The sequence below is a fragment of the Coffea eugenioides genome, chromosome 6, assembly GCF_003713205.1.
Source record: "Coffea eugenioides isolate CCC68of chromosome 6, Ceug_1.0, whole genome shotgun sequence".
Lineage (NCBI taxonomy): Eukaryota > Viridiplantae > Streptophyta > Magnoliopsida > Gentianales > Rubiaceae > Coffea > Coffea eugenioides.
The window spans coordinates 50,139,389-50,211,477 of NC_040040.1; the positions used below are offsets into that span (position 1 = coordinate 50,139,389).

The 72,089-nt window shown below is 35.2% G+C and overlaps 7 protein-coding genes, 1 non-coding gene and 1 pseudogene across 8 annotated transcripts; 7 read left to right on the plus strand and 2 right to left on the minus strand.

The window, feature by feature from the left end:
• The first annotated feature begins 18,827 nt into the window (after window positions 1–18,827).
• On the plus strand, window positions 18,828–18,934 carry LOC113776627. Its single transcript, XR_003469115.1, has one exon. It is a non-coding gene; the product is annotated as a small nucleolar RNA R71 (small nucleolar RNA).
• Window positions 18,935–23,558: 4,624 nt separating this feature from the next.
• Window positions 23,559–25,170, plus strand: LOC113774356 (F-box protein At5g07610-like). The gene has a single exon (XM_027318902.1). The coding sequence runs from the start codon at window positions 23,559–23,561 to the stop codon at window positions 25,089–25,091; it is 1,533 nt and encodes a 510-aa protein (XP_027174703.1). The 3' UTR covers window positions 25,092–25,170.
• Window positions 25,171–29,856: 4,686 nt separating this feature from the next.
• On the plus strand, window positions 29,857–31,329 carry LOC113774357 (F-box protein At5g07610-like). Its single transcript, XM_027318903.1, has one exon. The coding sequence runs from the start codon at window positions 29,857–29,859 to the stop codon at window positions 31,327–31,329; it is 1,473 nt and encodes a 490-aa protein (XP_027174704.1).
• A 5,357-nt stretch (window positions 31,330–36,686) lies between these two features.
• LOC113774358 (F-box protein At5g07610-like) lies at window positions 36,687–38,159 on the plus strand. Its single transcript, XM_027318904.1, has one exon. The coding sequence runs from the start codon at window positions 36,687–36,689 to the stop codon at window positions 38,157–38,159; it is 1,473 nt and encodes a 490-aa protein (XP_027174705.1).
• A 10,388-nt stretch (window positions 38,160–48,547) lies between these two features.
• Window positions 48,548–49,327, plus strand: LOC113774359 (F-box protein At5g07610-like). Its single transcript, XM_027318905.1, has one exon. The coding sequence runs from the start codon at window positions 48,548–48,550 to the stop codon at window positions 49,325–49,327; it is 780 nt and encodes a 259-aa protein (XP_027174706.1).
• Window positions 49,328–51,202: 1,875 nt separating this feature from the next.
• On the minus strand, window positions 51,203–54,652 carry LOC113774360 (probable leucine-rich repeat receptor-like protein kinase At5g49770). Its single transcript, XM_027318906.1, has 14 exons — window positions 54,568–54,652; window positions 53,975–54,098; window positions 53,777–53,848; window positions 53,444–53,518; window positions 53,246–53,317; window positions 53,000–53,161; window positions 52,843–52,917; window positions 52,686–52,757; window positions 52,511–52,579; window positions 52,352–52,420; window positions 52,188–52,262; window positions 52,019–52,090; window positions 51,788–51,922; window positions 51,203–51,683 (listed from the first exon to the last, which is right to left on the minus strand). Exons 1-14 carry the CDS (start codon window positions 54,650–54,652, stop codon window positions 51,203–51,205), a joined length of 1,638 nt encoding a protein of 545 aa, XP_027174707.1.
• Window positions 54,653–60,359: 5,707 nt separating this feature from the next.
• On the plus strand, window positions 60,360–64,001 carry LOC113774361 (annotated as a pseudogene).
• Window positions 64,002–66,995: 2,994 nt separating this feature from the next.
• LOC113774363 (F-box protein At5g07610-like) lies at window positions 66,996–68,348 on the minus strand. The gene has a single exon (XM_027318907.1). The coding sequence runs from the start codon at window positions 68,346–68,348 to the stop codon at window positions 66,996–66,998; it is 1,353 nt and encodes a 450-aa protein (XP_027174708.1).
• A 1,579-nt stretch (window positions 68,349–69,927) lies between these two features.
• On the plus strand, window positions 69,928–71,219 carry LOC113774364. The gene is made up of 2 exons (XM_027318908.1): window positions 69,928–70,542; window positions 70,632–71,219. Exons 1-2 carry the CDS (start codon window positions 69,928–69,930, stop codon window positions 71,217–71,219), a joined length of 1,203 nt encoding a protein of 400 aa, XP_027174709.1.
• Window positions 71,220–72,089: the final 870 nt, after the last annotated feature.

Consider the following 72,089-nt stretch of genomic DNA (forward strand, 5'->3'; position numbering starts at 1 on the left):
GATTTGTATTTCAGACTCCTAATATGCCACCTAGTACCATTTGGCAGTTAACAGGTAAGCTGAACCCTCAAGTTTGGCACCAATAAAAACTGAAAGGTAGCACCATGATAGATGCTTCATATGTAGTAGCAGGACCAACCTTTGTGTCTAACTTGAAAATTTTCCTCCAATAATTTATATAAGTGGGATCGAATATCTGATTTTTGTAAAATAATTATGCTATTTATAACAAGAAGCAGTATATCAGTCTTTTTCCAGTAGTGTTGGTGTTACTGGGCAAATTTTTAGCTTAAACTAGACCTGTAGCCTTTCTATTTCTTTGATCCTTGGAGTTTTCCTTAAAACCAGTCTTTCCTCAATGTGCCCCAACAACACATTTTATGTTTAATGCATGCTAGCATTGACAGTGGAGGTGAACAATCCATGGCATACCTGATAGACTTTTCAACAAATCATGAAGAAGAAACAGACTAATGTTCGTTGATGGTGCCTTATTCTTTATTGTTCATGTATTTATGTTGTGTTTAATCTAAGGAATTTGACACTTCAGATTATTGAAGTAACCAAGAATTTCTGTTATATCCAATCTTAGATCTAAAGAATATGAATGCCGTATGATTTGCAGTAAATGTAACTTGATCTACTAGCTAGTAGACAATTGTTCTACAGAAGGAAAACTTAGCTATAATGTGGACTTACCAAGATCTCTAACTTTGTTATCCAACAAGACTGCTTACAAGAAAAGAAAAAGCCTGATATGACAACCCATCCAATTCAGGGGGTGAATGACTTAATAGTTGGTCAAATTATGAGAAGTGAATAATCTCATTAACTTTTCATAGTCAGGCACTCTCAGAAAGTTCAATTCCCATCACAAAAACAGAACTAATATGCTATCTCATGTGCAGATTGAAAATATCAAGAATGTAGTAGTTCATTGATGAGGGTATGTGAACCCTACAAACGTATAAGGATCATGGTTCGAAGTCTCGGCCGAGACCGAGACGACTCAGCCGAGTCGTCACCGTCTCGGCCCCTACCGATACGATACCGTGACGAAATGATACCGAGATACTTGACTCGCTGAGAAATCGGTCTAGACGTCACTACGACGGATTGACTCGGCAGGGTCACACCGAGTCACTCCGAGTTATCCCGAGTCAAGACGAGAAATCGGCCGAGTTACACCGTGACGGATTGACTCGGCCAATTCTTTTGCTATTTTTTATTATTTTTGTTTAGCATACTTTTTTTATATTATTAATAATTTTTAGAATATTAAATATTTTAAAATTTGCGTCTCACCGAAACCGCGACCGATATGCCGAGACCGATGTGGAACGTTCCGGGCCGCGACCGTGACCGCGACCACGACTTTGAACCATGATAAGGATGGATTTTATCAAAAAGGGATACATCGCAATAACATCACATCCACTACATTTGACAACTAGAGTGCAAAGGCTTTACACTCGAGAATGTCACCTAAGAAACAAGAATCACCAATATGATGCCAACAAATTTCTTAACTGATACATGGAAAATTACAATTGAGCTCCATATATATTCTCCAAAATTAAGTCTCCATAGAGCATGATTGCATGAACGGTTTCAAGAACTCTATCTTTCTCCATCAACTCAATGAAACAACATCTTCTGCATATTAGAATGCAAATGTTCTAGTTTCTTTTGTTTCTTTAAGCTAATAATCTACCTCCACAAAACACCAAGTACAAAATGTAAGCAATTTATAGAAGAATTTTGATGTAAAGAGTCAACCATGTATAAGAAGAGAGCTTATGAGCTTAAGAGCTCATGGAAATGAATCTGTTGATTCAATTATTATGAACGGATGCATCAGGATACAGGATATGAAGTTTTAACTCCCTTACTCAGCCTTCAACTATGCGCAGAGTGCCTAATTCATTGAAACATTATGACTAAATAAGCAAACGACACAACATTTTCTGAACATTCTTCCCCAAAGAGGAAAAAGAAAAGCAAATCAAAAGCTCCTTAATATGTTCAGGATAAGATGAAATGCAGCTTCCTTTAGATTTAGCAAAGTCACAAGGACCCCCTTTCTGATTTAGTAACTACTGGTACATTCTCTACTGTTAGCAAAAACTTCATTGAATTCCACATCTATCCTCATTAATAGGACAAAGAAGCAATGTCATTGTTAGTAAAACATGGTAGAAGAATAGAGAAGGCAGACAAATTTCAGAAAGCTGAAGGGGAAGTTAGTATAATCTCCAAGTCAGCGGGAAAAAGGTCAAAATAATTTACTTCCAAGCATATAGTCTGTTAGTTCACCTTTCATGTGTTCCACGACATTACAGTTCCATGTTGACAAAACTTCCAATTAGAATTAGAACCTCACAATGAATGAAGGTTTGCTTCTAAGAAAATACTCAAGAAAAGCTTCAGGTTTCTACTTTACTAAACATCCTGAGAAAAGAAGCAATGCTGGCTGAAGCTGATTCCTACAGGAGACAGCACAAGGAGGCATGTTGTGAACATGATTTCTAGTACATGTGTAAATATCCACTATGATATCTAGTACATGTTAAAATTAGCATCCAAACTCAGCCAGTCAACACAATTTATTCTCATCCTACTAGTCTCTGGGGTTTCTACTCTTCTCTTCCAAAAGACTAGGGCAGATGATACCGTCACCGCTCTCCCTCTGCTTTCTTGCTCTTCCTGTTGGTGATCAAATTTCCAATCTCACACCAGTCCTCTCAGCCTCTTTTAAGTCTCTTTTTCTTTGTATTCTGAATTCTTCTCTTTTTTCTCGTTCTCTCGTTCAATTGCTAATATATTTGAACCATTTTTTCCCTTCGGAATCTCTTAAAACTTCAAAACCTAAAGACGATTGAAGAACCGCACAAGTGTAGATTCGTAGTTCATTCTGGAATCTCATTACTTGATTCAAGGCCACCCTGATTTTGTTTCTCTCAACTTTTGCAGTTGATTCTCCTTTTTCCCTTTGATTTTACTTTTCTTGCTAGCTTGCGAAAGCCACCGAATTTCTCATTTTCTCTTAAATGTGCATTGATTGAGGTTTTCAGTGAAAATATAGGTTTTAGCAGAACAGAAATGTTAACGTCATGATTTTCTCGTGGCTACAAAAGATACAGGAATCATCTTGTAAAAGCAGAATTTGCAATTCATAGGATTGACTACGTAGGCCATGGAAAGTCATTGGTTTTGTTAATTACTGCTTGGATCACTTCACCGATCTCTGCGGTAAAAATGAAACAAATCCTCTATTTCTTATTTATCAGAGGAGGATCCTATGGCTGAATCTCCTACTTTATCCGAGAGACAAGAAAGAAAACAGGAAGAAGATGAGAATATTACTGGGAGAAATCAATAGGAGGAGCAGTGGTTCTCCTCTTAAGCAAGAAAAAGCCAGAGTATTGGTGTCACAGCCCGGTTCAAGGGTTAGCCCAAGCAATTTTTGGACCGAAATCCACTGGTCCAAAATGGTTAATCTAAATTAGTATGTAGTCTAAGCACCCAAGTCGTTAAACCATTCTTTTGTGGGATACATATAGGGATGGCAATGGGGCCGGGTGCCCGCGGGGGGCTCTCGGGGCGGGGGTTGGGGCGGGGGCGGGGGGGAATTTTTTCCCCCCGCTTAGAAACGGGGCGGGGGGCGGGGGAGTATACCCCCGCCCCATCCCCCGCCCCGCCACCCGCAAAAAAAAATATATATATATATATATATAAATATATAATATGTAAGTTAATTAGTTATAAACTTATGATAATGATATTATTAGTTAGATGTATTATATAATGTATATTAGTTTATGTAATATAATTGATATTATCAATTATATGAATAATTCTACATGTCTACTAATAGAATTTATTAATTAGTTATACTAAATTTACTAATACATTTATACTAAATTTCTAATTACACTTAATAGAATAACACTTTTTTTCTCAAAAAAAAGCACAAACACAATAATGAATTAGTGATTGCATTTGTACTAAAAGTGAAAACTTGACTATTTTAGTTATATTTATTTCATCATATTGGATTGTATTCAAATAACTTATGTTTGATTGTTTTTATGAGTTTCAATTGTAAAATTACAATGAATAATAATTTGGTGATGTGTTGATATTTTAGTACTTGATTATTTATTAAAATTTAATTATAATAAAATTATATAATAAAATTTTATTAACCCCGCGGGGGAAGCGGGGCGGGGGCGGGGCGGGGGGGCGGGGGGAGCAGGAGGCGGGGGACGGGGCGGGGGACGGGGGGAACTAATAGGCAACGGGGCGGGGGACGGGGGAGGGGTCCCCCGCCCCAACCCCGCCCCGTTGCCATCCCTAGATACATATTCTTCCCACTTGGTCCACTTGGTCATACTCGAATTCTAAAGATGACTCGTATGGGTTCTAGGGCACACTTAGATCTTTACATTCCCTTGCATAGTCAGAACTATAACCCGTTGACCTAGACTCACCCCATGCAGAAACAACTGTCCCAAACAATTTTTAGATCGAAATCCACTAGGCCAAAATGGTTAACTCAAATTACTATGTAGTCCAAGAACCCAAGTTCTTAAAGCATTCTTTTCTCCTTCATTCTACCGATGTAGGATATTAAAATTGGGATGGTGTAATACTGGTAGCTCCAATGTGTTTGTTTATCCAGATTGGCAGCAAAGCAGTTTTCTTGTTGCAGTATCCTTGGAGTTGATATTGATCGTGGTGAGTTTTACCAGTTTAATCTTAGTGCCCCTCTATTGACTGTTGCATGCATTTAATGTGAATGAGGAAGAGTTTACCACAATGCATGAAATTAGATTTCCGTAGGTAGTAGCTTATCATGATGTATTTGGCATTTCTTTATTTGATTAAGCTTTTCTTTTTGTAGAATCTTCCAGCAATTTGGTAAGAAATATAAATTTGATTGTTCTTTTAGTTGTTTTGAGGGAAAGATATAGCTTCTGAAGTATCTTTTGTGTGTAGATCCAAAATGTGTCGTTTAATTTCTTTAACTGATTGGTGGAGTCTAAATGCCGATTGGAATTTTTTTTGGGTTGATTTATGCTATTTATCTCCTCTCTAAGACTTCTGGCCTATGACTAGATTCCTTTCGAATTGAAAAATTAGACTTCCAGATGTATATCATTGAGCATGTACTTTTGTTTAGCTATGGTGAACCTTCTGTTTGTTTGTTATGGCATTGAGATGAAACTTTAGTGATGTCTAGATGAGCCTCCTTTTGTCTCCGCCATGAGTTGGACAAAAAATCAGCCACATTTAGTAGTTCGATGCTAGGCACCATTACCTTTGTATACTTAACGTATTACCCATTAAGTAAGGTTGTAAATAAGTAGCGTATTTTTAAGAGTGGCATAGTTCTTGAAATGACTATGAATATCCAGTGTGCAATGGGAAAAGGATAGATTTGGTTATATGCTGGTCATGATTCACTGAGCCAAATAGCAGTAGTTAAAGGCACTTGAACATGTAGATCTCTTTGCTATGATTACGTTGTTATGTCTTTCTGAGTTGGTAACCTATAGTACAAACAATTTGCTCCTCTGCAATTACAGATTTGCTGACAGTGATAGTGTGGATTGGTAGAGAAACATCAAGAACAGAACGAGTCTTAATCTTATCCTATTAATGGGAACTCCCTCGTCTTTAACATCTCAGGCTTTGCAAACTATACCGGAAAGAAAAGTGTAGTTTACCATGTTGGAATCGTCATATTTGCACATGAATTTGATCACTGCAAGAACAGATGGTAATATTAGCTTGTGTAGAAGATTCAGTTTGTTTTGTTGCATCTTCTGCTCCTGGCTTTTATGTCACCTAATAGGTACCCTAGAGTTCTTATGCTCATGATATTATATCTTTTACTGTAGGCACAAGAAATTTGTCTCTGAAAGAACTGACTGATATCTTTGTTGAAAATGAGAACTATCTGGTGAGTAGACTGATAGAGAAGATTAGTTCTGCATTGGCTGCTTGTATTTTCTAAGACGAGCTTATTGTTATTTTGGATGTAGCTGGATTATTCATGAGAACTACCCAGGCAACACTCTCTTTGCTGGGAGCAAATGGAGGTAGCACTTTTCTTGGATGAAAAGGAGAGCTCTTCGGTGATCTGGTAGACTAAATGGAGAAAGAATTAAGGGGGCGCTTGGTTCATGCTCTGGAATTGGAAAGGGAAATGGAATAATGGATAGAAAATCAGTACGAGTTTGGATGGGTGCTATCATTCCCACAGCCAATGCTTGCTGTGGGATGCATATTAAAATTTATTTTTGCTTCTTTTTTTTTCTTCTTTGGACTTTTTGTCTCCTTGGCTTGATGCCTCACAACCGCTAACTTTACGAAACCACCACGAATCAAAACTTCTTCTTTTGTTCACTGTTGGAATTAAAATGAGGGTTTTGGTCAATTCCTCCCAATTTGGTTAGGAATCATGAATGGCCAAATTTTAAGACATAATTTCAATATTTCAATTCCCATTGCACTGGACCAAGCGCACAGTATTGAAATTATTGTAATTCCAAGTACCAAAACCCTTAAACCAAGCGGCCACTTGGTATAGAGGAAAGCTAAATGATCATCTACAGCAGCACCAAGAAGGGTCACTTTAGTCAAACATGGGGTTTGTTTGGATTGCTTCATATTTCCCTAATTTTATTTGCTTACATCACCTTTACAAATGCAGACGGTCAATATATAATACCATCTTTTGCGTTGAAGAATTAATCTCCTTATGTAACTTATTTTTAATGACAGTCGTCAAATTTGCAAATCATTTTGTACTTTAAATTATTACAATCTCTAATCTATTATCTATATCTATATAAAAAGTATGGTGAACCTTTAGTGTGAGTGTAAGTAAAAACTGATCTTAGTTTTTGTAATACCAATATTGCCTTTGATACTAATAAATGGACAGATTGCATTGTATTTCCTTAATAATTAATAAGAATTATGCTAACAGTTACAAAAAAATATTTCTTGAATTGTGGTGATTCTGGTGAATTAAACCAAAAAAAGAACAACCAATTCATTGCATTTTATCCATAATTAATATCAATTATGCCAACAATTACAAGAATGAAAAACATTCCCTTGAGTTATAGTGAATTAAATCAAACAAAGAACAAATTTTATTTATAAATTATAAAAGAAAATGGTGAATCTTAATAGTTAATAGTGTAAGCGAAAAATGATATTAGTTTTTGTGATGCCAAAATTACAATCCTCTCTAATAAATGGATAAATTGCATTGCATTTCATTATTAATAAATAATATCAAATTTGCTAACAGTTACTAAAATGAAAGATTCCTTACTTTTTTTTCTTTACCAAAAGAAAGAAGAACAAATTTGATTTACAAAATCCAAATTTAGAAAGTACTTCAAACATGAAACAAAACATAATAAATTGGTACTATGAGTCTCTTAAAAGGTATCATGAGTCTTTTTATTTTTTGGATACAAGTAAATTAAGCCTTAAGAGTACCTTTTTAATATGAGTATATTAGTATTGAGTAAAAAGCTTTAATACAAAATATAATAGGAATGGAGTACCAACACAGGCAAAGAGTTTTATGTTGGGAATTTATTTATTTAAATTGCAATAAAAATTAAATTTAATGAACTTTATAAATCATAATCTTGTAACAACTAACAGTATTAAACTACAATTAATGAATATTATATTCATTAATGCTAATCATAATAATAATTACAAAGGTGAAACATCTTTTTGAATTATGATGAATTAAGCCAAAAAAATATTTTTTAATAAAATATCAATTTCAAGGAGTACTTCAAAGGTGAATAAAATATATCCAAGTTCAGTTTGGCTATTATATAATTTAACATCTTACAATTTTTAATCATATAAACTATATAATCATAAAGCATATCATCAATGAGAAATACAAATAAGTTTCACCAAATCAAAACATTTCTCTTCAAAATTAAGCTATTTAAATTCAAAAAATAGAATTTCAATACATTTAGATACTATTATAATTACAATAGCACCATAGATCATTTTACAATCTATCGTTAACAAAAAAATAATAATTATTAGAAAATGTCACTGTAAATGATAAACAATTCATAGAATGACTTAAAGGGGAGCAAGAAAGTGTTCAAAAATTAAAAATTTAAATTCAAATGGCATTAAACAAAACATTTAGGTAATCTAAATTTAACCAAATGACAAAAATATTGTGCTTTTGAAACAAAGAATGAGTTATTACTTGTGCATTTGTATTGGTTATGACTAACTAAGTTCAAAAAATATATATATGTATATATAATAATATAAATATTAAATATCAAATTTGTTTGTCTCAATTACATTTATTCCTTCAAAATAATAGATCTTGTAAAAATTTCAAAGGGAAAAAAAAAATCTAAAAGCATCATATTCACGTGCAAAGCACGTGCTCCATTACTAGAATAATATATATGTTGCACACTCTGTTTTCCACTTCCAACAATTAAGCTAATTAAACTTATAATTCAACTTTCTTTTACATTCAATTGGACATGCTAAGCACCATTGCCATCGTGTGTTTCGCGGTTTATGAACTCCTAGTGGTCAAACAAAAAATCAAGCAAAACATTTGGAATCCAATTGTCCAAAAGACAACCGCTGACCAACGGGAAAATACCGGTTTTCATCCCCAAACTTTGGGCACAAGACACATTTCGTCCCTCATCTTTTGGGCATGACACATTTGGTGTCTGAATTAACAATTTTTGACCAAATGTCATCCTCAGACGGCAATTTAACCAACCTTTAACGGACCGTTAAGTAAATGTGGCTAACCGAAGCAAAATCAGGTGGAAAATGACGTTGTCTTCACTTCCTCTGCAAATTTCCAAGACTAAGCTCCTACTGCAAATTTCTCCAGAGTAAACCCCCTCTTCCAATTATAAATATATAATTATAATTATATAATACATATAAATATTACTTAAACTAATATTTTATATAATTATAATGTATATTAGATATTAAATTTAATTATTATATAACCTTATATTCATAATAATAAATATAATTATAATTATATAATTTATTGATATTATATACACATATATATTATAAGGGATAATTTCATAAACCTCCCCTAAATTAGCTTATGGAAAAATGGGAAAATGAATAATTTATGGAGAAAAGCCATAAAGTGCTGGTGTTTTATTGGCGAACTGGTTTATTTTTATTTTATCCGATAAATAAATTTGTTTATGAAAAAATGGGTACTCTGTTCTTATAATAGAGGAAAGCCATAAAGAGCTGAAGTTTTATTGGAAAACGAGTTTATTTTATTTTATTCGATAAATAAATTTATTTATGAAAAAATGGGTACTCTGTTCTTATAATGGAGAAAAGCCCTAAAGAGCTAGTTTTTTATGGGAAAGCGATACTTTACAAAAAGTGACCGCGATTTGGTTTATGAAATTATCCAAAAAAATAATTTAGAATGAATTTGTTTATTTAATTAAATAATTATTATATATATTTATATAATGTATTATATAATTATACTAATATATTTTATGAGTATAAAGTATATTATACATTAATTATAATTTTTAGTATATATTAGTATATTTATCACAATAAATATAAATATAATTATATAATATATTATTACTATATACACATATATATTAAAATATATGCACATATAATATATATTTATAATATATATAAATATATTATTAGGGTATATACCCTAAAACTATAATATATTTAGGGTAATAACTATAATAACTATACCCTAATAACTCTAATATATTTAGGGTAATAACTATAATATATTTATATATATATATATTTATAAATGTATATTATATGTGCATATATTTATAATATATATGTGCATATATTTATAATATATATGTGTATATAGTAATAATATATTATATAATTATAATTATATTTATTATTATAAATATACTAATATATACTAAAAATTATAATTAATATATAATATACTTTATAATCATATAATATATTAGTATAAATATTTATATATATAATATAGTTTAATTATATATTTTATAATAATATTAGTATAATTATATTATGCATTATATAAATATATATATAATAATTATTTAATTAAATAAACAAATTCATTCTAATTTTTTTTTTTGGATAATTTCATAAACCAAATCGCGGTCACTTTCTATAAAGTATCACTTTTCTATAAAAGACTAGCTCTTTAGGATTTTCCTCCATTATAAGAACAGAGTACCCATTTTTCCATAAATATATTTATTTATCGAATAAAATAAAAATAAACTCGTTTTCCAATAAAACTTCAGCTCTTTATGGCTTTCCTCTATTATAAGAATAGGGTATCTATTTTTTCATAAACAAATTTATTTATCGGATAAAATAAAAATAAACCAGTTCTCCAATAAAACACCAGCTCGTTATGGCTTTTCTCCATAAATTATCCATTTTCCCATTTTTCCATAAGCTAATTTAGGGGAGGTTTCTGAAATTATCCCTTATAATATATATGTGTATATAATATTAATAAATTAGATAATTATAATTATATTTATTATTATGAATATAAGTTTATATAATGATTAGATTTAATATCTAATATACATTATAATTATATAAAATATTAGTATAAGTAATATTTATATGTATTGTATATTTATAATTGGAAGAGGGGGTTTACTCTCAGAGAAATTTGCGGTAGGAGTTTAGTCTTGGAAATTTGCAGAGGAAGTTGTTGAAGTGAAAGAAAAAGGGAAAGTGAAGACAACGTCATTTTTCACCTGATTTTGCTTCAGATAGCCACATTTACTTAACGGTCCGTTAAAGGTTGGCTAAATTGCCGTCTGAGGATGACATTTGGTCAAAAATTGTTAATTCAGACACCAAATGTGTCATGCCCGAAAGATGAGGGACGAAATGTGTCTTGTGCCCAAAGTTTGGGGATGAAAACCGGTATTTTTCCGCTGACTGACGGGTTTTTACTTTAAGTGCAAGTTTAATTCCGAATTTACACCCGTTGGACTGCAAGTATACAGGTCGCAATTGTAGTACGAGATGTGTATCGGGTCGATCCCACGAGGAGCAATTTAAAACAATTATTAGATACTAATTTACTCTATTATTTAGACTCACAATTAATTTGAGCAGAAACTTCAGATTTTAATTCAACTACAAGAGTTCTTAACTAGATAAATGCAATTTCACAATAGGAGTAGAATTCACTAAATATTAAGATCTAGGGATGTAGATTCCACTTATGACACAAAAGATCTAAAATGAATTAATTCAACACTTGTTACTGCTCTTGTTTAACCAAGGATTCATTTCCAGAAATACCAAAATCACATTCTCATGATAATAATGGGTTAAAACAGATTAGTTTTTCCTAATCTCTTGGTAAATACTAAATCTGTTCTTATTCACACATGAAATGCAGATTTCATCCACTTGAACGTATTTCTATTCTCATGAATATACAACTCAAGTTCTACTTGTGTCATTCCATTATTTTTACCATTTCTCAATGAATAAAAATAACTATAAACCTGCTATTGGTGATCAAGCAACAACAAGTAATCCAACATACACAAGTAGATAAGTTAATACAAGACATAACAAGAATGAATAACAATCACTTCATATCATTTGGCCATAAGCTTCATCTACTCCCTAGATAAAGAAAATTAGCTACTCATGAATGATAAAACACTCATAACTTCATTAATGTAAATCATCATGAATTACAAATACAAACAGAGTAAAGAAAGTCTTAGCCAAGATATGGTGAAGCCTTCCAAAAATCTCCTTTGTCTTGAACTTAGATGATTACAAGATGAAATCCCAATTGCCCCTTGCAAGTCCTAGGTAGAGAGAATATGTTTTTCTGTAAGAAACTAAGCTACGAATGGTTTTCCAGACCTCTCCCTCTATCTCTGCATAAAAACTACTCAAAAGCTCCATTTTTCCAAGTCAAATTCTATCCTTTGATTCCCAAATCTCCACTTTGTTAGCATAGTCAAAAACCAATATTTTTGACTTGAAAATAAGCCACTTTTCTTGCCCTTTTTTCTTCTGAAGCATGTGCACCGAATTCCCTTGCATCTTATAGCTGGAAAGTGGTATGAACACAAGAGAATTGGCTGAGTCAAATTGCAGAATTTCGGCTATAAAACGCGCCTACACAAAACGCGGTTACAAGTCACGTTTTGTGTACTCGCGTATTCACTTTGGCCTTACTTCATCTGCGATTTTCTCTATCATAAAGGCCGAACTAGCTTTTGTGCAAAACACAAAAGTTGTAGCCCTTTGAGTTAGCTTTCCAATGCTTCAAGAATCATCCAAATCGGAGCTTTGTAGCCTGAGATATGATCGAAATACTGAAGAGTGTCAAAACTGACTTGTATTGCATTTCCTCACTTGAACGTTTTTCACTTCATTCTTCTTGTTGCCACTTGAATTTATCACCAAATCTCTATTTTTTACCTCATTTGACATCCTTTGGTGATTGAGTCATCATTCCTGCATAAAAATGAAGGTTTTACCATTAAAATCACTAAAAATGCAATATTATCCACTTTTACAAAAAATATATAATTTTACCAAAAACCTCTTTATTTTATTTATAAAACTAAATAATCAACTCAAAATTAACTAATAAAATGCACTTAAAAATACGTAAAATAAACTCTTATCAAATACCCCCACACTTGAATCATTGCTTGTCCTCAAGCAATATAAAATTCTAACCATCAATGATCCAAAAAAATTGAAAATAAACATATGTAGTATTTCAACTCCATTTCCTTGAATCAAGGTAAATAACTCTTATGTGATCTTTCCATTAAGTTCAAGTACTCATAATACCAAGCAAAGAAGAGCCAAGTATACCATAATTTTACCAATTCAACTCAACTTCTTATTTTTATCCAATTTCGCAAGCAAGCAACTCCTATAGTCAATAAAAATGCTAACTAATCTCATGATCAACTTCTTATTTTTCTTAAAGAGGGATTTAATTAATTTTTTATTTATTTATTTATTTATTTATTTATTATTTTTTTTATATTTTAAGGGTTAAATATTACTTAAGTTGTGAAAAATGCCTTTTGACGCGAAGATCAACATTTTTAGATGCAGATCCCCGGTTACTCAACATTTCACATACTCAAGTTGCTTTGCATACTCTTAATTCAAGTACCTTTTTACGCGAATGTCGACATTTGTAGATGCCAACCCCCGGTTACTCGGTATGAGAATCATTGGAGTCGAACAACCCTTTTTTTTTTTCAATATATATATATATAATAAAATTCCCTCTAAGAGTAATCATGAGAAGAGTATGACACTTATTAACCATATTAATTTCTTATCTTATAAAATTAGATAAAAAGAAGAATTTTCATCAAATATACAAAATGTAGGCATAATTTTCTCCATTTTACTAGATATACTTTCCTATAGATGTAAAAATTATAATCACATAAAAATCATTTCCAAATTTCATGAGAAAAGAAGTATCAAAACCGCATATATTTATTTTAAAAGGATAAGTGACAACATTTTATTTATTTATTATAGTTAATAACATATATATGTATAAGGTTTTGGAAAAATTTTGACAGAGTCTCCCCTTAAAAGTGGACTAAATCTCCCTGCCAGCAACCACAAGAAACACCATTTAAGCACAAGAATTATATCAAACACAACTAAAATCACAAGTACCACACATTTCTTCCCCCACACTTAGAATACACATTGTCCTCAATGTGTAGGGAAAGAAAAGAAAAGAAACAAAAGAAAGGAACAAGTGACTCCCCAAGTGAGATGACTGCAGTCCAGTGAAGCCTTGAATCATGAGTCATCGACCGCTCAACCATCCACAGTCAACGATCTACTAGTTACTGCCACAAGTTCCAATATTCAAAATAAGGAATGTAAGTTAACATTTTTCAAACAAAAGATAAAAATAACAAGCAAACAAAAGAAAAGCCAGCCAAAGGGCAGCCTCAATCATCCTCTTCATCGTCATCTTCATCATCATCGATGGGAGGTGGGCGTGTGCCTAAATGATCTTCAATTCGGTCCAGGCGAGTATCCATTCTGGCTAAATGATGGTCGATGTCGTCCAAGCGACCGAAAAGCCGCTGCCAGTTGGTCTGTGGCGGAGGAGGAGGTGGTGCTGCAGTAGATGGTCCAGCTCCATCGCGACCATGTCTAGCCTTTTGTCTCCGCTCCTGAACAGGGCGTGGAATGTCTCCCGTGCCAATACCAAGGCGGCGAAGAGTAGTGATAGTCATCTCAGCACGTGGTGGAACATACTCCCGCCGCATGCCTTCCAAGGGAACTTCAAAACGGGGGAAGATTAAAGTCAGTAGACGAGGAAATGAAAGTTTGAAAGAAGTTGTCTTACGCCTCGCCGTAGACCTAATGTGGCTGATGATGATGTTCGGCAATGAAATTCGAGCATATGGGGAAGTTCGGTTGTGGAACATGTAATCAAGGAAGTAAATATCGCTCTTGCGAACCTCCGTGTGCCCCGTCTTCTTTGGGATGACATTGTGAGCCATCATGTAAATGATAAGCCGATGACGAGGTTCGAATACATTTGCCAATATAGTCTCCTTTCTGGTAGAGCGAAAAGGTTGGTACTCGAGACCAAACCTAGCCATGGCCAATGATGGATCCCACCTCCTATTCGGGGGAACAAACTCCTTCTTCAAGTCTACTGGACGTCCGTCATCCATACACCCCAAAATAGCAGCCAAATCTTGCCGTGACAAGGTGATTCGTCTTCCACGCACCCAGGACTCAATTATTTCTCCACTATGGCGCGCCTTACTTTCAATGTTGGCGTAAAACTCGCGCACCAGGTCTGGGTAGTAATGGTTTGGAAGGGTGAGAATCGGAGCCCATCCTAGCTGAGCAAAAGCCTCTGAGATGTTGTACATCATCTCAACTGGTGGACTGACGTGCATCTCAAACAAAAACTCCAAATTAGCACGCGCCTCATGCCACTCCTGATTCCTGCGAGTGTTGAACCTAGCACTGTCAAATACCGATCTTCCCGCTCCACGGGAGGTGCCCTCACCAGGTCGACGGTTAATTGGTGGAGGAGAAGGTGAATTCTCCTCTTCAGTCACCTCCATCTCTTCATTAACCTCCCTCTCCTCACTACTAGAGGATGAAAGTACCGCTCTTCTTCCTCTTGGCATAGTACCTAAAAAATATTTCAATTATTCACATGTACTACAACTCATTTTTTTGGCAACAAAAGTTCAGCATTAATCCAAATAACCTCAAATACAATTGCTTAAGTTCTAATCATTCAATGATCGTACAAGACATATTTTCTGCCTAAAGTTGCCCAAAATCACCAAATTACACAAGATATGTATCAATTATAATTCAATTAGTGAAAATAGGAGCAATTATGATTATAACTATTTAGAATTAACAATAATAATATGCTTTTAGCTATAATCATGTTTAGGCAAAAATTAAACTAACTAACTCACCAAATCAACCAAATTACTCACTATACACAATGCACATGCTTAAACATCATCAACTAACCCTTTTTAACCATAATTTAACATCACCAATGGCTCAAAAACATCCTAGTTCCTTTTTCCAATTTCATCTAAATATAGCAATTGTGAATTTTAAAGTACTTGAAAACCAATAAATTGCTACATTTAAACATTTAAACATGCTTAAACAATCATAATAATCATGAATAAAATCAAAAATAGCCATGAACCTCATCAAATTTTCGAAATTAAAAGATGTCAGATAGCTCAGGATAAAAAATATGAACTTCTAAAATCAAAAGATTTGATGAAGAAACTTACCTCAATCACGTAGAAGGATGTTTGGTGATGCTAAAAATGCAAAAAGCCCTATGAAACAACCTCCAATTGACCTCCAATTGAAGAAATTAGAGTTTAAGAACCCTAACCTTCAATCCCTCAAAAACCTGATTTTAGGTGTTTTTCTTGGATTTTAATCGGTTAAAAAGGTTGTATGAAGCTCAAAAGGTGTTGGGGTGATGATTTCTAGCAAGATTATGGAGTATAAATGAAAATTTGTGAGTTGGGTAGAAGGAAGAGGGAAAAACGCGGCTGGAAAAATTGGAGAAGTGAAGAAGAAAGGCTGAAATCGCGTTTCTGAAGGCTATATTCAGACACGGAAAACGCGACTAAATACGCGCCTTCAACTCGCGTTTTTGAAGTCGCGTTTCCTGCACAAATCTTGCAGGAATGAAAACGCGACTGTGATGGAAAACGCGACTTTGAGTCGCGTTTCTGAAGTCTCGTTTTTGAGTCTTGATCCAGGCTTGAAAACGCGACTTCCATTAAAACGCGACTTTAGGTCGCGTTTTTAAGGCGCGTTTTCTGTTCTGCAGGTGCAGAATTGAAAACGCGATTCTGAGAAACGCGACTTGTAGTCGCGTTTTATTTGCAAACGCGTTTTCTGCTTCGATTTTTAGCAGAATTTCAACTTTTGAAAAATTACAAAAGGTACCCCAATGACTCAAAATGCATCATAGATCATTTGTTTGCCAATTTTAATGACTGGAACAAATGTAAAACATTAAAAACATGCATTTTACCCCTTTATAATGAATCAAAAACACCTTTAACGCAAATCGAGGGGTTGAGTTGTTTGATCAAAGTTCGCCCTTTTCACCTCAAATGGTCATTCTTGCTTCCATTTGCCAACCCTATCACACAAAAACAACAAATTAACTAAAACACTTATTCAAGTCTAAAAATCACAAAAATTTAACACAAATAACATAAACATTGGGTTGCCTCCCAATTAGCGCTTTTGTTTATAGTCGTTGGCTCGACTGAAAGAGTTGAATCACTTTAGAGCATTAGGGAGCGATTTTCTCCCCATGGGTCGAAACTCCCGAGCCAATCCACCATGTGGTGAACCATGCATTGATCTTCATAGTCCAATTTCCTCAAATGCCAAGGAGGAATATTAGACTTGTCATAGAGAGGCTCAACTTCACCTTGGAGTGGATTTTGCTTGTCTTTTCTGAATTGGCTCAACTTTTCACCATTTTCTTCATGGAATGGCGAATTTATTAAGCCAACTTCCATCCTTATCTTCTCCTCCTTTGTTCCTACACCATGAAAGTTAGTACCAAGGACATTTATAAATTTAACTTCTTCGGTCCTTTCTTGGTTAACCTTTTCATCATATGGCATATTAGAAACAAGAGCAGTAGGCTCTATATTCCCTTCTTTATTATCCAAATTGAATTCCAATTCCTCACCATTAACCCGTAATATAAGCTTACCTTTTTCTACATCAATCATAGTTCGTGCAGTGGCTAAAAACGGTCGTCCTAGAATAATTGGCATTCTCACATCTTCTTCAATATCTAAGACAACAAAATCCACAGGTATTATAGATTGTCTTACCTTTATGAGTACATTTTCCAAAATACCCATGGGACGTGTGATTGACCGATCCGCTAATTGCAATGTAATATTGGTAGCTTTTAGCTCTTGAAGTCCCAATCTCCGGGCAACCGATAACGGCATAAGTGACACACTTGCACCTAAATCACATAAAGCATTAGAAAAATGCAATTGACCAATAGTGCAAGGAATAGAAAAACTTCCCGGATCTTTCAATTTAGGAGGGAGTTTATTCTTAATCAATGCACTACACTCTTCCGTTAATGCTATCATCTCATTATCTACAATTTTCCTCTTCTTTGACATGATGTCTTTCAAGAAACGTGCATAAGAGGGAATCTGTGTTATAGCATCAATGAAAGGAATGTTAATGTGCAATTGTTTAAACATTTTGAAGAACTTTTCAAACTCCCGATCCTGTCCATCTTTCTTCAACCTGTGAGGAAAAGGTATCACATTAGAATTAATTTGGGATGAAGTGCATCAATATCAATGATAACATGATCATTTTGACTTTCTTGCTCCCCTTCAATTGCTTGCTTCTTGTCTTTTTCACCACCTGAATTTTCAAAATCAAATCCCTCAACCGTTTTACCGCTTCTAAGAATGATTGCATTGACATGCTCTCTCGGATTCACTTCGGTTTTACTTGGTAATTCACCAGGGTTTCTATTGTTGATCACATTGGCAATTTGACCAATTTGAACCTCCAAGTTTCTGTACATCCCAGCTAATTGGTCTAACCGCCCCTCAACTCGCTCGAATCTATCCGAAGTCACCTTAGCAAGTTTTTCCACCGCGATCTCCCAACTTGGTTTAGTTTCAGCCTGGGGTTGCCTTGGTTGAAATCCCGGCGGATTGGTTGGCCTTTGTTGATTGCCTTGATCTTTCCATCCAAAGTTTGGATGATTTCTCCACCCCGGATTGTAAGTATTCGAGTAGGGATTATTTGGGGCATTTCGGTTGTAATTATTGACAAATTGTACCTGCTCAGAATCAACACACTCATTAATATCATGTTCACCTCCACAGAAAGAGCAACAAGCTACGTGTGCATTAGATGAACTTGGACCATCTCCACCTTGTCTACTTAGCAATTTCATCACATTATTCATTTGAGCACTCAGCATATTGAGAGTGTCCATTTCTATCATACCTGCGTGACGTCTCGTATTACCTCTTTCATTGGCCCATTGGTAGTTATTTGCTGCCATTTCTTCTATCAAATTATGAGCCTCTTGGGGTGATTTACCCATTAAAGCTCCACCTGCAGCTGCATCGATCATAGTTTTAGTAGAAAAAACTAAACCATTATAGAAGGTTTGTATGATTAACCATTCCGGCAGTCCATGATGTGGACATTTCCGAAGCAAATCTCTAAATCTTTCCCATGCCTCATATAATGATTCACCTTCCAATTGGCTAAAACTAGTGATATCCATTCTAAACTTAGCAGTCTTACCTGGTGGAAAATACTTATTTAAGAATGCTCTTGATAGTTCATCCCATCCAGTGAAAGTATTAGGAGCATGAGAGTGTAGCCAAAGTTTGGCCTTATCTCTCAATGAAAATGGGAACAATCTTAGCCTTATAGCATCATCACTAACTCCATTCATTTTAATTGTATCACAAATTTCCAAGAATGTAGCTAAGTGTGTATTAGGATCTTCTACTGCATTACCTCCAAATTGAGATTGTTGAACCATTTGGATAAGTGATGGTTTAATCTCAAAATTGTTAGCATTTACCGTAGGCCTTACTATGCTTGTTTGAGATCCTTGTGTTCCCGGTAGAGTATAATCTCGTAGAACTCGCCTATTTTGGTCATTTTCGGCCATCTCTTCTGCAAATGGTAGTTCTATCAAAATTTCCTCTATCGGTTGCCAAATCTCTTGTTCCTCTTGCTGTTGTGTGTGCCTCCTTTGTCTACGTAGTGTCCTCTCAATTTCTGAATCGAAAGGTGCGACTTCTCGAGACTCCCGGTGCATATACTACAAACAGAAATAAGGGATATTATGCAACTTCAATGGTAAAAAAAACTGATTACAATATAAGATTAAATATAATCTAAAAAATAAAGCTGTCTAAATTAATAAAGATGATTAGGCTCTAATATTGCCGCTCCCCGGCAACGGCGCCAAAAACTTGACGGGTTTTTACTTTAAGTGCAAGTTTAATTCCGAATTTACACCCGTTGGACTGCAAGTATACAGGTCGCAATTGTAGTACGAGATGTGTATCGGGTCGATCCCATGAGGAGCAATTTAAAACAATTATTAGATACTAATTTACTCTATTATTTAGACTCACAATTAATTTGAGCAGAAACTTCAGATTTTAATTCAACTACAAGAGTTCTTAACTAGATAAATGCAATTTCACAATAGGAGTAGAATTCACTAAATATTAAGATCTAGGGATGTAGATTCCACTTATGACACAAAAGATCTAAAATGAATTAATTCAACACTTGTTACTGCTCTTGTTTAACCAAGGATTCATTTCCAGAAATACCAAAATCACATTCTCATGATAATAATGGGTTAAAACAGATTAGTTTTTCCTAATCTCTTGGTAAATACTAAATCTGTTCTTATTCACACATGAAATGCAGATTTCATCCACTTGAACGTATTTCTATTCTCATGAATATACAACTCAAGTTCTACTTGTGTCATTCCATTATTTTTACCATTTCTCAATGAATAAAAATAACTATAAACCTGCTATTGGTGATCAAGCAACAACAAGTAATCCAACATACACAAGTAGATAAGTTAATACAAGACATAACAAGAATGAATAACAATCACTTCATATCATTTGGCCATAAGCTTCATCTACTCCCTAGATAAAGAAAATTAGCTACTCATGAATGATAAAACACTCATAACTTCATTAATGTAAATCATCATGAATTACAAATACAAACAGAGTAAAGAAAGTCTTAGCCAAGATATGGTGAAGCCTTCCAAAAATCTCCTTTGTCTTGAACTTAGATGATTACAAGATGAAATCCCAATTGCCCCTTGCAAGTCCTAGGTAGAGAGAATATGTTTTTCTGTAAGAAACTAAGCTACGAATGGTTTTCCAGACCTCTCCCTCTATCTCTGCATAAAAACTACTCAAAAGCTCCATTTTTCCAAGTCAAATTCTATCCTTTGATTCCCAAATCTCCACTTTGTTAGCATAGTCAAAAACCAATATTTTTGACTTGAAAATAAGCCACTTTTCTTGCCCTTTTTTCTTCTGAAGCATGTGCACCGAATTCCCTTGCATCTTATAGCTGGAAAGTGGTATGAACACAAGAGAATTGGCTGAGTCAAATTGCAGAATTTCGGCTATAAAACGCGCCTACACAAAACGCGGTTACAAGTCACGTTTTGTGTACTCGCGTATTCACTTTGGCCTTACTTCATCTGCGATTTTCTCTATCATAAAGGCCGAACTAGCTTTTGTGCAAAACACAAAAGTTGTAGCCCTTTGAGTTAGCTTTCCAATGCTTCAAGAATCATCCAAATCGGAGCTTTGTAGCCTGAGATATGATCGAAATACTGAAGAGTGTCAAAACTGACTTGTATTGCATTTCCTCACTTGAACGTTTTTCACTTCATTCTTCTTGTTGCCACTTGAATTTATCACCAAATCTCTATTTTTTACCTCATTTGACATCCTTTGGTGATTGAGTCATCATTCCTGCATAAAAATGAAGGTTTTACCATTAAAATCACTAAAAATGCAATATTATCCACTTTTACAAAAAATATATAATTTTACCAAAAACCTCTTTATTTTATTTATAAAACTAAATAATCAACTCAAAATTAACTAATAAAATGCACTTAAAAATACGTAAAATAAACTCTTATCACTGACCAACACTAACGCCACATCCAAATTTACCAAAACACTCACGCACAGACGCACTCATGGTGCCCATAAATAAGAGATCATGAATCACTGTTAGGGCATATATGATTTAATCAAATTAATATCCTATTATTTAAGTTTGTTTGATTATTTTAACGAGTTTAAAATTTTGTTCAAATTTAACTTATTTATTTGTCGAATCAAATTTGGACGAGTTTTTTTATCAAGTTTAAATGTTATAAAATATAAAATATTGTTTAAATTTAATTTGACTAGTTAGGCATCCAAGGTTGAACAAGCTTTTATCAAACCAAACTTAATTCGATTATCAAATAGGTCAATTCATCTTTTAGCTCTAATCACTATTCATAAACCCAACTCCCCCATTTTTTGTTAGGGATTTTATATTTTGACGGCTAACATTCGTAGTTTACAAACTTATTCTTACAAGTTTACCAAATTTGATCCCAACTATTGAATTCAAACAAGGGTTAATCGCACTTTATCCCCTTTAAGTATGGGTCATTTTTCAGTTTACCCCCCAACGCTTATTTTTCCTCAGTTTACCCCTCCGTTAGTCCAGCTAAGCAATTGCACCGTTAAAAATGTCAAGATGCCGAAATTGCCATTGGAAGAGAGCGATTGTGTTTGCTGATTAAAATGTCCCTCAATCAGTTGTAAAAGAGGGTAATATAAAGCATGCACAGGTAATATAAAGCATATATCTATTGTTGTCCCACAAAAAAAAAATCCTAATTTGTCTTTCTAACAGCCATATAGCCAACCAAAGTAAACAAATAATCCAGCAAATCAATAATCCAACAATAATTGATTGAGGTGTCCAGGACTTTCAAGCCACATGCCTCGATTGGGGTATTCTTTAAGAGGATAAAATGTGATTAACCCTTTTCTTAAGGATATTTCTATCTTTTCATTATTCTGTTAATTTCTAGGGTTAATCACATTTTGTCTCCTTAAAGAATATTTCATTTCTCAGTTTAACCCCTAACCTTTAATTTTGCTCACTTAACCCCCTTTAGGACAAAATTACCCTTGCATTGTTTTGACTTTTCATTTACCTTGTTTTCCTTTCTTTTATTTCCTTTTCTCTTTTTTCTTTATTTAATTCTTCCTCTTTCCCACAAAAATTTTCACCTTAATGATTGAAATTAAAAAAGAGGAATTGCAGAGATCTATCTTCTCCTTAAATGATTAAAAATATATTCAAATCACTTTCATAAAATACAATTTTTATAGCCTTTCAATTCTTTTAATTTTGGATTTTCCTCTTTCCTTTCTAGTTTTTCATTTTATTCTCAAGAAAATATCATAAGATGAAATTGTTTTACTTTCTTTTATTTCTTTTTCTCTTTCTTCTCTCTTTCATCCTTCCCAATTGAAATTCCATTTCAACGAAAATTTTTGTTTTGAGTTTGTAATTGCATATTTCTAGGTGAAGGTTTAAAAGGCATCAAAAACTAATTTTGATTTTTTGTATGATGCCACGTGTCACAAATTTCAATTGATGATTATTAATCAAGTCACAATTTCATCTTATGATATTTTCTTGGGAATAAAATGACAAACTAGAAAGGAAAGAGGAAAATCCAAAATTAAAAGAATTGAAAGGCTAAAAAAATTGTATTTTAGGAAAGTGAGTTGAATATTTTTTTTAATCATTTAAGGAGAAGATAGATCTCTGCAATTCCTCTTTTTTAATTTCAATCATTACGGTGAAGATTTTTGTGGGAAAGAGGAAGAATTAAATAAAGAAGAAAGAGAAAAAGAAATAAAAGAAAGGAAAACAAGGTAAATAAAAAGTCAAAATAATGTAAGGGCAATTTTGTCCTAAAGGGGATTAAGTGAGCAAAATTAAAGGTTAGGGGTTAAACTGAGAAATGAGTTATTCTTTAAGGGGATAAAATGTGATTAACCCTAATCTTTATTGGAGTTGACCGTTAGCCTTGGGGGTAAATTGAAGAAAAACAAACGTTGGGGGGTAAACTGAAATATGACCCATATGTAAAGGGGATAAATTGCTATTAACCCTTCAAACAATACCCAATTTCGGGCCTGAACACCACCCTTTCTTAGCAATTTGACTTTAGCTTCAATTAGATCCAAAACCAATACTCAGTATTTGAAACTCTTGAGGTGATACTACTTAGTACACAACTACCTTAAAAGCACAACCTAAGTCAACTGATGATGTTTTCCTCCGGTGGCAACGACGGGGCCGGACCCAGCTCATCTGCGTCTGCCCCAGAAATCTCCGGTAACAACAACAAGAACAAAGGGATCGCTAGAGCTCCAAAAAGAACCTCACTCCTATCATTGAATGACCTCTTGACCTTCCGACCGCTTATTTCACCATCAAAATCAAACTCCCAAAACGGCGCCTGCTCTCATGACGACGATGACAACAGCCGCCCACCAGCTGTTCGACGTTATGCCTCCACGTCGTCTGGGGCTTGCATAAGCAATCACGAAGATCTCTTACTTCAGATATTACTCCCTTTACCCCCAAAGTCTCTTATTCGCTTCCAGTGTGTCTCCAGACAATGGTTTTCTCTCATTTCCAGCTCCCATTTCTGTCGTCTTCATTCGGGGATGTATCGAGTATTTTCTCTGGAGGTCGGTCTGTTCTTATTCCGAAGAATATATGGGACTTCAGAGTTCAAAGCTATCTCTCTTCTTCAGGATGGCAGCTCACATTCAATAGGTATTCTGGCTTCCCGTTTTGCTCATTTTCTTAATGCAGATGGCCAAGTTCTTGGTTTACATTGTTGCAATGGGTTGATGTGGGTTGATTTTTACTGGAATTATGAAGTAAGGAGGTATTATGTGTATAACCCGACTACCAATCAGTATAGGCAAATTCCCATACCCGAGATTGATAGATATTCAAGAAGGATTGAAGCTGTAAATATTGTTTTTGATCCTTTGACATACGACCAGTACAAACTTGTTTGTGTATTTGCGAAATTGATAGCTGGGGAGGATGCGTGGGGAGAATTTATCTTCTGGCAGTATTCATCTGAAACTCAGGCTTGGAAGGATTGTGGTGGTATTGATATTTGGGATGAAACAAATTACGGCTACTATTTCGAGGAGGGAGTGTTTTGGGATGGTAATTGGCATGAATCGAATGACAGTTACTATTTTGAGAAGGGAGTGTTTTGGGATGGCAATCTTTATTGGGTAAATTCTGCCAGGTCTTTACTTTGTTTTGATTTCGAGCTGGAATGTGTTAGAAGCTTGAATGTTATGAATACTTATCCAGCATCACCTAATGGGGTTGTTTTCTACTTCGGTAATTGTGGGGGAAGTTTGCATCTCATTGATCTCTATAAGCCAAGAGATGATTTTCTTAATGTATTTGAATTGGAAATGGATATGGGTTTGGGGAGATACCATTCAAGATGGTTGCTCAAGTATCGTGTTGATCTTGGTCTTTTGACTGCACGGTATCCATTAATGTCCGATGAGAAGTTTGTTAATTATCGGGAAAAGGAATTTCCCTTTGGTATACTATGTTTTCAGGTGGATAAGAAAGCAAATAAGGCAAAGCTTATAATTTCTTTACCAGGTAAAATTATTTCCTATGAGATTAGTGACATGATTTTTGAAGAGCTTGTTGAAATAGAGCCTGCATATGTTAAATTTGTAAGGTATAATATGTCAATATACACATGGAAGGATGCCTTCAATCATTTTGAGATCCTTTCTTGTGTCTGACAACTGTTATCTATTGTTATTATTCATTTTGAGACCCTTTCTCGAGTTTGATAACTGTTATCCATTGTTATTTTGTGCATTTGCCAAATGACTTGATCAATTGCTTCTTCATTCAGGCATGAAGACTCACTTTCTTGTGTGCTTTTCATTAACCATTTTCTTGTTTGTTGAGGCATAAAGACTCGACTTGCCTGCCATTATGCTTCTTATTTTCTTTTTGGTTGACGGAGAACTTAGGAAGGCAAACCAACTTATCTTACCAACCTCAGGATGAAGTAAGAGTCGGATGACCAGAACTGGATAGCATGGAATAGAAGGGTCGAGAATTAAACCTCCTTCCTTGCACTACAGATTTGTGTTGCCCTCTGCCACTGGGTTACATTTGCAAGGAAGTCTTATTTTTTAAGGCTCTAAGGAGCGTTGCAATTTCCCAGATCAATTTTTGATTAATTGAGCATTATTTTTTAATTTTCTTTTTCTTCTATGGCCTCTTGGATACAGAAGCAGTGATTTCATCTGATACTAATGAAACTCACATGGAGGTGAGTATTAGAAATAAACTATAATAAGGTAGTTGAGCGTGGTATGTTCTAAGTCTGTGGATATCATAGCATAATTTTTTAGAAGGTTAAAAAAAGGTGTAAAAGTTCATAAATAGGAAAGCCAAAGTTGGTTATAGGATGTATATTTACCTCAATATACCCATGATGCATGGAGCTTAAGTAAATACGATAAGAACCTTCAAAGTCTTATTATTAGTTGTTTGTTGAACTATAATGAGGCAATTCTGGGTAATCTGTCAAGGATGGCAATGTTGTGTGCTTGCATTCTTGAGGCCTAATGGGGCCTTAGAAGAGGGGGTTGGAGCTTGGATGGGGAAAAAAATTCATGATTGTGCTAAATAAAGCAGGGGCTGGGGAAAGGTCCTTCTGCCTTCTGTTTATATGTTTACCATAAATATATGTATTTCATGTATTTTGAAGTTCTTATCTGATCGTGCATAAGTTAGTTATTTGAATTCTAGAATCCATCAGCCTAACATGCTGGTACACTGAGGAATCAATCATGGTAAGGTGCTCAGTTGCTGCATTTTAGTTGATGAACTAACTAGAGACAAGTTCATTCAACTTGCATGCAGTATGATGCTACATGGAATCATCCACAGAGCGGAAGGTGTTCAATTATATATAATTAATCAGTTGATCTCCAGAATCCTAGACTCGGTTTTGATACTTTAAATAACTAAAGCTCATCAGTAAATTAATTGGCAGATGATCGGAAGTTATGGAGCTTGGTTTTATTTGTTCTGATACGATCGTGAATAAGGTTACCTGCATAAGTTTCTTTTCTCAATGGTTGTTATCAAGTCTATCTTCATCAAACCCAAGTTCTATTTTGCCTCATTGAGCTTTAAGAGTGAAGTCATGACGAAGAAAATAGCTGTATGTGGTTCTTTCTGGGAAATGGATAGGGATAGGGATAAATATCCGAGCATTACCTAAAGAAATTCGGCTTGTCTTTTTAGTCATAATGCTTTTAGTGAGAAGAAAACTTCAGCCAATTGAAATGTTAAGATTTCAAATTAAGTACTCGTCCTTTAATAGGCGAGTAAGGGTTTGTTTGATAACATACAAAAGTGCTGAAACTGAATCTTTTCAGATATTCAGATGTTTTGAGTGTTTGATAAATGAAAATCCATCTGCTGAATTTGTTAAGCAGTGCTGAACTTGTGTATATTTTTTTCAGCACAAAAATCCGAACTAAATGCTTAATTCTGATAAGAATCAATAGAATTACTTTAATTACTTTATCTTATCTACCAAATCTATTATTGTATGTTAATTATGTTCAAAATTCTTATCTAATTAAACAACCTGATATTCTCTATTTAACGATTTTCTGTTTCTCTTTTCTTTCTTTTTAATGACTTTCACATCTTTTCCATATTTCTCATATGATATATTTCACTTTTTATATTAATTTGATTTAAAAATAAATATTGTCATTTTCATACCTAATAATTTTAACTTAATTAAATCATAGGTGCTATTTCTTTTTTGAATGAAAAGATATAAGGGCTAAATTGTCAAATTAAACTTATTAAGCATTCAGTTATAAATATTTATCAAACAGTATAAATAAGTTTAGCATTAAAATTCAGACATTCATATATTTCTTTTCAGTGCTTAAAATTTAGCAAATTAATTGTTTCAGTATTCAGATTTCAGAATTCAGATTCAGTTTTATGAAACGGAACCTAAGACTATATAAGTCCTTTATTTTCTCCTCTATGGTTAAGCTATAACCATAATTAGTATGAATATTTTAGAAAAATCAAAAAAGTGAGAAACACCAAAATGTAAATCTTTAAGGGTAGTAATAGTTCAAGTGCTTTACACGTGATTGTAATATCTTAAAATATATTATTCTTTAGACACTAAACATTTTTTATGAAATTTTGATCATCAACATCATAATATAGTTTTTTTCATGTTATTTATTTTTTTAATCTAGTTACTTTTAAAAATTTTATTAAATGAAAAGAGACAGAAACCATTCTAATGTAGTTGACATGTCCCTTAGGATTAAATTTGAAATCATGAATCAAACACTTTTTGATTTATAGCTTGAACTCTAACATATCAAATATTAATAATATCATGTTTTACCAAAATTATTGTATGTTCATGATTCTATTGCATATGAACCATGACCATCACAATTTTTTACATATGAAGAATATGATTATGTTAGTAAAATAAAAATACATGTAATTTGAATTCTTTGTATTATGTTAATTTTATTTTTGTCAATAATGGAGCAAAATGATTCACCACGTAAAGTTTTTTTGACTTGTATATTTTGACAATTGAAATTTTATAGACAGAGATAGTTGAAGTTTTTCTATTTTCCTTTTCTTTTATTCATATTTTTAGCACAATCCAATGCGAAGCAAAAGTAACAAGTCTACTTTTTTCATATGAGCACAATATTTTTGGTTTTAGTATCAGTTTTAGTTTAAGATCATGGAATTGCAATGAGAATGGTGGCTAATTAACAATCTTAATATTGATTTTTTGTATATTGTCGTGTTTTATTTTTTAATTACCAACTTTTAATCCATAATTGCTATTATTATTATCAATTATTGGAATGTACTAAATCCGTCTAATTACAATTGTCACCAGAAATGAAATTTACTTAATTTTAAAGCTTTTCATTTCATAATCGCTTCCATTATTCACTAATATTGCAATACAATAAATATATGTAATTATTAGAAAAATAAGGGTATTTCGGACATCACAAAAAATAATTTGGATATCTTTTTCATTGTATCATTCTTCATGTTAAATTTACTCTTATTAGAATTTTTATTTTATCATTGGAAATGGCTTCTAATTTGATGGATGGATTTGGTTTGCTCAAACAAATACAAATAAAGCATTATTATATTATTGTCAATAACAATGTTTGTCTTCCTCTGGATATCAGTGATTTGGATGTTGTTTTTGGAATTATTTGAATTGTATTCTAGCTTTTTAATTCATTTGCTACTTACTTTATGTTATTTTATAATTAGTTTTCAATTTTTTTTTTAGTTTTTCTTGTTTTGATCAGCTGCTATTAATGATAATAGTGGTTTGTATGATATTATTTCAGATTTCTTTTTTCCTGTTTAATATGCTATTTTTGTTATAAACGTTTCATCATTTTTTGTGTGTTGAAATTCCATAAAGTGCAACATGAAAAATTCTTCTTATTGGTAAAAAGTGCATAATTGTAAAATTTACTCGTGATATTTGAATGAAGATATATAAATAAATAAGGGTTCTCTTCTCCTTATATGTTTCTCTGTTTTCTAGAGAGTATCTATTTTTTAAATTTTTTTTTTTTTTACAATCTTAACTAATAACTATTGAGAAATTTTTCATGCTTCAATTAAGAAATTTTGATACATATAATAATTGGAGATGGAGTCCAATAGGTAAATAGTTTTTAATGATTATACTATTAAGATGCAATCAATTGGAGTGTTTTATTTCTTTTAATTAGTGCTACATTAAAATGCAATAACTTTAATTAAAAGACATGAGGTTAATTTAGGACTAACAAAAATTAAGATAAAAAAGTGCTTACAGTTACCCTCCAAATACCAAAATCTATTTTTTTTGTATAGTAATAATAATGATAGAGTATAGATAATTATAGAGAAAATTGTATTAATTGTCAACATAACAATAATAAATATAGCTCAAACTTTTAGAGGTCAGTTATCAAATTTAATTGCAGCCATTGAACTCAAAAATTGTAATGGTATATACTATACATAAAGATAATAATTTATAAGTAAATCTTATATGTATAGACAGTGTATGCACATCACCGTTTGATTTATAATATGTGCAAAATTTGAATTTCAAACTTAAATTTTACATAATTATCATTCATAGAACGCTGACAGTATATATACTGTCAATATAAAAAAAAGATTGATCCATTAATTAATGCCATGTACGGTAAGATGCAAAACAATAACAATCTTTTGTTCTAAATACCTTTTGCTTTGTTAGTTTATTTTTTACAAGCAGTGCCCAATTTCCGCCCTGAAGGCTACTCTTTCTTAGCAATTGGATTATAAACTCCGATCAGAACCAAAATCAGTACTCTGTATTTCCAATTCTTGAGGGGATACTACTTAGTACATAACTACTCTTTCTTAGTACAGAACTACCTTAAAAGCACAACATTTAATCAACTGATTATGCTGTCCGCCGGTGGCAACGACGGGGCCGGACCCAGCTCATCTTCTTCTGCCCCAGAAATCTCCAGGAACAACAAGAAGAACAAAGGGATCGCTAGAGCTCCAAACAGAACCTCACTCCTATCATTGAATGACCTCATGACCTTCCGACCGCTTATTTCACCGTCAAAATCAAACTCCCAAAACGGCGTCTGCTCTGATGACGACGATGATAACAGCCGCCCGCCAGCTGTTCGACGTTATGCCTCCACGTCGTCTGGGGCTTGCATAAGCAATCATGAAGATCTCTTACTTCAGATTTTACTCCCTTTACCCCCAAAGTCTCTTATTCGCTTCCAATGTGTCTCCAGACAATGGTTTTCTCTCATTTCTAGCTCCCATTTCTGTCGTCTTCATTCGGGGATGTATCAAGTATTTTCTCCGGAGGTCGGTCTGTTCTTGTACCGAAGAATATATGGGACTTCAGAGTTCAAAGCTATCTCTCTTCTTCAAGATGACAGCTCACATTCAATAGGTATTCTCGCGTCCCGTTTTGCTCATTTTCTTAATGCAGATGGCCAAGTTCTCGGTTTACATTGTTGTAATGGGTTGATGTGGGTTGATTTTTACTGGAATTATGAAGTAAGGAGGTATTATGTGTATAACCCGACTACCAATCAGTATAGGCAAATTCCCATACCCGAGATTGATAGATATTCAAGAAGGATTGAAGCTGTAAATATTGTTTTCGATCCTTTGACATACGACCAGTACAAACTTGTTTGTGTGTTTGCGAAATTGATAGCTGGGGAGGATGCGTGGGGAGAATTTATCTTCTGGCAGTATTCATCTGAAACTCAGGCTTGGAAGGATTGTGGTGGTATTGATATTTGGGATGAATCGAATTACAGTTACTATTTCAAGAAGGGAGTGTTTTGGGATGGCAATCTTTATTGGGTAAATTCTGCCAGGCGTTTACTTTGTTTTGATTTGGATCTCAAATGTGTTAGAAGCTTGAATGTTATGAATACTTATCCAGCATCACCTGATGGGGTTGTTTTCTACTTCGGTAATTCTGGGGGAAGTTTGCATCTCATTGATCTCTATAAGCCAAGAGATGATTTTCTTAATGTATTTGAATTGGAAGTGGATATGGGGTTGGGGAGATATCATTCAAGATGGTTGCTCAAGTATCGTGTTGATCTTGGTCTTTTGACTGCACGGTATCCATTAATGTCCAATGAGCAGTTTGTTAATTATCGGGAAAAGGAATTTCCCTTTGGTATACTATGTTTTCAGGTGGATAAGAAAGCAAATAAGGCAAAGCTTATAATTTCTTTACCAGGTAAAATTATTTCCTATGAGATTAGTGACATGATTTTTGAAGAGCTTGTTGAAATAGAGCCTGCATATGTTAAATTTGTGAGGTATAATATGTCAATATACACATGGAAGGATGCCTTCAATCATTTTGAGATCCTTTCTTGTGTCTGATAACTGTTATCTATTGTTATTTTTCATTTTGAGACCCTTTCTCGTGTTTGATAATTGTCATCTGTTATTATTTTGTGCATTTGCCAAATGACTTGATCAATTGCTTCTTCATTTGGGCATGAAGACTCACTTTCTTGTGTGCTTTTCATTAACCATTTTCTTGTTTGTTGAGGCATAAAGACTCGACTTGCCTGCCATTATGCTTCTTATTTTCTTTTTGGTTGGCGGAGAACTTAGGAAGGCAAACCAACTTATCTTACCAACGTCTGGATGAAGTAAGAGTTGGATGACCAGAACTGGATAGCATGGAATAAAAGGGTTGAGAATTAAATCTTCTTCCCTGCACTATAGATTTGTGCTGCCCTCTGCCACTAGGTTACTTTTTAAAGCTTTAAGGAGCGTTGCAATTTCCCAGATCAATTTTTGATTAATTGAGCATTATTTTTCAATTTTCTTTTCCTTCTATGGCCTCTTGGATTCAGAAACAGTGATTTCATTTGATACTAATGAAACTCACCTGGGGGAAAGTATTAGAAGTAAACTATAATCAGATAGTTGAGTGTGGTATGTTCCAAGTCTGTGGATATCAAAGCATAATTTTTTAGAAGGTTAAAAAAAACTGTGTAAAAGTTTTGTAAATAGGAAAACTAATGTTGGCTATGGGATGTATATTTTCCTCAATATACCCATGATGCATGGAGCTTAAGTAAATACGATAAGAACCTTCAAAGTCTTATTATTAGTTGTTTGTTGAAATGTAACGAGGCAATCCTGGGTAATCTGTCTAGGATGGCAATGTTGTGTGCTTGCATTCTTGAGGCCTAATGGGGCCTTAGAAGTTGGGTTTGGAGCTTGGATGGGGAAAAAATTCACAATTGTGCTAAATAAAGCAGGGGCTGGGGAAAGGTTCTCCTGCCTCCTGTTTATATGTTTACCATAAATATATGTATTTCATGTATTTTGAAGTTCTTATCTGATCGTGCATAAGTTAGTTATTTGAATTCTAGAATCCATCAGCCTAACATGCTGGTACGCTGAGGAATCAATCATGGTAAGGTGCTTAGTTGCTGCGTTTTAGTTAGTGAACTAACTAGAGATGAGTTCATTCAACTTGCATGCAGTATGATACTAAGTGGAATCATCCACAGAGCGGAAGGTGTTCAATTATATATAATTAATCAGTTGATTTCCAGAATCCTAGACTCGGTTTTGATACTTTAAATAACTAAAGCTTATCAGTAAATTAATTGGCAGATGATCGGAAGTTATGGAGCTTTGTTTTATTTGTTCTGATACCATCGTGAATAAGGTTACCTGCATAAGTTTCTTTTCTCAATCATTTCTAGGCGCTGAATTGTGTTTAATCTTCTGATGTGTTTCCTTTGCCTATTTGTGAAATGACTTGATGGTGGGGTGGTGCGGATGGTGTAGCAAAATTTCCCTGGGCTTTTTGGGTTTTCTCTTTTTTTTTTTTGGGGGGGAGGGGGGTGGGGGTGTTTGGTGGAGTGTTGTCTCTAATTCCAAGCACTGGGGATTGGGTAGGCTAGTGGCAGAGGGATGAAGGGAAGGGAAGGGAAGGAAAGGGAAGGGATGGAGGAAAAGGAAGAAGAAGAGAAAGTAAAATGTTGAACAAAACAATATATGGTCATTTAATTTTTGCCTAATCAGAGGAGGATTGGACACTAATCACACAGTTTTGGGGGATTATTACAAGAGAAATTAGCAGCCCAAATATAGACTTCAAAGCTAGTGGAGTTTACTGGAAATGACATGGAAAAATAGCGAAGGAAAGAGCATATTGCTGTAACGGGAGACCTGAGTTGTTTGGTGTAATGGAAATTGGCATATTGCCTTGGCAGTATCGCCATCCCAGCATCTGAATAAGAACATTTGATTGGGGCAATTACTTTAGCCAAATGGGAAAATCTGCTGAAATTTACCTTATTTGCGACCATCGCTGAAAATAAGCTCCCTCAGTCCCTGTGGCTCCCGCTTCACCAAGCATCCTATGCAATGCAACCCTGGAAATCACTTTCACTCAATAATAGCAAAATAGTAATACAAGAAAGGCTCGTGATGGCGCTTCGTCTTTCAGGCTAAAAAGTCCGATCCCCGTTGTTCTTCATCAACTACAAAACTTGCCCTTAACTGATACGAACAAAGATATTGGTTAGACCTCCAAGCACGACTTCATTTTAATCACTTGCATACCTCCTCACTTTCAAATGAGAATGTCAAAGGGGTCGGGCGAGTCTGAACTTGACCTGTCCGATCCAAAAAATGCTCGTTGAGTTAAAACTTTAGTTGGGTCGGACAGAATCTGAACCTAAATATTAGGCTTGAATTAAATGTGAGTTGAGATTGACTTATATTAGGCTCAAACTTGATTAAAGTTTGGTCCATACATGAGTATAATTATATATGTAATATATATATATATATAATTTATAATTATACATATTACGACATAAAATGTTAATAATATATATAAATTTGTATTAATTCATAAATATAAAATATATATTATATATAAGGGTTAAATGTATAAATCCCAATGAACTGTTATACTAGTTGCACTTTACATCCTAAAGTATTTTAATAGGCACTTTACATCCTTGGTCAACTAAAAAATAATTTAAAAATTAATTTTATCCAAGTAATTGATGAATGACCAATTTATTCTCCATTAAAAACTTAAGTAACAAAAATACCATTTTGGTGGGAAAGATTACTATTTTAAATAGACTAATTTTCACTTTGCATCAAAAAGTCTAATTGTTAACATATTAAAAAAGAATACTGTTTTGCTTTGAATGAGAATTAAGACTACTGAGATCAAAATGGGTGCAAAATATGGAAATATTAAGTGACTATTGTTGTAATTTTAAAATCTCATAATTTTCTTCAATGCATTATAATGCCATAACTTCATATAATTAGCAAAATTTCACTTGAAATCTTTACAAGAACAAAATTGGAGTAGAATCCAAAAATTTTCATATAAATTCAGCACAATAACTGCAATAAAGTTGCAATACTGTACTAAAATTGAAAACCACATATTAGTAACAAAATATTGTACTCAGAAATTTCAATAAAACTCCTAAATTATTTACATTTCCTTGATAACAAACTTTTCTTACCTAGGCGAACTTGAAATATGTAGTAAAATAGGGTTACTGAGATTTTTGAATTGAATTTATTCCCTTTCTTCTTCTTTTTTTCCCCTACTTCTTTTGTTTTAGTTGTCATGGAAAGTGATAATATATTTTATTATTATATGTTTTCAATTAGAATTTTATTATGAAGTGAAAATGAATCCATTTAAGGTGACAATTTTTTCCACCAAAGAAGTACTTTTGTCACTTTCAAGCTTTTAATGGAGGATAAATTGGTCATTTCATCAATTATTTGGATGGAGTTAATTTTCTTACTATTTTCTAATTAATTGAGGGTGTAAAGTGCCTATTAAAATAGTTTAGGATGCAAAATGTAACTAGTGCAATAATTCGTGGGGGTTTTCTGCATTTAACCCTATATACAATTATGTATTTAATTATTAGTTTGGGCCAAATCTAATTTGAGTTCGAAACTCATATAATAGTGTGAGTTGAATTTAAACTTTTTAATATAAGCCAGAAATCCAAAAGTTTGAAATCCAAAAATTCATATAATTTGTGAGTTGAGATTGAACTTGTTAAAACTCAACTAAAAATGTTTAATTGATATCCCTACTTCAAATCTTGTACATGTGTCATGCCCATGACATGCACCGTACTTCATAGATTTAAATAACTTAAGTACACAAGGCATCCGATATCAAAATAACTAGTAAAACCGTTTCAACCATAAATAAATCATGCAATTTACAATCAACTAAAAATATGGGCAAATTTTTAAGGTACTCGAAGCTAAGAAAAGAGTATCCAAAAATATAAAATCGATATTTTAACGATTAAATCAGTATTTCTTTATGGGGAATGCTCGTGTAGACCCTCACCAACAGGTACTGCCCCTTAGCTTGCAATTATAGACCCTTACATGCCCCACTGCTAGTAACTTTACGAGAAGGTGTTGGGTAATAAACCGGAGGGTACTAATACCGGGTCAAGGAATTTTTTTTTTTTTTTTTTTTAATATACAGAAGGGGTCGTCGCGGGATGTTGGTCCGACGACTGACAAAATTTTTTTTGAAAAGCAAACCTACCCAAAAAGTTAATTTTTTAAAGAACCGTGGCACTAGCATCCTGTTTGTTAATATTTCATGTTTACTACTTACTTCTGTTTGTTAGTATTTCGTGTGTATAGAATAGAGTTTTAAATTTGTTGTAATTATAGTCTTTTACTTTTCTCTAACTTGTTTTTATTTTATTATTAATAATTCCTCATCAATATTATAATACAATAAATTTTATGTCTCTTAATTACATTTTCAATCATAATACAATCTAACATTCAATAATTTAAATGCATAGAATATTGCAACTTACAATAAAGCAGATATGAATAGTAAAAGTGTTAAATAAGTTGTGACAAAAATAAGTTTCAATCAATTAGTAGTATTAAAAAGTATAAAGTAAGCAAATTGTTTTAGGTAATCTATTTAAATGTACAATTTATTATCTAAAATTCACAATACAAGCAATATACAATATTATTGTATTTATGGTGTGTTTCCAAGAAGATTAAAAAGTGAGTGTGTGTTTGTGTGTATGAAAGTGTGTTAATGTGTAAAAATATATTTATGTATGTGAAAATGTATTTATGTGTGTGAAAAAAATCCTTTTGTGTGTTAAAATGTATGTGAGAAAGTTTATGTATCAAAATTATTAATTAATATGTTGGGTCATGGGTTTGAAATGATCCAAATATGATCCAATCCAAAATCAACCCAATTTAAAGTTGGGTGGATTGGATATAAGTATAACCCATTTAAATGAAAATCCAATATCAACTCGTCCATAGTCTGTCCAACCTGTCCAATTACCAGGTATAAGAAAACCTTTGGGGAGGTCTCTAAAACTATCCTCAAGATAAAAATATAAGTATCCCAATTATAAACTGTCCTAAGCTAACGGACTTCACTAAAAATGATTAAGAGATAAACAAAGGAAAGGAAAGGGCATTTCACTATAACGGGAGATTTTAGTTGTTTCGATGTGACGGGAATTGGCATATTGCTTTGGCAGTATTGCCATCCCAGCACATGAATAAGAAAGTCCGCCGGAATTCATCGCACTTGCCAGCATCTTTACAAGTAAGCTCCCTATTGATCCTGTCTCTCGTTGCATCTTGTGCAATGCTACCCTGAAAATCGCTTTCACTGCATGGTAGTAACATCAGAAAGACTCGTGACGATGCTTTCTGTCTTCGGCGACAAGTCTGATCTCTGTTGTTCTTCATCAGCTTCAAATCTTCCTCTTAGTGATAAGAAGAAAGACATTGTTAGACCTCCAAACACAACTTCACTTCGATCGCTTGCAGAGCTCCTCAGTTTCAAATCCCTTATCTCATCATCAACAAAATCAATCCACCAAAACCTCCTGCCTCATGACGATGCTCTAGTGGCTCCACGTCGTGCCCCTTCCTCATCGTCATGCCCCTTCTCAGCTACAGTCATCAGCAACAATGAAGATCTCCTAATTCAGATTTTACTTTTCCTGCCACCAAAATCGCTTATTCGCTTTCAGTGCATTTCAAAGCAATGGCGTGCACTCATTTCAAGCACCCGATTCTGTCGCCTTCACTTGCAGAAGAGTCGCACCACCTCGTCTAGTGCTTCAGAAGCCGGTCTCTTCTTGTATCGAAGAATATACGAGAACTTTGAGCTGAATGCTATCTCTCTATGTCATGACAGATCAACTGCAATGGGTATGATAACTTCACGCTTCGTTAATTTTGTTGGCATGGAGGGTGAAATTTTAGGTTTTCATTCTTGTAACGGGCTAATCTTCATTGATTTTTGGTGGAATTATGATATTCGAAGATACTATGTCTATAATCCAACGACCAATCAATATCGGCTTATTCCACAGCCAGATATTGATGGAAAATCTCGAACAACCACAGCTGTGAACATTGTTTTTGATCCGCTCATGTCTGATGAGTACAGGTTAGTATGTGTGCTGTCAAAAGTAATAGACGAAGAAATGGAAATAGGTGAGTTTTATTTCTTGGTCTATTCCTCAGAAACTGCGGTTTGGAAGGAATGTACTGATGTCAAAACTGAGGGAACAGATTACTACCATTTCAAGCAGGGAGTCTATTGGAATGGTAATCTTTATTGGAAGAATGGAAACAGTTCTTTACTATGTTTTGATTTCGAGCATAATTGCGTAAGGAAAATGAAAATGACAAGGACTCCATCACCACGGCCACCATCGCCATATTTGATAAATTATTACTTCGGTGAATCAGGAGGGAACTTGCATCTGATCCATCAATTTAAGCCTCAACCTAATTTTTTTCATATAAGGGAGTTGGAATTGGAGTTGGGGTTAGGGAGATACAATTCAAGATGGTTGCTGAAGTATCGAGTTGATATTGGAGCTTTGACAGCAAGGTATCCATTACTTGTGAATGAGAGGATTGCTGCTTATGGGAACCAATTTGTACTTGGGATACCATATTTTCTTGCGGACAAGAAAGAAAACAAGGCAAAGGTAATGATCTCTTTACGAGGTAAAATCATTCTTCATGAGATTATCAGTGGAAGTATTGAAGAGCTGGTTGAAATTGAGCCGGCTAATCTTCAATTTTTAGGGTATTGCATGTCATTTTACGATTGGAAAGCTGCATTCAAGCATTTCGAGACACTAGCTTGTGTTTAATGACTATGTTGTGTCAAGGATATTCAGCAAAAGTTCAATTAGTGTATTGGGGGACTGGTTGTTAAAAACAAAGCCAGCAACAAGCTGTCGGATATCGTCCTAGAGCAAGACCTTTTCGAGGATCGATCACTCGTGCTATAATTTTATGTAAAATGACTGTTTGCCTAATTATGATTTACCATTGCATTTTTTTTTTATCTTGCAATGACATTAAGCGCACAAAATTTTGTGGGATAATTTCAGAAACCTATCTTGAGGTTTTTTGCAATTACAAAGAGCTCCCCTCAAGTTTCAAAAATTACGCCTACCTCTCTCACTTTTAAGATTTATGTAACAATATAAACTCAATAGCCTATAATTTTTCACAAATAATTTAAAATACACTTCTTCTAAAAAACAAAATAAAACAAAGTAAGATTTTAATCTTTAACTTCTTGTACGTGGCATACTTACTAAAGCAAACGAGTCCAGTGACTCCAACTCATCTCAAAATTCATTACTTGCTAATTCTTGCTTAATGCAACTCACTACCACCACTACCAATACTAAACCAAAAAATGCCACTATGTCCTTAAGAACATAATTCATCATTGCTCTAGCACTCTTAAAAATATAGACAAAATTCTATCTTCATAGTAAAACCACAATCAATAGGCAAATAAAATAGAGAACCAATGAGTTTTCTAATTGCTAAATTTTTTTGCTTAACAAACATAATAGTCACTTCTTTATCTTTCAACTCTCAATTTCATTTTTCCCTATATTATTGGCACATTTTTCATCTTTCCCTAGTTTAACAATAAATTTCACAGTTTGCACCTTGTTAATTTGGTAACTTCAATTGGCTTACATTTGTTAAGAGTAAAACTATTGAAAAAAAAAGGAAAAGGTCTAAAATTTTTATAGTAAGAAAGAGACAGGAAGACAAAAAAATACAGATAAATTTCAGAGATAATAAAAAAATTAATAGTTGTGTGGTTGGTAACAATGGACTGCAGTATTTGGTGAGAGGGAGAAGCGGTTTTAGGAGAAAAGGAGAGAAGAATATGAAAGAGGGATTGAGGGAGGGAGGAAGAGATGAAAATTAGAAATTGATGGAGATTGTTCTTTGAGATTAGGAAATTGCAAGTAGAATACTAAGAAGTATTTTTAGGCTTAAAATGTCCCTTATGAATTAACTATTAAGTGGAGGACATTTTAGTCATTTGATTGGATAAAGGGAGGTCTATGTAATTATTGAAAGCTCAGGGGAATTTAGTGAAATTGTCAAAAACCTCAAGGAGGGTTTCTGAAATTATCCCAAATTTTATATATGTGTGTGTGTAAAAGGATTTGGATCTGTTCTCGAAATTTGTTTCGGCCAAGATCAACAGAATATTTCACAGGCCACTGGGAATGCATCAAACTTCAAGGCCTGAGGACCATATATCTCAATAAGATGTAAATATCTCCCTGACTACCCGAAATACTGAATATTTCGTTTATATTGCCTCTCACCTATTAAACTACTAGGCATTGGTAAAAAACATTGGTGATCCAAACTAAAACACAATGCTCCCATATTTAACTAACCTAATGAAGATTTCCACTCCAAAAACCCCTTGCTTAAAGAAATAATCCCAAAACAATTTTAGATAAATATACAGAAAATCAACAGCAATTTTCTCATAATAAATCCACCCCTACGACGCAACCTTGTAATCGTCCGAATTTTTTGGATCAAAAGCAATGTTCACTTCTCTAATTTTGCAAGTCCTTTCAAGTACAGTAGGGTTTGAGAATAAGCCTGGATTGACGAGTAGTTGGATTATACACGTAAAATTCCCTTACATAATATCCCATGGCAAGAATGTAAATTCCAAAGATTACAAGCACCTAACTGAAAATCTCGAACATTTGAAGTGATATTATTCATGGCGGGAGCCAGGAAGGTCTTGGTCATCAAGGCAGATAAAGTTGAGGTAGGGGCTCCAGTTGATCAATGGATATAAAAAGAAGGCCAATGTGGACCCTGAGGAGGTAGGATTCCACAGCGAGTGGAGTGTTCAAAAATGAGGGCTCGAGATGATAGAGAGCCATTGCTTGGAGACGCATTGGGAGCAAATGAAGGATTTTGGAGGTAACCTAAATAAAATTTTCTGTTAAGAGATCTTCGTCATTGTTGATGATGGAGAACACTAATGAAGATGGTGGCGGTGATGAAGTGGCATGAAAAGTTACTGCCACGACGGGGAAAGAGTTTGGTGAGTTTGATCGGATGGGATGGAGATGGATGAGAGGCTCTGCAGGTGGAGAAATTTGGATGGTGATTTTGATGCCACAAACCAACTCTGCTCTGCAAGAATCCGATTCTGGTGGTCGCCGGAAAACATTGCCGGCAGCTTTTGGTTAGCGATAAGTACTAGTGACTGGCCAGCGATCAGAAATTAGTTCAGAAAAATGCTTGATCCAGTAGTCAGGAGATGTGGTTGGCCAGATAAATTAGCCGGCGGGACTGCAATTTATATTATTCCCACAAAGTCCAAGAATGGTTAGTCAATTTGAAAGTGACGTAGCAACGTAGGCAGGCTTCCATAACAAAGTTGAGGCAGGAACAATTCGTTCCTTCATTGGCACAAAAATTCATTTTTCAAGATTTTATGGATGTGAATTTTTAATTCAATGCTCCTGTGATGGATTTTCTTACCTGAATGGCCCGTTAAATTTTGTATTTAATCTTTTCACCCAATGTGAAACAATAGTATTTAGTTAGTGACCGAGCCAGTGGACAGTGGTGGCAAAATTTTTTTTTAAAAAAAAATTGGGTTAAAAATTTGTTTCTATTGGATTAAAAGAAAAGAATTTTTAGTGGATTAAATTTTTTTATATTGGATTAAAAAATTATTTTGTGGATGAATGTAATTGTAAAATACACGTGAATAACTATACATCAAAATTAAAATTATTTAAAATATGATAGCAAGGAATAGTACTCGTAATATTTATGCCAAATTGCCATTAGAACCTTAATCTAATGTGTTTGCTTACGTGGCAACAAATCATAGAGTTGAAATAGGAACTAAACTACTTGATACTCAAATACAATTTAGCTCGATAAGAGCTTGTTCATAACAAATGATAGAGTTGAAATAGGAACTAAACTACTTGATACTCAAATACAATTCGGCTCGATAAGAGCTTGTTCATAACAGAATTTTGTATTCTATAAACTTTCAAACTCAATTCCATCATCGAAACAGGATTGTATATTCGGTAAACTTTTGAACTCAATTCGATCTTGGCTTGACTTGTATAACATTGAAATCATTATATAAAAAAAATTTACAATATTTTTTTTCTTTTTAGTATAAGTGGAAAGTTTCGAATCCAAAATCTCTCACTTATACTCCCTCCTCTCATATCACCCAACCTATTTCTCCTCCCCCATTATATAAAACTTTAAACTACTTACTTAAAAAAACTCTTTGGAGTTCAACTCAGTAAGTAGCATGCTAAAGTCGAACACAATTTTAAAATTATTAAAATAATCAAACCTGCTTGAATATTAGAATATTCGCTTGATTAGCACAGGTTTGTTTACACCTCTAGCAGATTCTAAATACACATTCTTTTAAAGCAAATCAAGCTAGTGCCCCTAATTATTGGTCGGTTCCATTTCCCCTAACGTTTGGACTAGTTTACAGGATAAATCCTAAGATTATTAAAAACATAATTGGACGCTAATACATCGGTTTTGGTGTTGTACTAAAAGAACAAATATAACCAGGCCAAATCGAAACTTCCCAAGATTAATCGACTTCATTGAAGATGACAAGAAAAAAAAAAATAAAGCAAAAGACAGAGCATACACTATATCGGGGGATTTGAGTTGTGTTGATGTAATGGGAATTGGCATATTCTTACTTTGGCAGTATCGTCACCCCACGGCTTTGAATAAGCAAATTTGATTAGCACAATCAAAATAGTTCTATGCCACCTTAGACATCATTCCATTTTGTTGCCCATCATGTGTCTAGTAATCAATGTTTTCAAATCCGAACTATTAAGAAAATCGGATGAACTTTCGATTTGCAATTCAACTCAGATTCAACTGATTCAATTTGGTCCAACGTTCTTTTTTTTAATTCTTTAATTTATTATGTAAATTGGATGACTTTAAAATTAAAATACCTAATTTAGCTGATTAAATTAAATTATTTGGACTTATTAATGAACCAAATCGGTACCATGACTAATTTGCAATTTGACCAAATCAATCGATTCGATTTGATTCGATTCAATTTTCATAATTTCAAAACACTGCTAGTAGTTATATTAGAACTCAAAGAGTTGTAAAAACAAGTCTTCTTGCCCTCATATGATACTTCGTACGAAAAATTCTCTAGTTTTTATACATATATATGACGATAATAGAGAAATTGGCACCACAGACGAATAAGCAATTAATACGTATAATCTTTTCTCCTACATCAAAACTGCAGAGTATCAACTGGACTCGCGATGAATGTCTCTGTCTCCAGTGACAAGTCCGATCCCCGATCCCCGTTGTTCGTCATCAGCTTCAAAAGCTGCCCTCAATGCTAAGAACAAAGACATCATTAGACATCCGAACATAACTTCACTCCGATCACTCACAGAGCTCCTCACTTTCAGAACCCTTATCTCATCATCAACAAAATCGGAACACGAGAACCTCCTGGCTCATGACGATGCTCCAGCTGCTCCATGTGGTTCCTCTTACTCATCATCATCCCCCTTCTCGGCTATTGTCATCAGCAACAATGAAGACCTCTTAATTCAGATTTTACTTTTTCTTCCACCGAAATCGCTTATTCGCTTTCACTGCGTTTCAAAACAGTGGCGGGCACTGGTTTCGAGTCCCCTTTTCTGTCGCCTTCACTTGCAGAAGAACCGCACCATTTCATCTACTGCTGCAGAAGCCGGTCTCTTCTTGTATCGAAGAAAATACGAGAACTCTGAGCTGCATGCTATCCCTATATGCCATGACAGCTCACCTGCGATGGGTATGATAACTTCGCGCATCGTTAATTTTCTTGACATGGAGGGTGAAATTTTAGCTTTTGATTCTTGTAATGGGCTAACCTTCATTGATTTTTATTTGAATAATGAGATACGGAGATACTACATCTATAATCCGACAACCAATCACTACATTAATTCCACAGCCACAAATTGGTGCAGAATCGCGAGCTATTACAGCTGTGAATATTGTGTTTGATCCGCTTAAGTCTGATGAGTATATGTTAGGACCGGGCCAGGAAATAGACAAACTCAAGTTAGCACAAATTAGGCGGTATAACCGACCATATAATAGATAGGCGGTAGATACCAGCCATATAATAATTAGGCGGTAAAACCGACCATATAAAGACGGATAACAAAGCAAATAAAAGACACAGAAGATTTACGTGGTTCGGTCAAATTGACCTACGTCCACGGGCGAGAGAGGAGCAATATTTCTACTATAAAGAAGAAATACAAAAGCCGTAGGAAAGTGGTTCCTAGGCCAATAGGCACTTACAAAAGAGTTTAGAAAATATTCCTAAATTCAAAACAAGAGAGCCTAAAATATTTGACTGAATGGGCTAAATGACTCAAGAAACTAATAGCCCATATTACTCTCTTGAGTGGTGCAATTATCTTCACCACTAACCCCCCTTATTTATAGGTGATAACGAGGGGTCTTTCTCTTGGCTTCGTCGATGTGGGACGAAAGGAAATGACAAATTATGCCACAAAGTCAAAGCTTGCGGCTTTGACAAATCAACAAATCTCCACCTTGGCATAATTTTAGTTCCATCATCGACAATAATAAAATTGATCCACATTCTCCACATAAGCCCCAATGGGCGTAAATCACCAACAATGAACACCAATCAAATCCAAGCACTGCTTGAATTTGTAAACTGGAAGAGGTTTCGTAAACAAGTGTATGGCACTTTGACTATCACAGTGAATATCAGTAACACCTTGATATAGACTTAGCTCGCTAAATAAACTCTTCAACCACAAGGCTTCTTTGATTGCCTCGGTCACAGCCATATATTCTGCTTCAGTAGTAGACAAAGCTACGACAGGTTGTAGAGTAGCTTTCCAACTAACAGCACAACCGCCAATGCAAAATACATAGCCTGAAAGTGATCTTCTCCTGTCAAGATCCCCAGCGTAGTCTGAGTCTACAAAACCAACCAAACTGTTATTATTTCTTCCAAACTCCAAACATGCATTTGAAGTACCTCGCAAGTATCTGAGAATCCACTTCACAGCCTGCCAATGTGTTTTACCAGGGCAAGACATATATCTGCTAACAACACTGACTGCATGTGAGATATCTGGACGAGTACAAACCATTGCATAAATAATACTGCCGACTGCACTGGAATAAGGAACCCGTGCCATATAATCTTCCTCTTCATCTGATTTTGGTGATTGAGCAGCAGATAGCCGAAAATGGCTAGCAAGAGGAGTAGATACTGGTTTAGCATCTTTCATGCCAAAACGCTCCAAGACTTTCTCAAGGTAATTTTTCTGGGTCAAAAATAACTTCCCTACTCCTCGATCTCTTTTGATATCCATGCCAAGAATTTTCTTAGCTGCTCCCAAATCTTTCATTTCAAATTCACTATTTAACTGCAGTTTCAAAGTGTGAATTTCTGACAAATTCTTGGCAGCAATGAGCATGTCATCAACATAAAGCAGCAAATAAATGAAAGAACCATCATTTAACTTCCGGAAGTAAACACAACTATCATACATGCTCCTCAAATAACCATGACCCAACATAAAGGAATCAAACCTCTTATACCATTGTCTTGGAGACTGCTTCAATCCGTATAAGGATTTCTTCAATAAGCAAACATGGTCTTCCTTACCTTCAATCTCAAAACCCTGGGGTTGTCTCATATAAATTTGTTCTTCAAGTTCGCCATGTAAGAAAGCTGTCTTAACATCAAGCTGCTCTAACTCCAAATCATACATGGCAACTAAAGCAAGTAAAACACGAATAGAGCTATGTTTAACAACAGGTGAAAACACATCATTAAAATCAACACCTTGTACCTGACTATAGCCCTTTGCAACTAATCGTGCTTTATACCTTGCATCTTCAACCCCTGGAATACCTTCCTTTTTCTTGAAGACCCACTTGCAACCAACAATTTTCTTATTTGACAGCGGCTTTACAAGAACCCAAGTTTCATTACGATGAAGAGATTCAATTTCTTCATTCATCGCAATCAACCACTTTGCAGAATCATCACAAGAAACTGCTTCTGAATAGGTGGAAGGCTCACCAACTGCATCAGTTTCTTCTGCAATAGACAAAGCATATGCAACTAAATTTGCATATCTTTGTGGTGGTCGAATGCCTCTCCTTTGTCTATCTCTGGCTATGGAATATTTCTCTTCTTCTGAACTATCTTCCACAGTAGACTCAGGTGCATCTACTGGCATTTGTTGAATAGAAGATTTGGTCTGAGAAGGACCAGAACTGCCAATATCAAGCTCCACCTGCTTCTGTGTACTATCAGTAGTACAAGGACTGGAAGACTCCTTCTTGGAAGATAACATAGACAATTCATCAAAAGTAACATCTCTACTGATTACAAATTTTGGAGATTTGGGATCAGGACACCATAATCTGTATCCTTTCACCCCAGAAGCATACCCAAGAAAAATGCACTTTTTAGCCCTAGGCTCCAATTTTCCATCATTCACGTGCATGTATGCTGGACACCCAAAAACTTTTAAATTGGAGTAATCAGCAGGAGTACTTGACCAAACTTCCTCAGGAGTTTTGAAATCAAGAGATGCAGAAGGAGAACGGTTGACAATATAACAGGCCATTTTGATCGCCTCTGCCCAAAAGTCGTTTGTCAACCCTGCATTGGAGATCATACATCTTGCTCTCTCCAAAAGAGTTCTGTTCATACGTTCAGCCACACCATTTTGTTGAGGCGTCATCCTGACGGTGTGATGCCTAACAATTCCTGCATTCTTGCAGAATTCATTGAATTCACCTTCACAAAATTCCATGCCATTTTCTGTTCTCAACCGCTTAATGTGTTTTCCTGTTTGCTTCTCAATCAAAACTTTCCATTGCTTGAAAGTTAGGAAAACATCATTTTTATGCTTAAGAAAATATACCCAAACTTTCCTTGAATAATCATCAATAAAAGTCAACATGTACCTGGCACCTCCTTTAGAAGAAGCACGAGAAGGCCCCCAGAGGTCTGAATGAATGTAGTCCAAAGTTCCTTTTGTCCTGTGAACTGCCGGCAACTGGAAGCTAAATCTCTTCTGCTTTCCAAAAATGTAATGTTCACAGAGTCCCATCTTTCCAATACTTTGACTACCAAGAAGACCTCGTTTGCATAAAATAGATAAGCCTTTCTCGCTCATGTGCCCCAATCTCATGTGCCATAATTTGGTAAAATCAGAATCAGACAAAGTTGATGTAGAAACAGCAGCAGCACCTGTAACAGTAGATCCCTGCAAAATATATAAAGTACCAGATCTGTGTGCCTTCATAACAACAAGGGCTCCTCGACTGATTTTGAGAACTCCATCTCCACCTGAATACCTGCACCCAATAGACTCAAGAGTGCCTAAAGAGATGAGATTTTTCTTCAAATCTGGAACATGTCTAACATCTGTGAGCGTCCTCACAATACCATCGTACATTTTAATCCGGATTGTGCCTTTGCCAACAACTTTACAAACAGCGTTGTTGCCCATTAAGACAACTCCACCTTCAGTTGATTCATATGTTGAAAACCAGTCCCTATTGGGACACATATGATATGAACAACCCGAATCTAAAATCCACTCATTGTTAGACCTAAAAATATTTTCCGTTGCACAGAAAATGGTTCCATCATTCTCATCAGCTGCTATACTAGCTTCAGCGGATTCAGTATTTTTCTCAACAAATTTCCCTTTTTGCTTTTCTTTATTTTTCAATTTAAAGCAATCAGAGATAACATGGCCCTTCTTTTTACAATAATTGCACACCACATTTTTATGTCTGGACTTGGATCTATTTTTATTTTCTGTGTTTCTCTTTTCAGATCTACCCCGAACAAACAAGCCATCGGCTTGACTCCCACTAGTTTCCCCAGTAATGTCCCTATCTATCTGCTCTTTAGATTTTAATGCAGATTTAATTTCCCGATACGAAATTGTTTCCTTTCCATAAATCATAGTATCGCGGAAATGCTTAAAAGATTGGGGAAGGGAACACAAAAGCAATAGGGCTTGATCTTCATCATCAATTTTCGAATCTATATTCCCCAAATCCATAATAATGGAATCAAATTTATCAAGATGGGAGAGTATAGATGTACCTTCAGACATCCGAAGCATGTACAAACTCTGCTTCAAATATAGTCGATTCTCGACTGTCTTCTTCATATACAAGGCTTTCAATTTATCCCACATAGCCTTGGCCGAAATCTCCGTTGCTACCTCACGCAATACCTCATCGGAGAGATTTAAGATTATGCTGGATTTGGCCTTCTTATCCATATCGGCGAAATCCGCATCCTTTACATCTTCTGGTTTGTTCTCGATTCCGTGAATCGCTAGATCAACTCCGTCTTGAACAAGAATGGCCTCCATCTTGAGCTGCCACATTCCGAAGTTGACATTCCTGTCGAATTTCTCGACAACCGTCTTTGTTATCGTCATTGTTGCCACAAAATCTGTAACGTGAAGTTTGTCTCAAAAAACTGGCCAAACAAATATGCAAGTCTCGTGAGCGGGCCTCACAGGGTGAGCGGACCCCACGAGATAAGCGGGCCCCACGGGGATGAACGGACCCCACAAGGTGAGCGGGCCCCACCAGATGAACCTGTCTTGCAAAATATAATAACCAGCTCTGATACCAGTTTGTTAGGACCGGGCCAGGAAATAGACAAACTCAAGTTAGCACAAATTAGGTGGTATAACCGACCATATAATAGATAAGCGGTAGATACCAGCCATATAATAATTAGGCGGTAAAACCGACCATATAAAGACGGATAACAAAGCAAATAAAAGACACAGAAGATTTACGTGGTTCGGTCAAATTGACCTACGTCCACGGGCGAGAGAGGAGCAATATTTCTACTATGAAGAAGAAATACAAAAGCCGTAGGAAAGTGGTTCCTAGGCCAATAGGCACTTACAAAAGAGTTTAGAAAATATTCCTAAACTCAAAACAAGAGAGCCTAAAATATTTGACTGAATGGGCTAAATGACTCAAGAAACTAATAGCCCATATTACTCTCTTGAGTGGTGCAATTATCTTCACCACTAACCCCCCTTATTTATAGGTGATAACGAGGGGTCTTTCTCTTGGCTTCGTCGATGTGGGACGAAAGGAAATGACAAATTATGCCACAAAGTCAAAGCTTGCGGCTTTGACAAATCAACAGTATAGACTAGTATGTGTGCTGTCAAAAGCAGTACTCCTTGTAAGGGAAGGGAAAGAATATTATTTCTTGGTATATTCATCAGAAGCTGGAGTCTGGAAGGAATGTATGGATGTCGATACTGAGGGAATACATTATTACCATTTCAATCAAGGGGTCTATTGGAATGGTAATCTTAATTGGAAGACCTCAAACAGATCTTTACTATGTTTTGATTTGGAGCATGATTGTGTTAGAAAAATGAAAATGGCAACAACTGACCAATCATCAAGCCCACCACCTCACACTCTGGTAATTTTGTACTTCGGTGAATCAGGAGGAAACTTGCATCTAATAGATCAGTTTGAGCCTCAAGATAGTTTTATTCATATAAGGGAGCTCGAATTGGAGTTGGGGTTAGGGAGATACCATTCAAGATGGTTATTGAAGCATCAAGTTGATATTGGATTTTTGACAGGAAGGTATCCATTAATGGTGAATAAGAGGTTTCCTGCTCATAATGGGAACCAATTTGTATTTAAGATACCATGTTTTCTTGTGGACAAGAAGGAAAACAAGGCAAAGATGATGATCTCTTTACGAGGTAAAATCATTCTTCATGAGATCAATGGTGGAAGTATTGAAGAGCTTGTTGAAGTTGAGCCTGCTAATCTTCAATTTTTAGGGTATTACATGTCTCTTTACAGTTGGAAACATGCATTCAAGCATTTTGAGACCCTAGCTTGTGCTTAATCACTGCTCTGTATTTGTATCAACTATCCATGTATTATGTTTCTGTGTAGGTCATAATTGGTCATTTGCAAATAGCAACTCCTGCTGGAAATAGCTGATTATTTACTGATCATATGATTTTATGTCAAACGACTATTTGCTCACTTTATGATTTTATGTTTCGATTTTGTATACAAATTCTTATATCGAGTCCATTTTGATGATTTGATTTTGCACCTTAGGTTTTTAAATTCTTTCTACCATTTGGTTAATTAAGCAAAAAAGATTGATAGGTATATGGACAGTTAGCTAGTTGCTCAATTTTAACTTTGCTCCTCTTAGAAATTAATTGATCATCCTAAACCTCCAATTTTTGGATACATTATTCTCGTAGTTTGGTTATAATGTATTCTTACAAATTTATACTTTAGCATTTGACCCACCTTGCTATTGTTAGAATTATAATATCATTTTTGTAATTTTTAATATATATACACACACACACACACACATAATTATAAATTAAATAACAAAAGAATAGATACAAATGTATATATAAGGAATAGGGGATAGTTTTAAATTAGGTGTTATTGAAAGTAAAAGGGAATAAATTTGGTCATGAATAATTATTTGCCATCAGGTAAACCTACTTAACTTATTGCAAATGCTTGGATACAATATATCATAGTTCAAGTGTTTAAACCAGGTTAATTATATTAAAAAAAGGTTAATTATGAAAAGCATAGTTCATTAGTTAAAAGTACAATGCCTAGGATATTTAGGCTCAGTGATTTAATGCAAAAATCTAACTTTTTAAATTTAAAGGCGAAGAAGCATGCTAAATATAAAAAAAAAAAATTGTTAATTTTTATTAGCACCATTAATAATTTGACAAAAATGTGACAAATATGAAAGTTTAGGTGACAATTTGTCGAAAACGAAGTTGATGGTGCAATGTAAGAGTCAGTTCTAAGTTGGTGGATGCAAAGTGTAATTAGTCCTAATAAATTTAAGAGGTAACTTAATTATTATGATGTAAAATTTTGGCCATACATTTATATATCAAGAATTTGAGAGGAAAACCATTTTGAATAATTTCTATGATATAAATTGGATCCGAAAAAGTGGATTTCATGTAGACCTCGCATATGGGGCGACAATATATATGATATAATCCACACAGACCATGTTCTATGACAAAAGGTCTCAATTTATTGGAAATTGTTGGAATAGGAACAAAGAGAATACTATGAAATGACTGTAAAACCAACAAGAAAAAGCTTCAAATCGTGACTACAAATCACTTTTCTTAAAACTTTATTCGTCCACTATATTGTGCAATGAAGAATGAATATCCTTTTGGTTGCAAGCAAATGGTTGCAAAACTTTGCACTAAGTTGTTATAACCCTCAAAGAACAAAGAAGAGAAGAGCAAAAAGTTTTCTAAAGTTTGTAGGTCTTTTTGTTTGCGGTCAAAAGACCACAAATTGATCCAAATATATAATTTCATATCCCTTTGATGGTTATTGAATGGTAGAAACTTGTCTGGAGATGCATCCCTTCAAATGGCGGTTGAATCATTTGAAACTCGCAAGGGTGCAAGCAAAATTGTAGAAAACTACTACGTGCGACCTTTGAAAATTTCTTCAACGGAAACTACACTGGAAACCACCCCAAAGTGGTATACGTGGGATATTTTCTTTCTTAGCAACCAGCAAATTGTAGTTTAGTTTAAATGCCAATATGTGGAGACATTTTTCTGATCGAAATTAAGTACTAGATTAGCGCTGCCGGAAGTAGAAACTAGTACAATAATAGATTGATTAGGATAATTCTTAACAGCTTATTGATTCGCATGGAATCTAGACAATCTTTGCTATAACATTTTGATTGTGTTTATTGACCTGGGAACTTGTAAGGAACAGCAATGAAAAAATAAGGTCCAAACTCTGCTGGAGGCTTGAAAGTCTGGCTACTAAGCTCAAACCCCATTCTCTGAATCTCTGAGCTATTGAAAAAGTTCCTCGTAGTTGGGAAGAGTCCCAATCCCACCTGAAGATAGTCATCAATATTGAAGTGGGGATTCAGCAGAACAACTGCACCAGGTGCAAGTCCAAACTTCATCTCAAGGCTGATTTGCAGGTCATGGAACCTACTACAGTTCGCGGTGTCCATGAAACTTGGTGCTCTAAAAATGATAGTCCCTTCGTATGGATAAGCACATGCACAGGTTTGTGGGCTGAGTTTTTGATCCGAAGGGCATGTTATGTTTCTGCAGTTAGCAAGGCTGGTTGAACAATTTGTTGCAGATCGTTTCTGTGGCTGACAGTAAGATGTGCTTGCGATTGAACTTGCGCATACTGGATTCCCCATCAAGCTGGAGTAAAGAGAAAATATTCAGCAGTTTGGTCAGGAAAGAGAATTGGCAACGTGTGGTATTTTATGTATATCAGTGGAAGTTTTTTGAATTGTATCACTCACAGTAATGTCTTGCTGTATCCGGAACTGAGTGTTACTGAAGATATATCATTATTCTGCAAATCAACAAGTTGCAGTTGTTGGCTAATGTTGTTACCCATATCCAATGTATCATTGAATGCGTTCTTCTTCAGGATCCTGTTAAAAGTTAATGCTATCAAAATAAGTTCTTTCACTATTCCAGGTAGCAGCCAAATGCTTTCTTTCTTCGAGATTGCTTATTTTTTAACTTACACTATTTGGATCTGAGGTAAACTAAAAAGTTGCTGGGGTACTTGTCCCTGGAGTGGACCATTTTCCAAAGCCCTGATCACCATTCCAGAAATTTTAATAAGAAAAAGGCACATTTCTGGAAGGAGTTGCTTAGTATTGAATTATTGATTCCATAGTGATTAATACTCACAAAGTGGTTAGTGACTTTAAGGTTGAGAACCATGCTGGAGCTTGTGACGGTTGAAAAGAGTTGTTGCTCAGGTTCCTACGAAGAGAATCAATGTTGGTGACCATGTTTATCCTTGAGATTCACATATAGAGATCTCTAAGGAAATTTAAGTTTTAGATCCTTACACATAATTGAGGTAATTCATCCCAATTAAGTCAGGTAAAGGACCAGAGAAGTTGTCACTTGCTAAATTTCTGCAAGGTCAGAGTGTTTTGCAAGGGAGGACAGTCAACTAAATGATGCTTCAGTATCAAATAATCAATTCAGCTGTCTCTAATACTCACAGTTCAATGAGATTTGTGAGGTTTTGGAGGTTGACAACTCCACCACCAAGTGCATTATTATCCAGCCGTCTAAACAAATTAAGAACAGGAAGGCCAAAATTCAGGAGTGGCAACATTGAAAAAGATGAAGACAATCAGCAGGACAGAGGAAGGTTGATGCTTGGACAGTACTTACAGAATCTCAAGTGTCTGAACATTTCCTAAAGTAGGTGGAATTTCTCCGGTGAGTAGATTTCCATCAAGTAGTCTATCACCCAAAATTGCAAACTGTCATGTTGCATCGTCAAGTCGACGTTACTATATACTTGTTTTAAGATAGCATCATAACTTACAAGTGTGATAGGACCATGCCAGAGCTGAATAGAGATGCAGGAATTTCGCCTAAGAGCTGGTTTTTGCTAAAATGGCTGTAAACATACATATAATTGGACACGTTATACAAGGGGAAGAAGACTAAAAGAGTGGTTTTGGAGTCAAAATTATACTCACAAGTGTTTTGCTTTCTTAAGTAGGTCAAGTCCTGGACCTGTTGATGTTGAAACAGGGATAGATCCGCTCAATCGATTATTAGACAGGTCAAGCCAGTATAGATTCGTGAGATTTCCCAGGGAAGCCGGTATCTCACCAGTGAAGTTATTTGAGTTAAGTGCTCTGTTCAATGCGAATAGCAGAGGTTGAAGCAAATGCAATTCATGCAGAGAAAATAAATTGAGTTGTAGTTTGTTGAGTTCTTACAGAAATGAAAGCTGAGCAAGATTCCCAAGTTCACTTGGTATTGTGCCACTGAGGCCGCATCCAGCGAGAATTCTGAGGAACACAAAAGAAGAATTAACAGAAAGCACTCTGCCTCAAGTATTTCATCTGATAAGGATTTCATCTTTATGCTGGAGATGCTGAAATCAAACATAGGGAGACAATCTTAAATGATCTTACAACACGTTTAGCTTTCGCAAATCCCCCAGCCGTGAAGAGACGGAACCTGTGAGGTCCGGGTTAAACGAGAGATCCCTGTAAAGATATTTGACATCTTAAGCTAAATGAATATAGTTATACACAGTAATTGAGCACAGAATTGAAGGCTCTGCGCTTGAAGATACTCAGGTCATTTGGTCAAAAACTACTGTAATTTCCCAAGAATCAAAGCTAATATCTAATGCTCAAGGGTTCTGGACTGTTGAGATTAGACTTGATCTTAATTTGGATAATGTGCAGAGCTTGCATGAGAAATCTTGATTTTGTGGCGAGAAAGAGTAAGAAGAAACTCACAAGGATGCCAACTCTGTGAGTCCTCCAATGTCATCACTAAGTTTTCCAGATAGTCTCATGCTTGACAGTGCCCTGCAATTTCAAACATCTCTACAATTATTATCAATATGCATCCAAATCTAACAGCATTTGTTCAACAGGACAAAAGAAATTTGGCATGAAATGGTGAAGATAAGTTGAAAAGATGGATTTACATACAGTGCTTTCACCCTTGAGTTGCTGCAGGTGACTCCTTCCCAGGGTGTTCCACAGGGATCATTAGAATTGTTCCAACTTGGTGGTAGATTTTTCCATTGTTGTTTGAGGGACTGGAGTACAGTAGCTGTAAATGCCATCAAGTTATGTAATTCTTGTCATGACATTTTTAAAGAAACAAAAAGAAAAATCAAATGCTACATTAATCCCCTGTTAAAAACTAGATTATCCTGCCTGCAGATGGCAAATATAGAGGATTTTATTGACTACAAAAAACTTTAGAAGCTTCAGTTCTATAAATCAAGTTCAACGAATTGTAAATTTGTCACTTGGCAGCAATGGGAGAAAGATAAATTTGTCTTTATTCAATATATAAAACGTTGTGCAAACCGAAAACTCATAGTACATGAGAATCTAGAAGAGTCGTGTACATAAATTTCACGCTCATAGTATAAGAAAGATTAATCCAAAAGGCGCTATGCATTTGATTTACTCATTTTATCGGTCTCTTGGAAACGCACAGCCTGGAAATGTTACAAAACGAATTGTGTGTGCTTCTGTGTGTGCAACTGCCAATGAAAATATGGACACCTTACCATCTTGAAGGTCAGTAAAAGAGAAAACCAGATGACATGCCATGGAAACAATGAGGTAGCATAGCAGCAGTTTCATCATTGCCATGGCTAACACTGATCTTAGAATTCGGAACCGCCAAGCACTGGATGACTAGTGCATTTTTCGTGCAAATGTGCGATAAATTTATAGGGATTCATCACCTCGAAGAAATCTAGGACAACTTCATTGTAACAATTTGGCTCTCATATATTTGTAACATATGGCATTCACACAAAGTTTTTCAGTTTTCTCCGCCCTCAAAATTTTTGTTGAAATGAATAGGTAATAGAAATGACAAGACAGAACCCTCAAGCACTAGACGACTGAGCACGACCGGCCTGCATCCTTTTAGCCTGTTCTGAGATGAACAAGAAGACAATGGCAGAAGTTTGATGAGGATACTCATATACTTAAGCTTTCTTGTACAAGAATAGCATGTTTAAGTTAGTCTGTTACTCTACAATCCAACCAAAAAAGAGGGGAAAAAAAAACTCTACATTTTCCTGGGATGAAAACTTCAAATTAAAAGTAATATATACAAACAAGTATTATTTATTTCAATTGAACACTATATAAAAAAAATTCTCTTTGGTTTGCTCTTAGAAGTTCAATTAACCGATATGTTTTGGGTTCTTCGATTTTCTATTGTCTTCCAAAGATAAAATAGGACATCCAAGAGTCCTCATTTTGACATTTTTCCAAGATTGTGCTTAGTTAAACTAATATTGTGTATTGTATATGGTTCTTTAAAAATAGACCACTCATTATTAGTGACTAAAATAGGAAAGCAAAGCAAACTTCAGGAAAACAAAATCCCTCAATAGTTTGTCAATCAAAATTGAGTTTGGAGGTTAATCTATAGCTTAGTAAAACATTAAAGTAAATCAATTTTATGTTAAATAATATCTAACTAAAAGGTTTAAATCATAAATTAAGCAAGTAGGGATGATACACTTGCCCATTGTTAAATAATATATTTTCCAACCATGGGGTTGACATAATGTTCAGTTCCAGGTTTGAATCTTGTGCCTGATAATTAGGGGTAGGAAGCGTGCGGGGAGGGGTTGGAGGGTTAAAAAAGTAATAATAAAAATAGTATTTCCTTAGTTACAAACCAAGTACCACTACAAATTGATTATATAGTGATTCCAGTTATTTTTTTTTCCTTTCTAATTTTTCCATTGCTCAGAAATTCTAACTCCCAAGACAAGCCAAAGTGCAGAAATTAGGATGAAGTTAATTCCCTTCAAGAGTGTCTTGTTCCAAACGGTATAACAACTAGCTTGATGTTTCTTCTTAGTTATTAAATCTATTCTGCCACTATCTGACACTTTTCTTCTTCAATCATATACATGGGATTGTTGGATGCATTGCAGGCCATCAATGCATTCCAAGTTGCTTGGACATTACTGCTTGGCTGAATGAAAAGGTTTACATGCATGATTACAAGGAAATAGCTCACTATCTGATACACAAACTTCTGAGATAAGTGAATATCTGGATCACTTACATGTCGAGTACCAAAAGTTTTGACCATTTCCACAGTAGATGTTCAAGAGGAATAATTTCTTGTTGAATTGACAGATTATTGTACGAAAGAAAATTAGGAATCTTTCCAGAAAAAAAAAAAAGTTAACTTAAGCAGAGGTAACTAAAACACATGCTGTTGAGTTGAAAAACTAATCTTCCTGAGCACAATGAATCAGGGAAGTAGAAATATCAAGCAAACAGGGGAAAAAAACAAGAAAAAACAGAAGTATGCATGACAGAACAAAAACGAATTTTGGCCCAAAAAAAGATAGGAAGTAACAAGTTCAAAACTTAATAATACTGAAAAATCAAAACGGGCAATTCACTGAAATCTATATTATGCACGAAAATGAAACTACAAGTAGCCAAACAGCATGAAACGCAAGCTAGCCATCAGCCAAAACAGATACGAGGCATGCTAGGCTCCATTGCCAGATCCCAATTTGCTTTTATTAATGGAAATCTATTGCCATCCAGCAATAACCTCCTTGACAAAGTCCAAGACAGCAGCTACAATAGTAATTGCAGAATTACGAGCTTTGTGAAACACTGCCAGTATAGCTGACAGACGACAGCAGCCAGAAAAGCCTTCACTGAGCACCCAACCTCCACAGCTCTGCATGACAAGATAGCTTCCCTCTAAAGATCAGAAAAGGTGCTCCATGAACTCCACAGCATCTTCAGAATCAAGTTGAACTCCCCAGTGTCTCAGTCTATCTCTATTGGACAATCTACGTTTGCATTATAGCCAAATAACAAAAGAGAATCAAGGAACAGAGCCCTTCTCCACACCAGCCTTGTACCAATCAACTCTGACTAGTGCAGGGTACGGCTGTTATTTTGAAAAAAGATTGTTGTTGCATTAAGATATCATCTCTGGTAATGTCATTTGCCATCGCTTTGGGTGAAGAGTTTTGAATTTATTAATTTTACAAAAGAGTGAAACAAGAAGTTCAATTTTCCTCCTATTGCATACTTTGGTTATTAGCACATAATTCCCCGAGCAATTTATTCCATCAATCTGGGAAATCATGTCATCAAGTATCCTAACTTGGTAAATTAGGCCACTCATTCTCTCAAGCAATGGGACTATAACCAAAATTTGAATTAGTTTTTGATTAGCTAAATGCACATTAACCTTTTTTATTCCTCTTCTCATATTCAGAAGCCACAATATGCGTCAATGCAACTTCCTAGAGATATCCCAAAAAAGAGGAAAGGTGAAGAAAAGAATGAAACAATTCAAAGTTGAGAAGAAAGTACTAATCTTTTGAATAAAAATGCCAAGAACTACTTGAGGGTAGGCAAATATGGAGTCCACCGATCCACTAGGTATCTTCAGGAACATGTTACAAACTAATCAACCGCATGCAACTATCATATCAAGGTAATTGTAAAAACTTCGTTCCACTGGCAGCAGCACGACCCATGGCGCAGCACACATCCTATTGTAGAGCGTTTCTTGATAGTCATATCATTAGTGTCATACAAGATTAATTCACCGGCTACTAATAAGAGAACCCTGGATTTGTTTTCTCTATCACCAACCATAAAAGAAAGTATAGACCATTCATCATAATTCTTCTTGTCTAGCATCATGGCTGTAAGATCAATATGATACTTAAAATCCCATTTAGTACACTCCTCCTCCTCATCCTCCATGACCTCATTAATCTTACGATTCCTTACCTCAACAAACTAAAAAACATCAAACGATTCTCGACTAGTGTTTAATTCCACAATGTATAAACGCCCTCTAGACTGCCCAAAATACATTAGTTTCTGCTTGCTACAGAGTGCAGGCATCTTCAAATTAAATTGGTATTTGTTCAAATCAAGCCATACAAATGTCTTCGGACAACCGTCACCATCACCGTCACCAGCACCAATCCAATGAAGACGATCTCTCCATAACACTCCCTTTTTGAAACAAAAATTTCCTTTTATGCACCTCTTGTGAGGCCTTAATCTTCCTCCACCTTCTAGTTTCTGATAAATAGACTGTGAATCCATATTTCTTTTTCTCTTGCAACCACCAGATACACATAAGTTTATAGTGACCAGAGATCAAAGGATCAAATACGATACTCAGGCCAAGAATTTCAGATGCTTTAGCCTGTGGTGTGTCCTGGAACATCGGGATAAGCCTAAGCCTGCGAGCAATAAGGTTATAGACGCGAAACTCCATGTGTCCATCATAGGAGTCAAGCACAGCAGTGGCTAAAAGCCCATTGCATGAATCCACCACAACAATTTCACCACGAAGCCCACCAAAGTTGCGCAGCACGAGATCCAAATCACACCAAGAGTCACTATGCTCGCTGATCGTGATAGAATCGAACCGGGTTTTGTTTCCTGTACGGCAGAAGTGCAAGAAGGAGGCAAGGGCATCAGATGAGGAGGACGCACGGCACTGTAAGAGGCGGCGGAAAGTAGGGCTGGAAATAATTGAATGCCATAATTTAGAAACGCATTGGAAGCGAAGGAGGGATGTAACGGGTAACCGATGTAAAATATGGGTCGAGAGTTCTTCATTGTTGGCTATAATAAAATTAGCGCCGGACTGATTTTGAGGGCTAGAGTTCGAAAAACGATCTTCCTGCATCATCATCACAGGGAGAAGAAAGAGGCCAGCAAAATTCTCTTGATTTCTTGCTTGCCTAGGAGTTGGAACAATTTTGTGTTTTGAGTGAGAAAAGAATTTTGTTCTGGGAGAAGGCAGCCTTCAAGTCTGCAAGGCGAGTAGTCGCTGGTAGGATTATGCATCCGGTGAGAGCCCTATGCTGACTTAAAAAGAATATTTGCTTACTTGACAGTTGGCACTCCATTGGTTAGATGCATAAAATAATGGCTTTAGTACTGAATGACCCCGAACATGATTCAGGTGTGCCAAAACTGACTTGCAAATTTGTTATAACTAGTACTACGGAACTGTGATTTCAAACATTGTTGAAAAGAAACAAGATTACGGAGAGGATAATAGCCAGCGTCAGTCTGAGTGTTCCTCTCTCCCCTTTTCCATAGCGGTTCAGGAGTGTGAGAGGATTCCCCTTTAAAGGTCCATTGAGCTCCCTTCCAGTCAGCAATTTGCTTGGACAATGGAGTTTAATGGATCCCCTTTAGATGGTTGATTTTCAAGCATTCTTGAAAAGAAACAAGATTACCCTCTCCCCTTTCCCACATCCGTTCAGGAGTGTGAGAGGATCCCCCCTTTAAAGGTCCATTGAGCTCCCTTTCAGTCAGCAATTGCCTGGACAGTAGAATTTAGTGGATCTCTCCTTTAGATGGTTGATTTTCAAGCATTGTTGAAAATATTACTACGAAACTGTGGTTTTGGTTATAGATTTTTTTTATTTTTAGGGCAAATTACACTTTATCCCCTATAATTTAGTATTTGTATACATAATCCCCTATAATTTTAAAAACTATACATAACCGCCTCATAGTTTGGATTAAAGTGTTAGAGTAACGGAATTTGCAATCCATAATGGAATCATCTAAAATATCAAAAATACCCCTATGTAAAGTTAAAAATTATTTATTAACCACAGGAGGGTTATGTGTATATTTTGAAAACTATAAGAGAGTTATATGATAAAGTATTAAACCATAAGGGGGTTATATGGTAAAAAAATAAAACCATACGAGGTTAGTGCATCATTATGTTTATATATTTTGGTCATTCCAATCATTTTAATTTTAATAAAGGTAATTTTGATATTTTCAAAGGTTCCGTTATCAATGATCATTTCCGTCACTTTGAAACTTTAATCTAAATCATAAAGAGGTTATGTATAACTTTTGAAACCATAAGAAGGTTATGTAACATAATATGTACATAACTTATGTACAAAAAACACTAAACTACACGGGGTAGCATGTAATTTGCCCTTATTTTTATTTTTTATTTTTGTTTACTTCCCTTCCTTTTCTAGTTGCCTAATCCTCTTTTTTTTTTTCATTTTTTAAGCAGGACCTTATGGCGTCAAGTTCGGTGGCTTTCTTTTGAGGCACTAAAAAGTTTTAATTGTTCCATTGCTTTTTTTTCCCTTTTTTTTTATAATTTGGATATCTTAGGATTTGTCCACCCATGCTCTTTCTTTCTTTACCTATTTTTAGATGAGTTTAAGTGTAAATTTACCTGTTTATTAGTCGAGCACAAGCAAGGATGATTATGACTTTGCTGTGTTGCTTGAGTCTGACTAATATTCTGCTTCCAAGGAATCATCTATAGAAGAAGACAATGGCGATCACAGCAATGACTATCACTTTGATTGTGACAGGTACTAGCTTTACATTTGCTAGATTATTATCCGTTTGCCATTGTATCTTTTCCTTTTCTATGTTAATTTAGTTTTCTTTTAGGATCAAAAGGCACGAGATTGAGATTCCGATGCATGCTTCAGGTAATGGCTTACTTGACTTGGTGCTTACACCAGATAGTTTTGAACTTGATAATTTATCCCGTTAAAAATTGAATACAAGAAACCTTGCTGAAATCGCATTTGAGTCTCCATGTATCGTTTATTTTGATACTAAGGATTTCCCCTGACAATCCAAGTTTGGTGAGAATTTTAACTTGGAACTTAACTAACATGAGAATTTGTTTCGTGAAATTGTAGTTTCTGCAGGAACTTCTTTGGAGAAGGATGTTTGTAAACATCCTGGTGTTATTAATGGATTATGTTATTTTTGTGGGCAGAAGATGGATGATGAGTATCGTCCTCCATTCCACTACATACATAAGGTTGCCATCTATGAAATTTTCTGTTTTCATGCCAAGTGCAAACCTAGTTATATCTATTGCTTTTGAGATTTGGCAGTTCAAATTGAATCCATTTGTTTATTGACTTCAAACATTAAGTTCTTCTCTGAACATTCTAATACCATCCTTTATTTTCCCCCAATTTTGAATGTAAAGTTCTGTTCGGAATTAATTCCTATTTGCTTTATCTGCCAATTACAAGCAATTGGTGAGTACCAGGGCATAACTTCTTAGAATTGTCAGTGGCCTTAAGATTGATGTGAAGATGCTAACTAAATCTGTCTTTAGTCTTCTTCTACATCAATGAAAAATGCAGTCAATTGCTGATCATTTACTGGCAACCTTTCTCTGCTACTTTATCATATTTGGTTGTAGCTTCTGATTCAGAAGTATATACTTTGGCGAAACATGCAATTAGTTAGGTAGTTATGCCAAAATATGTCAGTTTACATAACTCATTTTACATGCAGAATCTGAGGATCGCTAATGATGAGATTGCTCGATTGCGTGACAAAGAGTTGAAGAACCTTATTCACCAGAAAAACCTTTACTTGATTCTTGATTTAGATCACACACTGCTGAATTCAAATTACAGACATTCCAGCAGAGGAGAGACGCGTAATGGTCTCCAGAGATGATGTTCCAGGTATATGCTCCTGGTTTGTGTGCGGCTGCTGTCTTTTGGTTTTCTTCTTTCCAATGGTCATTTGTGCAACTTCTGTTTTGACTGAATTTGTTTGTGTTTTATACCTTATAATTTTGTTGTGTTATATTTGACATTTTTCTGATGTGTACCGCATTAGACTAGGATTTCTGATGAGCAAATGCTAGGATTCCTTTTATCCTTCCCTAGTTCCCATGACCAAAAAGCAGTAAGAATACAATGCTTCATCTAAGCTTCTCAACAACACCCCCCCCCCCCCCCCCCCCCCCGCTCGTGCATATACGCATATAGAGGGAGAGGGAGTGCAGCAAATGGAATCATCAAAGAGGCTTTCTCAATTACACTAATATATTGACAATCCCTTCTCCTTTACTACTAATTTTAACTAAGATCTGGGGGGAGAAATCTCTATTCAGGTTTATTGGCATTGCAATTTCAGCGTCATGCTACCTTTCTACAATGTAGTGATGACAATGAAAGCTGCGTTAGGTATGGTGACCTGGATTTCCTGTTTGAATACTTGCGAACATTGTATGTGAGGACAATGTTGAGTAGATATATTTCTTTGCATATTGGTGGTAGCGTGCACTGTGTAGCTGGTACACTGTTGGGTTTGCCTTTGGATTATATGATGCTAGGATTGCAGGACTCTTGTTGGACCAAGAGAAATCGATCTTAGGGGCACAATTGTTGGGTTTGTGGATTGCAGGACTCTTGTTGGACCAAGAGAAATCAATCTCAGGTGTACAATTGTGAATTTATGAATATTCTCAACCTCGACCAGCCTGTAATTTGCCCTTTTGATTAGTGTTTGGCTAATATCAATGCACTTCTATTAAGAATACCAGATGTAGATTCTGTTGATTCCATTTTCTACAAACCTAAGTTTCTTTTTGATGGATTCAGATTGTTATTTCTTTATTATAAGTTGGTGCTGATAGTGGAATTCTATGATTGGTTTAGACTTTTGCCTCTGATTCTTTTTGACAATTTTTCTTCATATCTGTTAACTTAAGAAAGAGAAGGCTTTCATCTTTTGCGGTTATAAATGTTCGTATTCTAACTAAATCGTTATAGTTTAACATCTTATTTCGTATTATCAGATGCTGTGAAGAGCAGCTTGCATGAACTAGATTCAATGGCCATGCTAACCAAGTTGAGGCCTTCTGTACATACTTTCCTTGCAGAAGCAACTTGTTTGAGATGTATGTAGGAACGATGGGTACATGTCCCTACAAATTGAAAATGGTAGAGCTGCTTGACCCTAAAAAGATGTACTTCAGTTCTAGAGTGATAGCTCACGAGGATTGGACCCAGAAGAATAAGAAAGGCCTTGATGTTAATCCGGGGGAAAGAAAGTGCTATCTTAATACTTGATGACAAGGAAAAGGTGCTTCAACTCACTCTTCCTCCACTCATCACTAAGCTTAGATTTTGGTTTTATACCCCGCCTCTTATGATTCCGATGAAATTGTATTATTTTCCTCTATTATCATGCACATATTCTGTGTTGGTAGTCAGATTTGTTTCCAATTAGAAGTAACGGTTGCCTGGTGCAAACCATCTCTGAATGTTTTTAAGTCTTTGTGTCTATGGTCTACCTAGTATCAGGATTCGGACAATTTGCTTAAGCTTTCCTCAGTCTCAGTCTCATATCACAAACTTCGATCATGAACAATAAATTTTCACATTTAAGAAACTCTGGGAAGTTTATATCTGTCTACATTTGCTGCAAAGCGGAAAATCTGTCTCATTGTCAATGGTTTAGGTCCGGGAGAAGCATGAGGAGAATTTGATATTGATGGCAGGACACCACTCCTTCGCTTCAAGCAGACATTGATCTGGTTTAAATCTCAAACCGCTTTCTGAACTTCAATGTGATGAAAGTTATGCTGATGCAGCCCTCGCTTCAGTTCTCAGAGTTCTTAAGCGGATACAAAGCACCTTTTTCGATACAGTACGTTCGGTTCTTATGATTGTTTCAATTGCTTTAACATTTCATTAACTCTCAGTTACTCTTAGACTCATAGTGAACCTTTTTTTTTTTTTTTTTTTTTGCTAAACAGGAAAATTGTTCAAGTCTTCTTGACCGAGAGGTTAGAAAGGTAATAGTTAAAGCGCTTTACTCATAAGTCATAGGTCCTCTCTGTTTCAGTGTTAACTTTTATATTCTCTGCTCTTTCCATTGGTGTTTAAACCACCCTCATAAATTGTCATTAAGGTTATCATCCTTGACGTTATTAGTATCAATTGGAATTAATGTGAACTGCATTCACTCTCTTTTAAAGCCATGGCAGGTGCTGAAAACAGTTAGGAAGTCAGTCTTGATGGTTTGCAAGATTGTCTTTAGTGGGTTTGGCTCTATACCACATGAGGCAGAAATTGATCACCTGTGGAAAATTGCAGAGCAATTGAGAGCTACATGTTCATCTGATCTGAAGTTGGCCCATCAATAACACATGTGGTCTCCAGGAATGCTGGAATAGAACAATCTCTTTGGGCAACACAGGAGAGAAAATTTTTGGTCCATCCAAGGTGGATTAAAGCTGCCAAAAACTTGTGGCAAAAGCATCCTGAAGACAAGTATTGCGTTTGTTTGGATAGAGAGAAAATGAAAGAAAGAAAAGATTGCCTTGGGATGTTGGTGCAGAAATTGATAAGAGCAGACGATATTAGATTCAGATCATGCCACTCAATATATAGAAACTCTACAGACTACAACTACTTGTCTAAGCAAAACCAAGGCCATTAGAAGAATAGCTGCCATCATCCCTGACTGGGACTCTAAACAAGTCAGAATTCTAAAATTCTGTTCAACTGGATTTAGCTCAAGCTGGAATTTGATTTTGAATTTAAATCCAGTCCAGCTTAATCCTATATTCTTCTCCTTATGTGCCATTACAATTTGTAGAATATCCCCTCCTAAAGGATCCATTTACGTGCAAGCGATCATTTTGTCTTCTTCAAAATATTTTTCTGTGTTCTCTTTGCTAATGTAGCTCTGGATTGCTGGTACTTCTGTGCATTCCAGACCACTGAGTATAGAGGACAGCTATAAATTATGTTACTGCTATTTCTTAGATAATTGATTTTGCTCATTTACTTTGCCTTTAAGGGGTGGTTGTGCTTTATACATAACAAGCCATAGTTCTAGAAAAGCGTACAAGAAGTTCATATATTATAATTGTAATCATGTACATTTCTAAACTTAGTGCTTAATTGACTGATATGAGAACTGTGTTTTATGATCTGTGATACTCGTATTTTTGAGACTGGTATTTTAGTATTGTAATGTGAATTCTTCACTCTTTTGCCTCGCTAATCTTCTGAGCAAGCCATCTCAAAAGCAACTTCCTTTTTCAATTGAAAGCTTCAGTTCCCTAATTTTACAAATTGAACTCTTCGCTTTATTTCTGCCTTTTGGTGGTTTTGCAGGGTGAGCCCTTCACTCCATTTCCGCCTTGATCATATTTTTCTTGGCTGCACTGTTATTTTCGTGTCACGAGACACGATTTGCTTGTTCTGCTCTTCATGTTTCTCCCTTTATAGTTAAGGGCTGTATTTAACATAAATAATTGAGGTTACTAATTTTTGCTCAGTTATGATTGTAAGAAATATTGATAAAAGCTTAGTTTTGGTGCTTTTGCAAGGTGAACTCCTTGCTCTACTTTTGCCTTGATTTTATTTTGTTTGCTGTACTGCTGTTTTCTTGCTGCTTGTCAATTGTATCTGGCTATTAAATTTGTTGGTTTGTAACTAGATTCTGTGTGCGAGGTTGATTATAAACTATTGGTGTTAAAATTTCTTGACCTGCCTTTAGAAAAGCAGCTGGATTTGTTTGCCTGAATTGGAGGATAAGCATTTGTTCATAGCTGGTGCGAAGGTAGTAGTAAATGTAGCTGTTATATTTAAACGCCTAATTGCTCTGAGGTACTTCAAGCAAAGCAAATTCAGGATGTTGGAGCTGTGGATCAAGAAACTGCAGAGCATGTGTATCTTCTTTTTTTCCTCTGAATTTAGTTAATGATGGTAGCTAACACTAACATGCATTTACTAAGTGGCAGCTACTCAAATTACTACACTTTTTTAGAGTTTCAAGGTTGACATTTTTTTTGTATTTATTTTAGTGCACTAATATATTGATTCTGTTTCAAGATGCATTGGACAGGGATCGTCGAGGTCTTATGAAGACTGCTCACGGAGTATAGCTGTCAACCGAAAAAGGAGAAACAAATAGTGACTCTGCCAATACACTGAAAGATGCAGTATCTTGCCTAACCAAAAATAAAGAAAGCTGAAAGAACACCAAAAAGAGCAATTACTTAACATATATAGACAACAAATCAAGCATTTGGTGCTTTGTTCATCATCAACGTTATTATCTACAAGTTATGATTAGTATGCCAAATTGTTCTACATTTCTGCTTCCCTAGGCTAGAAGCCTACTTACTACCTTCCTGGTCATTTTACTCCTGACTATTTCACAAGTACATTGATCACCACAAATGGAGTATAGTCCTTTCCCGGCAATTCTATGAATGCCAAGTACCACACAGAAGTTTGAACCACCACAAAACAGTCAAGCCAAGCAATTCTGCATTGCTGCAGCACCAATGTCCACCAACCATTATTGGCACTGATAGGCAGCATTTCTATGTGGTTACACTAGGATTATATACTTGCAAATTATCTGCTGATGTGTGGAGCATGATTGGTGGAATGATGATGAACCATCACTTGAAATTTGCTTTTTTACCCAAAATTTTCATTGGAAGACTTCATTGCAATATTGTGTGTACTTAGCGTAGGAGTTTTAAGATGAATCTTTGATTCATCTGAATGCCTCTGTTGCACGTCCTCATGTAGGGTTAATTTGATACTTAATTACTTGACTGCAGGAATTGATTGGTATTCAAGTATGAACCTTAACCGAGTGGTTGATAAAATGACTAATCATGTATTTTTCCTAATAATAATTTTAGTTAGCTTTGCTCAATAAACTTTGAATATAATCATTTGAACGAGTAGGGAATGACCAAATTTCCTCTCACGATATGTAAACTTTTACACATTAAGCAGGGAATAGTCGCAAGCAGAAAAATTCTGCATCTTACAAAGCAAAAGAAAAGAAACTTTAACTAAATAAAACAAAACTACTGAGTCATAACTACACCTATATAATTGTTCAGAAGAGTACTCGATGTGGGATTATTTTGTGTGAAAACCCCATCAGAAGTGACTCAAATTGAACAGACCAAGTGAACTCGATTGACAAGATGAAGTCCAATGAGCCCAGAACAAATCCTACAAAAAGCCGAGTTGAACGAATGATTAGCGTTGTAGAAATCTATAAAGCCAATGCACAGAACTGGACCACTTATATATAGAAAAAAATTGTGTAAAACTGACAATATGCGACTATCAAGCTACTGAACTGATCCAAAAAAGTATTAAAGGCAGGCCAACGTCTCCATATGTTGGTAGGCCTCCGTCCAATTGTATGCTGACACACCGAGTGGCCGGCGGCAACCTTGATTATCGGCCTGCTTTACATCAGTCACAGTCATATTTTTAGTATCATAATAGATGATTTTTTCATCTAGGCATATAACGAGTGTTGCACTTTTGTCTTCCTTGTCCACAGGCATACAAAGTATTTGCCACCTTTCGTCCATTAGAGAAGGATACAAAGCACCGAGAGAACAAAGACAATAATACTTCACGTTCCACTTAGAATAGTCCCTCTCCAATTCATAAACATCAAGATCCAATGTTCCAAGCTTCTTATCCCCGATTACACATAAATTCTCTCCTGATACCCCAAAAAACAAGATATGCGTCCTGGCGTGCTCTGGTCTTTCAAGGAGAGGAGGCATGTTTTGCCGAAGGGTCGCATTGTCCAGATCAAAGCATAAAGTATGCCCCAGATGAGTCATCCAATGAAGATCTCCATTCCATACCACTCCCTTCTCAAAATATGCACCGTCCCATCCGATCTTAGTGCCTTCACTTCGCCGCCAAACCCCAGTTTGGGATGCATACACATGGTATATATATTTATCTAGACCATACCAATAATCTTCTACACGCCTTACCAAGACCAATTTGAAGTGATCGGATTTCAAAGGATCAAACACTATGTTCATACCTTCAATATATCCATCTTTTATTTCTAGAGGAATAACCCTATGCTGACGAGTGGAAGGGTTATACACGACAACTTGATCGTGGCGGCATTGTGATTTCAAGATACTTAACCTCATAGCACATAACCCATTGCATGAATCAAAATTCCAGATTTTACCTTTCGAGAAGTCACTGAAGTTAGATATGATGTGATGCATTGAGTTTTTATAGTCTTCATGGAAAGAGATGAAATTGAACGAGTATGTTTCGAGCCATGGCAATCTAACGTGCAAAATCAGGCCGGTAGTGGCGGAAGAGGAGGAAGTGGTGGCGGGATATGTCCGAGCGTGGAGGATGCGGAAAGCGGGGTCGGATATTATCGAGAGCCATTGCCTAGAAACGCATTGGAAGCGAAGGAGTGACTTCGGAGACAAGTAAGGGAAAATTTGCCATAAGAGATCTTCGTTGTTGCCCACAAGCGAACCTCCTGCTGCTGCTGCTTCTGCCATTGATGATTCCACGGAGGAGCAGGAAGAATACGAGGCAGAGGAGGTGGTGGTAATAGCGTTGATCGGTAGTGCTTTGTTTGCTGGTTTGGTTTCCTTTTTCTTGTCCTTCCGATTTTCAGAGTGAGAGGCCGGCTCTTTGATGCGTTTATTTGTGACACTATTCACCATTCTTTGAAGGTTTTTGGGATGCTTAAACGCTGATCTTGAGGAGATTGGTAAATAAACTCCTCTTAGAAAGGAAAAACCTAAAAAACAGAAAAATAAAATAAACTCAATAGGAAAAGGAATCTTTTCTTTCGAAACTGAAAAAAAAAAAAGAGGTAGGAAAGCAGAAGCCTAGTTTAACTCGGTTTTCTCAATTTCAAATCAACAAACAAAAATCTCCATAATTTAAACTAGTGATTCACGTATTTTTGGCACATCTACATAGTTATATTCGTTAGCACCGACTCTAAAACTCTTTTGAAAACACACACACATATACATATTGGCAGGCGTCGATTTTGTACAATAATAAATACCTACTCCAGAAAAATATAAATTTTGTATATAGGGTGAGTAAGGTCGAATCCACAGAAATTGGGGATAATTCGTTTCTTCTAGAGTCTAAAGTTCGGAAAATTTTTATATAATTGAGGATAATTAAACAATTCAGATAAATTAAATAAAATAAAAACTAAATGACAATTTAACAAAATTAAATCAATAATGAATAATCTCTAGCCGAGAAATAATTTTGGAGATGGTTCACTCAATTAATCATCGATGCAATGATAATTTCATTTACTCACTGATAAGCAAGTTATAATTTCCAAACATGCGATGACAATCAATTTCTCCTTATTGTATCGGTGATCAAGGTACGACCGTTAATTACTTTTCTAATAAAAAAATAACCATAATCACTTCCCTAATCAAGAAATAACCCTAAGTACGACTGTAGAGTTCAATTTTCCAATTGCCTTAAGAATTAGAGAAGCTCTGTTCTAACTAAATAACACGTTACGAGGGTTATTTTAAGTTAACTCATATGTTTCCCTAACACAAATCCAATCATACCATTCATCACTAATTTAAAGCAATTAAATAATTATGGATTTAACTGCTCTAACTGGTTTTAAGTTATTAGATTAAATAAAATATCGGGCCCTTGATATTCAAATAAAATAATAATCATAAGAAATTAAATCAGAGAACATACGAATACCAGTAAATAAAATAAATAAAAATAATCAATTCGATCCCACAATTTTAGATGAACCAAATCCTCTGTTGTTTCTTGACTAGAAAAAGAAGTCTAGTTCATCATCATGGAAAAAGTCACGCACAAAATATTTGGATTAATCCCTGCGGCCATTCTCCAAATGCGATGAAGAAGAAAAGAAAAGTTACGCCCTACTCCTACTGGTCTCCCACCTAGAGAAAAGAAAGAATACAGAAAACCTACTTCCTCCCAGCCACGGATTTAAGGGGGGGCTGGTGGGGGCTTAAGCCCCCCCCAAGCCGCCGGAAAACCCGTGGCTGTGGTGGTGAGATATTTGTTTGGTTTGGTGGAATTATCAAATCAGTTGGACATACGTGGAAACCCGTATGGATTGCTTGCCGCGCACCCATTGGCGCCACTGGTGTCACTGCACCATCTGGACTACGTGCAGCCCCTGTTTCCGGGCACCAATCGCATTGACTCCGTCAAGATTCTGGTTGAGGCTTACAGGTCCGACCCAGTGAATTCTTTGTCTATGTCTCTATGATTGTCAATTTAACTGGAGCATCATGTAAAAGGAGAGATCAATTAAGACAAATAGAACATGCTAAGATTGTTACACTTTTAGACAGTGGAGATATTATTAGTGGAAAAGGCAAAAATCAAGAAACTAGTTTAGCAAGACCAGGGGATACTCGTTGGGGATCACACTATCTAACATTACTTCGTCTATCCTCTATGTGGGCTTCGGTGATTGGAATATTGGGAAATATACAAGATGATGCCACCACTTCTGACAATAGAGGTATGGCCAGGGGTTTGATTGATAGAATGAATGATTATGAGTTTGTTTTTGCATTGCACCTGATGAAGTATTTATTGGGAATCACAAATGACTTGTCACTTGTTTTGCAACAAAGGGATCAAAATATTGTCCAAGCCATGAGTTTGATTGATACTATGAAATCTCAATTGCAAGACTTTAGGGAAGAGGGATGGCAAATAATTTTAGATGAAGTCAATAATTTTTGTGAGTTGAATATGATTCCCGTGATTGATATGGAAGACAGTATAGCAATCCGTGGCAATGCCAGGCGCAGTCGCAGAGGTCAAACCATCACTAATTTTCATCATTATCGCGTGGGAATTTTTTGTGAGGTATTATTTTTGAAATTATTATTTCATTACATTTGTTACTTGTTAGCAGATTTTCTTAGTTATTAATTTTATTATTGTTGTGATGTCAGGTTGTTGATTTAATTATACAAGAGATGAATAATCGTTTCTCGGAAGTTAGCACGGAATTGCTTAGTTACATAGCATGTCTTGATCCAAAAAGTTCTTTCTCTCAATTCAATGTGCAGAAACTACTCCGTCTTGCTGATTTATATCCTGAAGACTTCTCAAGTAACGATTATTTATATCTTGAGTCTCAACTTCGAAATTATATTTATAATGTGCAACGCGATCCTCAATTTTCAGAAGTTGGAGATTTGGGAAGTCTTGCTCAACAAATGGTTAAAACTGGTAAAAATACAGTTTTTCCATTGGTTTATCGTCTGATCCAGTTGGCATTAGTTCTACCAGTTGCGACTGCTTCTGTTGAAAGAGTATTTTCTGCAATGAATATTGTCAAGACTGATTTGCGCAACAAAATGGGAGACGAGTGGATGAATGACTGTCTGGTTGTATACATCGAGAAGGATATTTTTGCAACAATTGAAAATGAGCAAATATTGCAGCGTTTTCAACGGATGAAGACTCGCAGAATGCAATTGCCTCCTCTTCGTTATTCGAGTGCAACAACTACCAATACTTCAAGTGTTAATCAATAACAAATTTTTGGGTATGTATAATTATATGTTTTTATTATTTTTATAATTATTGATTCTAAATTTTACTTATTAAATATATTTATTTCGTCACAAAAAAAAAATTTTAATACACTTCAGCCCCCAAAAATAAATTTCTGGCTCCGTCCCTGCTTCCTCCTACTGTTCCATTTCCTAATATTACCAAACTACTTCTACTAATCGAAATCAAATTTTCCCTAGATAAGGGATTCTTTTACAAAGTTAAGATAAATAAACTAAACTAGTGTCCCAATAGAGACAGGAGACCAATCGTCAGGTGAAGAGTCTGACTTTAATTTAAGATTGGAATTCACATGCCAAATCCCGAATTTTCTGGACGTGCAAAGTTTAAACTTTGACGTGCCCATGTTGACTAGCATAAAAATTCAATAAAAATCATGTCTTTAATCCCTTTTTTGTTCCAAATCCCTACAATCAACACCAATTACCAAATATAAATAGAATCCATCAATTAATGCAATATTTGATAAAATAAAAGACAGAAACAATCATAAAATTAATGACAAAAATGCAACCTATTACATATATTCCACACCTAAATCATGCTTGTTCTCAAGCATAAGAACAGCTAATGAAACAGTACTAAGTCATTGAATTCAAACAATGGCTATTACTCAAATCATCTATTGTCAAGGTATAATTAAAACATATGTCAAGTATTAGTGGCTAATTTTCAAGAAATATCTCTCCAGTTAGTTTTTTAAACCAAGAACTGTTTCAGTTCTTGACTAACTAATTTAAAAATATAAAATATTCAGTCAACATTTTTACCAAATAGTTCGACTATTAAGCAAAATCTCAACATTAAAACTCATGGATCAATAGGCTAAT

Coding starts and splice junctions, on each gene's coding strand:
- LOC113774356 (XM_027318902.1), top strand. CDS start 23,559: ATGATGTTTTCCTCCGGTGGCAACGACGGGGCCGGACCCAGCTCATCT.
- LOC113774357 (XM_027318903.1), top strand. CDS start 29,857: ATGCTGTCCGCCGGTGGCAACGACGGGGCCGGACCCAGCTCATCTTCT.
- LOC113774358 (XM_027318904.1), top strand. CDS start 36,687: ATGCTTTCTGTCTTCGGCGACAAGTCTGATCTCTGTTGTTCTTCATCA.
- LOC113774359 (XM_027318905.1), top strand. CDS start 48,548: ATGACAAATTATGCCACAAAGTCAAAGCTTGCGGCTTTGACAAATCAA.
- LOC113774360 (XM_027318906.1), bottom strand. CDS start 54,652: ATGGCAATGATGAAACTGCTGCTATGCTACCTCATTGTTTCCATGGCA. Junction 54,099..54,567: donor TTTTACTGACCTTCAAGATG/GTAAGGTGTCCA, acceptor TGGCATTTACAG/CTACTGTACTCCAGTCCCTC. Junction 52,421..52,510: donor CTCACAAATCTCATTGAACT/GTGAGTATTAGA, acceptor CTGACCTTGCAG/AAATTTAGCAAGTGACAACT.
- LOC113774363 (XM_027318907.1), bottom strand. CDS start 68,348: ATGGTGAATAGTGTCACAAATAAACGCATCAAAGAGCCGGCCTCTCAC.
- LOC113774364 (XM_027318908.1), top strand. CDS start 69,928: ATGATTGTCAATTTAACTGGAGCATCATGTAAAAGGAGAGATCAATTA. Junction 70,543..70,631: donor GCGTGGGAATTTTTTGTGAG/GTATTATTTTTG, acceptor TTGTGATGTCAG/GTTGTTGATTTAATTATACA.